This window comes from Mizuhopecten yessoensis, unplaced genomic scaffold, assembly GCF_002113885.1.
Source record: "Mizuhopecten yessoensis strain PY_sf001 unplaced genomic scaffold, ASM211388v2 scaffold7715, whole genome shotgun sequence".
Lineage (NCBI taxonomy): Eukaryota > Metazoa > Mollusca > Bivalvia > Pectinida > Pectinidae > Mizuhopecten > Mizuhopecten yessoensis.
The window spans coordinates 44882-116970 of NW_018407186.1; the positions used below are offsets into that span (position 1 = coordinate 44882).

Below are 72089 nucleotides of genomic sequence, written 5' to 3' on the forward strand. Positions count from 1 at the left end.
TTCTGTTGACACGATTTACTCGACGTTCTGTTGACACGATATACCCGACTTTATATTGACAAGATATACTCGACGTTTTTTACACAAGATATACCAAAAGTTCTGTCATGATATACCGGACGTTCTGTCGACACGATATACCCGAAGTTCTGTTGACAAGATATACCCGACGTTCTGTCGACACGATATACCCGACGTTCTGTTGACATGATATACCCGTTGTTCTGTCGACAAGATATACCCGACTTCCTGTCGACACATTATACCCGAAGTTTTGTCGACACGATAAAAACGACGTTATGTTGACACGATATACCTGTCGTTCTGTGGACACGATTTTCCTGACGTTCTGTCGACAAGATATACCCGACGTTCTATCGACACGATACACCCGACGTTATGTTGAGACGATATACTCGACGTTCTGTTGACCCGATATATTGACGTTCTATTGACACGATATACCCGACGTTCTGTTGACATGATATACCCGACGCTCTGTCGACACGATATAACTGACGTTCTGTCGACAAGATATACCCGACGTTCTGTCAACAAGATGTACCCGTTGTTCTGCCGACACGATATTAACGACGTTATGCTGACACGATATACCCGTCGTTCTATTGACCTGTTGACACGATATACCTGTTGTTCTGTTGACACGATATACCCGACGTTCTGTTGACACGATAAACTTGACATTATGTTGACACGGTATACCCGACGTTCAGTCGACACGATATACCCGAAGGTCTGTTGACACGATTTACTCGACGTTCTATTGACACGATATACCCGACTTTATATTGACAAGATATACCCTACGTTTTGTACACAAGATATACCAAAAGTTCTGTCGACATGGTATACCCAACGTTCTGTCGACACGATATACCCGAAGTTCTATCGACAAAATATACCCGACGTTCTGTCGACACGATATACCCAACGGTCTGTTGACATATTATACCCGACGTTCTGTCGACATGATGTACCCGAATTTCTGTCGACACGATATACTCGACGTTCTGTCGACACGATATCCACTACGTTCTGTCGACACGATATACCCGACGTTCTGTACAAACGATATACCCGACGTTATTTCAACACAATATACCCGAAGTTCTGTTTACACGATATACCTGACGTTCTGTCGACACGATATACCCGATGTTCTGTACACACGATATACTCGACGTTCTATCGACACGATATTCCCGACGTTCTGTCGACAAGATATACCCGACGTTCTGTCAACATAATATACCCGTCGTTCTGTCGACACGACATACTCGACGTTCTGTCGACACGATATACCCGACGTTCTATTGACACGATAAACCCGTCATTCTGTCGACACGATAATACCCGACTTTTTTATTGACACGATATACCCGACGTTCTGTTGAGACGATATACTCGACGTTCTGTCGACACGATATGCCCGACGTTCTGTTTAGACGATATACTCGACTTTATGTTGACACGATATCCCCGACGTTCTGTCGACAAGATATCCCCGACGTTCTATTGACACGATAAACCCGTCATTCTGTCGACACGGTATACCCGGCTTTCTATTGACACCATATACCTGACGTTCTGTTGACACCATATACCCGACGTTCTGTCGACACGATATACCAGACGTTCTATTGACACGATATACCCGTCGTTCTATCGACACGATATACCCGACGTTCTGTCGACAAGATATACCCGACGTTCTATTGACACGATATACCCGACGCTCTATTGACACAATATACCAGGCGTTCTGTTGAAACGATATACCCGACATTCTGTACACACGATATACCCGACGTTCTGTCTACACGATAACCCGACGTTCTGTTGACACAATATACCCGACGTTCGGTATACCTGATATAACCGACATTCTGCGACACGATATTGACATTTTGTCGACACGATATACCCAACGTTCCATTGACTCGATATACCCGACGTTCTGTTGACACGATATACCCGACTTTCTGTCGACACGATATACACAAAGTTCTATTGACACGATATACCTGACGTTCTGTCAACACGATATACCCAACGTTCTGTCGACACGATATACCCGATGTTCAGTACACACGATATACCCAACATTCTGTCGACACGATATACCTGACATTCTGCACACACGATATGCCCGACGTTCTGTTGCGACGATATACCCGACGTTATGTTGACACGACATACCCGACGTTCTGTCGACACGATATACCCGACGTTCTGTCGACACGACGTACCCGAAGCTCTGTCGACACGATATACTCGACGTTCTATTGACACGATAATACCCGACATTTTATTGACACGATATACCCGACGTTCTATCGACACGATATACTCGACGTTCTGTCGACACGATATACCTGACGTTCTATTGACACGATAAACCCGTCATTCTGTCGACACGATATCCCCGTCTTTCTATTGACACGATAATACCCGACATTTTATTGACACGATATACCACTTGTTCTATCGACACGATATACTCGACGTTCTGTCGACACGATATACCCGACGTTCTATTGACACGATATACCCGTCGTTCTATTGACACGACATACCCGACGTTCTGTCGACACGATATACCAGACGTTCTATTGACACGATATACCAATTGTTCTATCGACACGATATAGCCGACGTTCTGTCGACACGATATACCCGAAGTTTTGTTGACACGATATACCCGACATTCTGTTGACACGATATACCCGACATTCTGTCGACACGATATACCCGAAGTTCTGTCGACACGATATACCCGACGTTCTATTGACACGATATACCCGAAGTTCTGTCGACACGATATACCCAAAGTTTTATTGACACGATATACCCGACGTTCTGTCGACACGATATACCCGATGTTCTGTACACACGATATACCCAACATTCTGTCGACACGATATACCTGTCGTTCTGTACACACGATATGCCCGACGTTCTGTTGAGACGATATACTCGACGTTCTGTCAACACGATATACCCGACGTTCTGTTGAGACGATATACTCGACGCTATGTTGACACGATATACTCGACGTTCTGTCGACACGATATACCCAAAGTTCTGTCGACACGATGTACCCGAAGCTCTGTCGACACGATATACTCGACGTTCTATTGACACGATAATACCCGACTTTTTATTGACACGATATACCCGACGTTCTATTGACACGATATACTCGACGTTCTGTCGACACGATATACCCGACGTTCTATTGACACGATAAACCCGTCATTCTGTCGACATGATATACCCGACTTTCTATTGACACCATATACCCGACGTTGTTGACACGATATACCCGACGTTCTGTCGACACAATATACCCGACGTTCTATTGACACGATATACCCGACGTTCTGTTGACACGATATGCCTGACGTTCTGTCGACACGATATACCCGAAGTTTTGTTGACACGATATACCCGACATTCTATCGACACGATATACCCGATGTTCTGTACACACGATATACTCGACGTTCTGTCGACACGATATAACCGACGTTATGTTGACACGATATACCGAACGTTATGTTGACACGATATACCCGACGTTCAGTCGACACGATATACCCGAAGTTCTGTTGACACGATTTACTCGACGTTCTATTGACACGATATACCCGACTTTATATTGACAAGATATACCTGACGTTTTGTACACAAGATATACCAAAAGTTCTGTCGATACGATATACCCGAGGTTCTGTTGACATGATATACCCGTCGTTCTGTCGACACGATATACCCGACTTCCTGTCGATATGATATACCCGACGTTCTGTCGACATGATATACCCGAAGTTCTGTCGACACGATATACTCGACGTTCTGTCGACACGATATACACTACGTTTTGTCGACACGATATACCCGACGTTATGTCGAGACGATATATCCGACATTATGTACACACGATTTGTCCGACGTACTGTTGACGCGATATATCCGTCGTTCTATCGACACGATATACCAGACGTTCTATTGACACGATATACCCGTCCTTCTATCGACACGATATACCCAACGTTCTGTCGACACGATATACCCGACGTTCTGTCGACACGATGTACCCGTCGTTCTATTGACCTATTGACACGATATACATGTCGTTCTGTACAAACGATATACCCGACGTTCTGTTGACACGATAAACCCGAAGTTCTGTTGACACGATATACCCGACGTTCTATTGACACGATATACCCGACTTTATATTGACAAGATATACCCGATGTTTTGTTGACATGATATACCCGTCGTTCTGTCGACACGATATACCCGACTTCCTGTCAACATGATATACCCGAGGTTCTGTCGACACGATATACCCGACGTTCTGTACAAACAATATACCCGTCGTTCTGTCGACACGATATACCCGACTTCCTGTCGACATGATATAACTGAGGTTCTGTCGAGACGATATATCCGACGTTATGTACACACGATGTACCCGACTTTCTGTTGACACGCTATATCCGACGTTCTATTGAGACGATATGTCCGACGTTCTGTCGACACGATATACCCGACGTTCTGTACACCCGATATAACAGACATTCTGTCGTTACGATATGCCCGACGTTCTGTACACACGATATGCCCAATGTTCTGTTGAAACGATATACTCGACGTTATGAACACACGATATACCCGACGTTCTGTACACCCGATATAATCGACATTCTGCGACACGATATACCCGACGTTATGTTGACACGATATACCCGACGTTCTGTTGACACGATAAACCTGACCTTCTATTGACACGACGTATACCCAATGTTCTATTGACATGATATACCAGACGTTCTATTGACACGATATACCCGTCGTTCTGTCGACATTATATACCCGACTTTCTATAAACACGATATACCCGACGTTTTGTTAACACGATATACCCGACGTTCTGTCGACACTATATACCCGACTTTCTATAAACACTATATACACGACGTTTTGTTAACACGATATACTCGACGTTCTGTACACACGATATACTCGACGTTATGTTGACACGATATACCCGACGTTCTGTTGACACGATATACCCAACGTTCTATTGACACGATATATACCTGACATTCTATTAACACAATATACCAGACATTCTATTGACACGATATACCCGTCGTTCTATCGACACGATATACCTGACGTTCTATTGACAAGATATACCCGACGTTCTGTTGACAAGATATACCCAACATTCTGTCGACACGATATACCCGAAGTTCTGTTGACACGTTATACGTGACGTTCTGTCGACACGATATACCCGACATTCTGTCGACACGATATACCCGACGTTCTATTGACACAATATACCCGAAGTTTATGGACACAATATACCCGACGTTCTGTACAGATGATATAACAACATTCTGCGACACGATATACCCGACGTTCTGTTCACACGGTATACCCGAAATTCTGTCGTTACGATATACCCAAGGTTCTGTACACACTATATACCCGACGTTTTGTTGACACGATATACCCTACGTTCTATTGACACGATATACCCGACGCTCTATTGACACAATATACCCGACGCTCTGTTGACACGATATACCCGACGTTCTGTTGACACGATATACCCGACGTTCTATTGACACGATATACCCGACGCTCTTTTGACACAATATACCAGGCGTTCTGTTGAGCCAATATACCCGACATTCTGTCTATACCATAACCCGACGTTCTGTCTATACGATAACCCGACGTTCTGTTGACACAATATACCCGACGTTCGGTACACCTGATATAACCGACATTCTGCGACACGATATTGACATTTTGTCGGCACGATATACCCGACGTTCCATTGACTCGATATACCCGACGTTCTGTTGACACGATATACCCGACTTTCTGTCGACACGATATACCCAAAGTTCTATTGACACGATATACCTGACGTTCTGTCAACACGATATACCCTACGTTCTATTGACACGATATACCCGACGTTCTGTTGACATGATATACCCGACGTTCTGTAGACACGATATATCCGATGTTCTGTACAAACGATATACCCGACATTATCTTGAGACGATATATCCGACGTTATGAAACACGATATACCAGACGTTCTGTTGACACGATATACCCGACGTTCTGTTGAGACGATATACCCGACGTTCTGTTGACACAATATCCCCGACGTTCTGTCTATACGATAATCCGACGTTCTGTTGACACAATATACCCGACGTTCGGTACCCCTGATATAACCGACATTCTGCGACACGATATTGACATTTTGTCGACACGATATCCCCGACGTTCTGTTGACACGATACCAGACGTTCTATTGACACGATATACCCGACGCTCTATTGACACGATATACCTGACGTTCTGTCAACACGATATACCCTACGTTCTATTGACACGATATACCCGACGTTCTGTACACACGATATACCCGACGTTCTGTCTATACGATAATCCGACGTTCTGTTGACACAATATACCCGACGTTCGGTACACCTGATATAACCGACATTCTGCGACACAATATTGACATTTTGTCGACACGATATACCCGACGTTCCATTGACTCGATATACCCGACGTTCTGTTGACACGATATACCCGACTTTCTGTCGACACGATATACCCAAAGTTCTATTGACACGATATACCTGACGTTCTGTCAACAGTATATACACAACGTTCTGTCGACACGATATACCCGATGTTCAGTACACTCGATATACCCAACATTCTGTCGACACGATATCCCTGACGTTCTGCACACACGATATGCCCGACGTTCTGTTGAGACGATATACCCGACGTTCTGTTGACACGATATACCCGACTTTCTGTTGACACGATATCCCCGACGTTCTATTGACACGATATACCCGACGCTCTGTAGACACGATAAACCCGACGTTCTGTTGACACGATATACCCGACTTTCTGTCGACACGATATACCCAAAGTTCTATTGCCACGATATACCTGACGTTCTGTCAACACGATATACCCAACGTTCTGTCGACACGATATACCCGATGTTCAGTACACACAATATACCCAACATTCTGTCGACACGATATACCTACTCGACGTTATGTTGACACGATATACCCGACGTTCTGTTGACACGATATACCCTACGTTCTATTGATACGATATACCCGACGCTCTATTGACACAATATACCAGGCGTTCTGTTGAGCCAATATCCCCGACATTCTGTACACACGATATACCCGACATTCTGCCTATACGATAACCCGACGTTCTGTTGACACAATATACCCGACGTTCGGTACACCTGATATATCCGACATTCTGCGACACGATATTGACATTTTGTCGACACGATATACTCGACGTTCCATTGACTCGATATACCCGACGTTCTGTTGACACGATATCCCCGACTTTCTGTCGACACGATATACCCAAAGTTCTATTGACACGATATACTTGACGTTCTGTAAACACGATATACCCAACGTTCTGTCGACACGATATACCCGATGTTCATTACACTCGATATACCCAACATCCTGTCGACACGATATACCTGACGTTCTGCACACACGATATGCCCGACGTTCTGTTGAGACGATATACCCGACGTTCTGTTGACATGATATACCCTACGTTCTGTCGGGGGCCGGTAGTGGACATGTATTACTTAATCAATTCTCAGTATGCTTGTTATCTATAATTTCCTCAATACATCTTCCTCACTTTTCTGTGTTTAGAGAACCCCACAGGCTATTGTGACCATTGAAATCACCGAGGATTATGAATGGTGTTGGGAGACGATGCTATTCAGTTGATCTCGGAGGAAGGCAAATTGAACAAACGGTTATTTGTCTGTGTAATGTTGTACAGACACGACAGCTTGTACATTTGTGTTGAACTGTATCTTTCTGTGAGGAATATTGGACAGCTACAGCTACACCACCTGCTGCTCTGCTACCTGTAGATGGAATGTTACTGTAGAGTATGAAATTCCTACAGGTGTAAGAGTGATTGGGGTTTTAATCATAATTTCTTGTAGACAAAAAATGACAGGGTTAAACTGTTTTGATAGATGCTGAAATTCTTCTATATTTGGCTTTAATTCACGGATGTTCCATTGGATAATTGAATTGTTCATTTTGTTCTTATTGGACTGGATTTCGATGGAGTTGAAGCGAGAAACGTTGAGGCATTCGTCTCTATCTCGTCATCGAAATCCAGTAGGACATTAAAACTGTTTGTCGGGTCCTCCGATCCTTTGGCATAAGTGACATTCAGATCGGGTCCATCAGATTTGCCCCGGGCTATTCTAAACAAGAAGCCCATGGGCCTTAACGGTCACCTGATATATTTATACAGAGAGTTGATTTAAGACTAAAAAGTACTTGACACTAGCACCTCTGATTCTAAACAAGGAAAATGAAGAAATTTTAGCACACTGACTCCTTTGGGCCCCTCCCTACAGCCCTTGGGGGTAGGGCTGGCTCAAAATTTTCAAAGTATCAAACTGTCATCTCAAGGTTATAATTCCAATCAAGTTATTATCATGTAATATTCAAAGTATCATTTGCCATTATAAACCATAATAATTCCCCCCTCCTTCCCCATAGGGTAAACGTGAGACCCTAGGGTCATAAACCTTAAGACCCTTCCATCTATGAAGAGTGTTTGATTCTACCATATCCTGGTCTTCATAAGATTTTTGAAATTTCAGTCAATTCAACCCTTTTTGGCCCCACCCGTCAGCCCCGGGGGGTCAGTCAGGACTAATATGTGCATACTATCAAACTGCTACCTAATACTGATAATGCTAACCTAAATTGAATTATTTCCAATGGAAATTAAACAAATTTCGGTCCAAAATGTGATTTCCCTATATAAACTATAGTAAAGTTTACCCCCTCCTCAGGGGTAAACGTGAGACCCCAGGGTCACGAAATTCACAATTTTGGTAAAGCACCTTAAGACCCTTCCATCTATGAAGAGTATTTGATTCTACCATTGTCCATATCTGGGTCTTGAGAAGAAGATTTTTGAAATTTTAGTCAATTTGACCCTTTTTGGCCCCGCTCCTCAGGCCCCTGGGGGCTTGGGACTAAACCGGCCACCATTTTTGTTGACCTTTGTCCATGGAAGGTTCCTGCAAAATTTCATTGAAATTGGTTCAAAGGTTTTGTCGAAAATGTAAATTGTTTACGGACGCACGACGGACGACGGACGACGACGGACAAAAGGCGATGGCACTAGGTCACTTGAAACTTTGTCTCAGGTGACCTAAAAAATATTTTTGGTCTGTTTTCTGGTGATGTGGGCTTTAGATCTGACGTCAGTTGTGATCGAGGTACAGAGTAAAGTGCCCTAGATGGGCCAAGTTTTGGAGGATTTTTTCCTGATGAAGAAGGTGTTTTTGAAGCATTTACTGTTGATGGTGGTGTCGTTTTTGGTTGTTTGAGGTTTGTTGGTTTTCGTTTTGGTCGTGAAACAGGATGGATCTCCCGTGAGGATCCTCAAGTTCTGTTTGCCAGCCATGTCTGGGACTTGTGAGCCCAAGGCAGGTCTGTCCTCAGATACTTGACCCGAAGCATCTTTGACCGTGACATTGTCAACCAGCGCCTTGCCTCGAGTGACCTGTGCGTAAGAGGGTGCAGCAATGTCTGCACTTTGGACTATCTTCCTGGCCTCGGGGGAAGATACACTTCGGGTATATTTAACCCGCAATATCTCTCTCTCAGTTCCAGGTAGGGCAGTCTCGAGAAGAGGCAGCGTGCTTCCCCCCACAGTTGACACAGCGCAGGTTGGCGATGTCACAGTCACTTTGTTCGGTGTGACCCTCACGGCCACAATACTGGCAGACCGTTTTCCGTCTACATCGCTTTTCGAGATGACCATACTTCTGACAGTTTCGGCATCGCAATGGATTTGGGACGTAGGCGGAAATGCTGTACTTCTGGTATTCGATTGTTAGTGTTTGGGGTAGTGTTGGTGATGAGAATGTGATGATGAATGTGGTTGTTGGTATGGCGTCTTTATTCTTTCTGGTCAACATCCATCTCACCTCGGAGACCGGGACACTCTCCTGCTGGAAATATGCCAGTATGTCGTCATCGGTGTCATTGCGCAAGGCTGGGCACCTGATTACCCCCTTGCTGCAATTAAGTGATGAGTGTAGTTTCACACTGACACCGATGCCGGCAAAACTGGTTGTTCCGAGTAGGTTCTTCGCCTGTTGTTGACGATAAACCTCTATATGGGATCGCCTGATCCCAGAGGCTTAACGGAGTTCACATCTCCAGCAATTCCCTTGGTGCCCTTCCTTCACAGCAGAGGCGACAACAAGGCCGTTGTTTTGCCACTCTGTATGGAGGTCATCACAAGGAATTGCGGGAAATGCGTGTTTTGTGTTGTATTTGAGCTTTAGCCTCATTGCGATCTTTGGGTTTGTCCGTCTTTATGGTATTTTTTTTCTTTTTTCATGCATGTTTTTGTTTGATTTGCGTGTGTGCCCCCACCCGCCATGGAGGTCAACAAGGGGTCACTGATATGACGCGGATGTCCAGCGCCAAAATGTCAGAGATACACAGAATAGTAAACATACTATTTGTAAGAGTATACTCTCGCGATTGACCCTAAGCCACCGCCTTCTTGGAAGTATGTATACCAAGGGCTCGGCGTGACCAGCCGATTGGTGATAGAGGGCCCATATCACCTCTCGTCTACCCAGAGATTGAAGACAAAGTAGTATGTTGCATCATGTCTCTCCTATCCAGAGTTTGACAGTGATCCCGATCTCTGCTCATCTACCAGGATCTTCTTCTCCCAGGAATACGAGACGCAACCCACGGCAAACAGATTGGCTCAAATTGGAGCTACTGTGATAGTCTTTTGCAACGTTGACACCCAGTGTGCGACAAGCACATCCCCGAAGTGATCATACACGCATGGAGGGCCAAAGTACCATGCCTCGGGGCGTAGACCCAGCTTTCATGGAGGCCCAAGGAGGCACAGTAGTCTAGTGGTAGGACGAAGGGCTCGTGACCGAAGGATTGCGGGTTCGAGTCACGTCATGACACTACGTTGTATCTTTGAAAGAGATACTTTACTCTGCTTGGTCTAGTCTACTCCGCTGTAAATGACTACATGTTTGGGCAATGCTGGAATTGTTGCATGCTAGCTGTGAGCACCGAAATGGCAGCACCGGCTGTATGCTTCCCATGGAGTGGAGAAAGATATTGTCTGGTTGCAAAGACCATATAACCACGGATAATAATTTGTGAACCGCTTGGAGACGACCTACGAACACGATTGTGATAAAGCGGTATATAAGAACCTCAAATTAGTATTATCATAACATACATGTTCTTATCAATTCCTTTACTGGACCTCAGTCTGTTGAATTGAAATAAATAAATCAATAAAGATAATAAATATATTTAGTAAATGTCAAATGTTTGCAAAGATCTTACAACTAAACAAGAGGCCAAAGAGGGCCTGTATCGCTCACCTGAATATTTAAGCAGTCAAAGCAAAATAATCTCATTAAATATTATATCGCACTAAAAATATTTCACTCGCAAACTTTGTTGGCTCCATCTGTTGAAACTACCAGCCAAATAGTATTATAAGATTCTATGCTTTTTGATTCTTCTTCAGAAGTTGCTTGACATATTTTTCCCTGTGATCTTGTAAGTAGGTCAATGTCATTTTCCTTCTCAAATTGGTTAGCTCTATTCCAAAAAGCTACCAGCCAAATCTTATGAATCCATTCCTTTTAGTTCTCAAGAACAAATCCGTTAAAATGTTGTTGACCTCTGTGACCTCTAAAGTAGGTTGAGGTCATTTTCATTCGCAAACTTTGGTGAGCTCTATCCCAGGAAGTCACCAGCCAAATATTATTATTTTTGCCTTTTAATTCTTCAGAAGAAGCTGTTTGAACTGTTTGACATATTTGAACGCTGTGACCTTGAAAGTAGGTCAAGGTCATTTTCATTCGCAAACTGTTTGGCTCTTTCCCAGGAAGCCACGTGCCAAATATTAAGATTTTATAACTACCAGTTCTTCAGAAGAAGTCGTTTAAAGTCTTTGACATATCTGCGTCATGTGAGTTTAAAAGAAGGCCAAGGTCATTTTCATTCTCAAACTTCGTTGGGCTCTATCCCAGGAAGCCATCAGCCAAATATGAAGATTCTATACCTTGTATTTCTTCAGAAGACGTCGTTTGAAGTTTTTGACATATTTGACCCCTCTGACCTTGAAAACAGGGCAAGGTCATTTTCGTTCTCAAACTTTGTAGGGCTCCTACCACAAAGCTGTCAGTCAAATATCATGACTCTAGGCCTGTCTGTTCTTCAGAAGAAGTTGTTTAAAGGAAATGTTGACGGACGAAGACGGACGGACGGACGACGGAGGCCACACCATGACATAAGCTCACTTGCCCTTCGGGCAGGTGAGCTAATCAGCAGATCACTGCAAAAAACAAAGATAACCATGGTGTAACATTGTAGAAGGTCATAGAAACAATGAAAAAAGTAATCTCATTTGTTTTCACGTTTTATCAATTTGCTACTGTTAGATGAACCGGCTTAATCTTGTCCAAATCAGCTAGACTATCACTGAGTTGATCAATTCACTGAAAGGACTTGGTATCATATAGAATTTGTATACTATTTGAATTTCATAGTAATTTCAATTTTTCTGTCCAATTAATTGCATTTACCGTAACAGTATCAAGGAATACAAATAATAATACAAACTGAATTTGAGACATCAAGCACCATTTAATCACTTTTGAATCAAGGTCACGATCCTTAAAAACATTCAAAGAACATGCACATATCGCCAGATGTTTTGTATCTTCTTCATCATTTATCCTTCAAACTTCTCTAAAGACGACATTCCATAGTTACATCGAAGACGAGGCGCAGCCATATTGAGAGGCATAATGAGAAGCACGGTTCAATGAAGTGAGATGTAAACAACATGAAATCGAAAACGGTAAAATAAAGCTACAGGCAAAATATCAGTATCTATGCCTCTTAAGTCATTCAAAAGAACCTGTAAAAAGATTAAACACGTTTGACCCAAGTGACCTTAAAAATCTAACAAGGTCTTTACGTTGAACAAACTTTATAGTCTTCATCTCAGCATGCAATTGACAAATATCATCATCACCCTAAGACTAAGATTAAGTCATTTGAACTTGTTAGCACCTTATTCCAACATGCTACTACCTAAATCATCACTTTGGGTCTTTTGTTTAATCAGAAGAAGTTGTTAATGTTTTAAAATAACTGACTCCTGTGACCTTGAATATGCATAATGGTAGAACATTAAAGCAAAACTGATAGCAATTCATCCTTGCATACTACTTGTCAAATATCATTACCTCGGTCCATTTGTTTATTTAGAAGTCATGTAAAGGATTTTGAACATATTTGACCCATGCCCATGACCCCTGTGACCTAGAATGCTAATGGCAAATTATCATAACCCTAACCATTTTTGATATTCAGAAGAAGACATTCAAGATTCAATCATATTTGACCATTCTGACCTTGAACATTAGAACAAACTTGATGCTGGAACAAAGTTATTCTAGGTCACAGGGGTCAAATATATTATAATCTTTAAACTGCTTCCTCTAATAACCAAAAGGACTAGGGTGATGACATTTGGCAAGTAAATTAAGGAGTTGCATGCTGGTATGAAGGGCTACCATAGTTGTTTAATCTCACAGGGGTCAATTGTCTTAAAAAAAACCTTAAAACACATTCTTTTGAATAACCAAAAGGACCAGGGTAATGATATTTTGCCAGGATCATGCTGGCATGAAGGACTTTCAAGTTTGTTCAAATGAATGACCTTGACTTATATTCAAGGTCACATAGGTCTGGCCGAATATCATCACCCTGGTCCTTTAGGTTAATCAGAAGAAGTTGCTAAAAGGTTTTTTTCCAGACAGTTGACCCCTGTCAACTTGAATATGGGTGAGAGTCAATCATTTGAACAAAGTTGGTAGCCCTTTGTCTCAGTATGCATCTGGCCAAATATCATCACCCTGAACGTTTTGGTTATTCAGGAGAAGTTGTTAAAAGATTTCATTTTATTTGACCCCTGTGACCTTGAATATGGGCAAAGGTCGTTCATCCCAGCATGATATGGTACTGGCCAACCTTTTCATCCTTGAAGTTTTGGTTATTCAGAAGAATTTGTTTAAAGTCAAAGGTTGATGCCAGATGACACGGCATAAGCTCACTAGGCACTAAGGGCCAGGTGAGCTTAACAAGAGGCCCAATGGCCCTGAATCGCTCACCTGGTATTAATCTCACACAAGTAGTTATCTTAAAAGTGGACTAATGTACAGCTACAGGCCAAATTTCTGTGTTCGATTCATTAGAATTTATTTTACGATTTAAACATATGACACCTGTGACCTTGAAAGTCGAAAACAAGGACATTAAGTTGAACAGAGTTATAGCCTTTCGTCCCAGCATGCTTCTGGCCAAATACCATTGCCTTGGACCTTTTGAATATTCAGAACAAGTCATTTAAAGATTTAAACATATTTGATCTCTGTGACCTTGAATATGAGTGAAGGTCATTCATTTGAACAAACTTGGTAGCCCTTCATCCCAGCATCTAACTGGCAAAATATCATAACCATAGGCCTCTTGGTAATTCAGAAGAAGTAGTTTAAAGGTTTTAAACATATTTGACCCCTGTCACTTTGAAGATGGGTGAAGGTCATTCGTCTTAACAAACTTGGTAGTCCTTCATCCCAGCATGTAACTGGCCAAATATCATTATCCAAGGCCTTTTGGTTATTGAAAAGAAGTTGTTTAAAGGTTTTAAACATTTTTGACCCCTGTTACTTTGAAAGTGGGTCAAAGTCATTCATTTAAGCCAACTTGGTGTGGGTCAAAGTCATTCATTTAAGCCAACTTTGAAAGTGGGTCAAAGTCATTCATTTAAGCCAACTTCATCCCAGCATGCTACAGGCCCAATATCAGTACCCTGGGCGTTTTAGTTATTGAGAAGAAGTCCTTTGAAGATTTTAACATATTTGACCCCTGTGACCTTTAAAGTGGTTCAAGGTCATTTATTGGTAGCCCTTGATTCCAGCATGCTACTGGCCAAATATCCTCATCCTAGGCCTTTTGGTTACTGAAAAGACGATGTTTAAAGTAACAAGAGGCCCATGGGCCTCAACGGTCACCTGATATATTTATACAGAGAATTGATTTTGTTTTTAACATGAACAGAAATATTATTCAAAGTGACAAAAAACAATAAAACCACCTTACTCAATATCTAGCATACAGATTTCAGACTAAAAAGGATTTGAAACTAGCACCTCTGATTCTTAACAAGGAAAATGAAGAAATTTTAGCACACTGACTCCTTTGAGCCCCACCCTACAGCCCTTGGGGGTAGGGCTGGCTCAAAATTTTCAAAGTATCAAACTGTCAATTCAAGGTTATAATTCCATTCAAGTTATTAACATGTAATATTCAAAGTATCATTTGCCATTATAAACCATAATAAATTTTGCCCCCCCCCCCTCCTTCCCCAGGGGGTAAACGTGAGACCTAGGGTCATAAACCTTAAGACCCTTCCATCCATGAAGAGTATTTGATTCTACCATATCTGGGTCTTGAGAAGAAGATTTTTGAAATTTTAGTCAATTCAACCCTTTTTGGCCCCGCCCCTCAGGCCCCTGGGGGATTGGGACTAAACCGGCCTCTATTTTATTTGACCTTTGTCCATGGAAGGTCCCTGCAAAATTTCACTGAAATTGGTTCAGGGGTTTTGGAGAAGAAGATTTTTGAAATTTTAGTCAATTTGCCCCTTTTTGGCCCCGCCCCTCAGGCCCCTGGGGGGTTGGGACTAAACCGGCCTCTATTTTATTTGACCTTTGTCCATGGAAGGTCCCTGCAAAATTTCACTGAAACTGGTTCAGGGGTTTTGGAGAAGAAGATTTTTGAAATTTTAGTCAATTTGACCCTTTTTGGCCCCGCCCCTGGGGGCTTAGGGCTAAACTGGCAACTGTTTTTGTTGACCTTTGTCCATGGAAGGTCCCTGCGAAATTTCATTGAAATTGGTTCAGGGGTTTTGGAGAAGAAGATTTTTGAAATTTTAGTCAATTTGACCCTTTTTGGCCCCGCCCCCAGGGGCGCCCCTCAGGCCCCTGGGGGCTTAGGACTAAACCGGCAGCAATTTTTGTTGACCTTTGTCCATGGAAGGTCCCTGCAAAATTTCATTGAAATTGGTTCAGGGGTTTTGAAGAAGTCGAAAATGTAAATTGTTTACGGACGCACGACGGACGACGACGGACAAAAGGCGATCGCAATAGGTCACTTGAGACTTTGTCTCAGGTGACCTAAAAAGTTGACGCCGGTCAGACAGACCATAAACCTGTTTTTTGTTGAGTGACAGATCTCATTTCAGTACGTGATACTATGCCTTGAGGAGATATAGAAGTATATAGCAAGTCTGGTGGATGTAAATGAAATAGCATGAAGGTATAATGGTCTGCAAAAAACTTATTGTCACCCAGCCAGACAACACATAATACCATGTAAGATTGTCATATAAAAATAGAGAATCGAATTTGGAACCCAGCAACATTTTGTTCAGTAATTCTTTGAGAAGCAAAATGACATGATTTAAGGTCTGTCCATGTAAATAGATTAATTGTTAAATGCTGTACAAACCAGTATTCCTCATATATTGATAGCAGTGATAATATATGGCTGATGAATATATAGCAAGGAAATTCATTTTAAAAAATGTAAACTATTTCATTGCATGAAATGTCGTTTTTAGTTCATGTTGTACAATACTAGAACCAATATTTTGTCTGCATTGTTACCGCATTTTCACCATTCATGAAAATGTATTATGTGGTAACAGGCTAACATTACAATCACACACATTCTTACCCGTTACAAAACCTCTTGGAGGAATATACCGAACATTTTACACCAAAACTTAAACCTTTTTCTCACAAAATTGATCTCTGAGATCCGAGAAAATAATTAACACTGTAAGCCAATTTCGGGTCTACATTTTCTACATATTGGCATATAACAGAAATTAAAAACATCTCAAAAAAACACCTTCCTGTAACATATTCTCTCTATCTTTACAGACACACCGTAGCATATGACCTTTCTTAAATCATTATCTGATCTTTCACTCTGTTGACCTGAAGCAAACATTACATATCATTCAATAACAAAAAGCAAGCAGTCTTTGTCTACCAATTCAAATTTTCTTATAGCAAAAATGTATTCTCTATTTTATTTTTAAACTAAAATGGGAGTTTTTCCCTGTAAACAAAATAATCAAAATAATATTGTTCTTGATCAATAAACAGGAAGTTTTATTTTATTAATTCCTGAATTAATTACATAATAACTTTTTCACACATGGAAAATAAAAGTTTTAGTTGGAAAATAATAACTTTGATATCTTCTAACATATTGTTCAAATTCACATTTTCTGCTTTCAATTTTCATTTTCATCATAAAAGTAAGAAGTTACTTAATGTGACATAAATTATGTCACAGTCTAATGGTGGTGTCTTGTCTTGACATGTGCGCATTTTGAAATAGAGTTTCTTCTTTCTTGATGAACACCCTACTTTACATGAAATATCACTAGCATCAAAACAAGAGGTTCAGAAAACCTGCATCACTAACCTAGATATTTAAGAGTCATGGGGAAATATAAAAGTAATATAATTGCAAATAAGAACCCAGGGATAGGGACAGACAATGGGCCAATCCTTGTATCCAAATTTTCATTCTCAGTAGTTGTACAGTTGTGGGATCGCTTAACGTTACAGGATGTGTAGTGTGCTCACAAAGTGTGCCAGTGTCAGTGCCGGTGGGAACATAGAAAACTGGGCAGGTCAAGGTTTCACACATTGTGTGGGCGTTGATATAAATATTGGAATGACATACAATAACAAGAGGCCCAATTGGCCTACATCGCTCACCTGGTATTATCTCACATATGTAACCTTAAAAGTGGAATAAAATAAAGCTGCAGGCAAAATATAAGTGTCTTGACTTCAAACCTGTTAAACAATTAAAACTCATTTGACCCACGTGACCTTGAAAGTCAAACATGGACATTAAGTTGAACAAACTTCATAGCCATTCTTCCCAGAATGCAACTTGCCAAATAACACAACCTTATATCTTTTGTTTAGTGAGAAGAGGACTTTTAAAGATTTATGCACTATGAAAGTGTGTCAAGGTCATTCACATCAACAAGCAATCACCCTGTATGTTTTAGTTATTCAGAAGAAGTCGTTGAAAGATTTCAACATATTGGACCCATGTGACCATGAATATGGGCAAAGGTCATTCCTTCAAACAAACTTTGTAGCCCTTCATGCCAGCATCCTTTTGGACAAATATCATCACCCTGGACCTTTTTGGTCATACAAAAGAAGTCGTTAAAAGGTTTTTAAGGCAATTGATCCCTGTGACCTTGAATATGAGTGAAGGTCATTTGTTTGAACAACCTTGGGAGCCTTTCATGCCAACATCCTTCTGGCCAAATTTCATCACCCTGGACCTTTTGGTTATACAGAAGGTTTTTTTAAAAGGTTTTCAAGACAATTGACCCCTGTGACCTTTAATATGGATGAAGGTCATTCATTTAAACAAACTTGGTAGCCCTTCATGCCAACATCTTTCTGGCCAAACATTATCACTCTGGACCTTTTGGCTATACAGAAGAAGTCGTTTAAATATTTCAACACATTTGACCCATGTGACCTTGAAAATGGGCAAAGGTCATTCATTTGAACAGACTTGGTAGCCCTTCATCCCAGCATGCTACTGGCCAAATATCGTAATACTGGGCCTCTTGGTTATTCAAAAGAAGTTGTTTAAAGTAAAAGATTAACGCCGGGCGGAAGACAGACGATAGACGCAGCACCATGCCATAAGCTCACCTGGCCCGTTGGACCAGGTGAGCTAAAAACTGTTTCTTTTTTGAGCTGTTACATACTTGATTTTAAGGTATGCTACCATATTTTAGTTAGATCAATAGGTTTATCTATATATGGGTAAATACATGTACATATATCTAATTTAAAAATGGTGATTCAGTTTTTTCTCAATAAACAATCTAAATTGACACGTGTACAACACATTTTGGATATGATTATGTGCATTAAGGAGGCAAAGTAGTCTAGTGGTAGGACGCCGGGCTTGATACCAAAGGGTTGCGGGTTCGAGTCACGTCACAGCGCTACATTGTATCTTTGAACAAGATACCTTACGCCTCTTGTTCCAGTCTACTCGGCGTAAATGATTTGGGATATCCTTAAATTGTTGGATATAGACAGGACTTTCTACAAGTTTTTATGAAGAAGGAAACATTTCAGTATTGCTTAGAGCCCAAGTTCTCTGCATAATACTACTTTTATAGTGTTTATGACATTACATAATTAATGCCATAGGCAATAACACAACCCACCCTCAATCCCTTTCTTACTTTTCATTCAAAAAAAGCATTATACATTCATTCAGTCATAATTTCTCTGACAGCAAAATTTCATCTTCAAAATCCATTTACGGTATTCTCTTCACTATTGAAATATGTCATGACAAGATTGAAAGGTTAGCAATATGATTGGTTTTAGACATCAAAAACTGACCAATTGCTGTGCTGATACCTATCAAGTGAAACTATGGGATTTTGAAGACTAAATTCTGGCCACATAATGAAAACTAGTGCTTCAGGTTAGAGTTTGACACCATAGGTCAGAGTTCACACTTTCAAAAAAGGTATTGATCACTTCCATTTAATTTAGATTAAGAATATTTATTGTTAGTCTGAGTTTGACTTTGTCTGTAAGTCACCTCTGTATGAGTGGCCCGGTCACAGACTTAGACCCTTGTGATCATGGTCTGAAATACCTTTACATTTGTACTCAAAAGTCAGCCTTTTCTACTGGCGAGGCTATTGCTTCTATGGATAATCTTTGAAAGATTATTGCTTCCTGGATGCAACCTCTTTGATCTTGTAAAAGGTAACAGGTCACCACTTCCAATTTGGTGGTCTGTCACTGACTCTGGAGCTGAAAATGGTGAGTTCCTCAAGATGTTTTGTAGGAATGTTGTTCATCAAACTTGGTGTGTCTGTGTCAAACAGAGGCCAGATGGACACCCTCAGGGCAGGACGCACTGAACCAAACCTGTCAATTCACATACCATATCTTCTGTAGAAATGTACAACTAGTGTATTTCTATTTAACACCCCCTCCCATTTAACAATGACTTCACACACAATAAGTTTGCATTAGAATCAGACATTGTGCCCAACAAGGAATGCGTGGGTGAGTGGAATTGTGAATTTGAAATTACCATTCAGTAAAATAAGCCATGTTTCAAGTATATAAACTAGCGGAAAAAAGAAACGGTGCATGCCTAAAATGTGTTATAAAATAAATGTGTATGACGTAGAACAACAAGGTTTTCAGGGACAATTTATTTGTTATTTATTGACAGTTGCATTTCATTTTCCACCTTATGAAATCAATAAGTTCCGCTCAGGAGTAACATAAACACAGCAGGGGTCAATACTGAGTTCACAAAGTTAATACCTCGTATGTCCACGCGTTCAATGGGCGACAGATCGGGGGATACAGCAGGCCAGGGCAACACATCAACGTTCTGCTGGACCAGAAAGTCCATAGTGACACGAGCTGTGTGTGGCCTGGCGTTGTCCTGCTGTAGCGTAATGCGACGTTGCTGCCCTTGCACGAGTGGAAAGAAACATTCTCCAACGCGAGGATACACTCTGGAACGGCCGTCACTATTATCCAGGTGGACTCGCGACTCGTCTGTAAACAAAATGCCTGCCCAATCCCGTCGAGTAAATCACAGATGCCTCCTGCACCAGTCCAGACGTGTTACACGATGATGTGGCAGAAGAACTGGGTGGATTGCAGGACGTCACGGACGGAAAGCTCGTTCACGCAATTGGTTCTGTACAGTTCTCGGGCTTATTGGTAGCAACCCAGGATTGTCCGTGCAGTCAAACATGCTGCTTGAAGCATACCAATAATCCGGAGGTGGTCATTTTCATTGAGCCTTGGCATAGCATTAATCACAAATTATTATGTTATAATGCTGTTTTTACTGTTCACTGGTCTCAACAGAGTGACCCAACAGTTGAAAAATAAACTTTCATTGTCGAATTGGATGGCTGGACGAGAAAAACGTGCAAACTGGTCAACGCCTATAGAGAACAAACTGCACGGGAAAAACTGTCAACGACACACGGATAGTGTGTATGTGTCATACTCGGTCATGTGTGTGAATTTTCATGTATATACAGTTGGTAATACATGTTCTATAACAATTCTCTGCATGCACAGTTTCCTTTTTCCGCTAGTATATTATACATTTTCTGCTTTTCTTGCATGACTTTTGATCTTGGTATATGTACCCGAGAAACATCATAATTTTAGAGGAGCAAAGTGAAGTAGAATCTACCTGTCTTCTACAGCTTTCTGGAGTCGCCGACATTGTGTCCTATTGGCATCAGTGAACAGCTGCAGAGCGACAAGGGAGGGGCACTGACAAGATAAACAATACCATCAGGATATTCACATTATAAGGCACAAAAAAAAACATTCTGGAAAAACCCATTGGAAATAAAGAGACCAGGAGATATCAATTAGCACTATGAGGATACATACATTTAACTAACAGTAAATATCTACATCCAATAAATCACTCATCTTCCAGAAAAACAAGAGATCTCATGGGCCTGTAGTGTTCATCTGACTGAAAGTTTGCTTAATGTATCCACCATCATAGATACTAAGTTTGTTTTGAACTCAGACAATAATTGAAAACCTATTTTGAAGTTTTTGATAACTTTTGTGCCGAGTCAATAAAGCTAGATGTCAGAAAATTAAAAGACATTTAGTCCAAATAGTAATCTAACACTGGAGGCAGGCAGAGGAATGAGTATTTACCCATACCTAATCAGTGGATGTTAGAATAGCACAGTGTGGCTTGGCGAGTCTTTTCAGCAATTACCAAGAATCAAGACACCGGTCATTTGCACTCAATGCTTGACAAAGAAAACAGAAGGTTTTGAAAGCTCGCAAAATTAGTCTTCAATTACTGTTTGTGTTCAAAATAAACTTAGCATTTATTATTCATACCAGTGTGATTAACCTGATTCTGAACATCCACCATCATTTACTTAATAATTAAAACAGAAACATAAATATGTCCTGGATTCAAAAAGATCACATTCAAATTAGATACCCAAAAACCCATTAGCTTATACATATTTTTTTCAAAAGCAGTGAATTTGAAAATTCGACTTCACCTATCATTAATTATAAAACAATTTAATACAATGGGATTCTGCAGGGAAATATATACAAGAGACCCATGGGCCTTAACGGTCACCTGAGTCCTACAGTATTTATTTTTGTTGTTGAAATATGTACCAATTTGAGTAAAAAATTGTTAAGTATAACGTTAACTTAAGTTTGTCAGGACCATGAGCTGATCTTTCCTAGACTGATTTTCAGTTAGATCGGCCTATTAGAACTTGTTTTTAAGTTTGAAATAGGTATTTTCAAAATAGCGGCCATGGCAGCCAAATTGTATTTCTGATAGACCAGCAAAATAACATAACAACACTTTGGCAGGACCATGAGTCAATCATTCCTACAAAGTTTAGGTTCAATCGGCCTAGCAGAAATTTACTTTAACTTTGAAATAGTTTTTCAAAATGGCGGCCATAACAAAGTGTTGTTATGTTATTTTGCGGGTCTATCAGAAATTCAATATGGCGGCCATATTGGATTTCTGATCGACCCGAAAAATGATCATTCCTACCAAAGTTTCAGTTCAATCGGCCCAGCAGAACTTGACTTTGAGTTTGAAATAGTTTTTCAAAATGGAGGTCGTGGCGGCCATATTGGATTTCTGATCGACCCGAAATATAACAACACTTGGTCAGGGAGATGTCAGTAACCTTCCCGTGAAATATTTATGAAATCCCTTTGCCAGTATTTCAGCTAAAGTTGAAAATGTAAAATGTTAACGGACGATGCACGACGCAGGACGAAGACGGATAGCAATAGGTCACTTGAGCTAAAGCTCAGGTGACCTAAAAATGGTCATTCTTATGATGAGAAGAATGATATTGTTTTCAAGAAAAATGCTGCCCACAGATATCAGCATACTTACATTGGCAATGAGGGATATAACAGAGGCAGAGTCGATTGTTCCTCCCCAGGACATAACACACACACGCTGTAGTGTCTTACAGGACTGGGCTGCCTTACAGAAGTGGGAGTCCACAGACTGGTAACCATGCTCTACCCTGTAACAATCCCACAAATAATCAGACTGGTAACCATGCTCTACCATGTAACAATCACACACATAATCAAACTGGTAACCATGCTCTACCCTGTAACAATCACACACATAATCACACTATAACTATGTTCTACCCTGTAACAATCACACACATTAACACACTGGTAACCATGCTCTACCCTGTAACAATCACACACATAATCAGACTGGTAACCATGCTCTACCCTGTAACAATCCCACACATAATCACACTGGTAACTATGTTCTACCCTGTAACAATCCCACACATAATCACACTGGTAACCATGCTCTCCCCTGTAACAATCACACACATAATCACACTGTTAACCATGCTATACCCTGTAACAATCACACACATAATCACACTATAACTATGTTCTACCCTGTAACAATCACACACATTAACACACTGGTAACCATGCTCTACCCTGTAACAATCGCACTGGTAACCATGCTCTACCCTGTAACAATCGCACTGGTAACCATGCTCTACCCTGTAACAATCCCCCACATAATCAGACTGGTAACCATGCTCTACCGGTAACAATCACACACATAATCACACTGGTAACTATGTTCTACCCTGTAACAATCACACACATTAACACACTGGTAACCATGCTCTACCCTGTAACAATTCCACACATAATCAGACTGGTAACCATGCTCTACCCTGTAACAATCGCACTGGTAACCATGCTCTACCCTGTAACAATCACACTGGTAACCATGCTCTCCCCTGTAACAATCACACTGGTAACCATGCTCTCCCCTGTAACAATCACACTGGTAACCATGCTCTACCCTGTATAAAAATCACACACATAATCACACTGGGAACCATGCTCTACCCTGTAACAATCACACTGGTAACCATGCTCTACCCTGTAACAATCACACACATAATCACACTGGTAACCATGCTCTACCCTGTATAAAAATCACACACATAATCACACTGGTAACCATGCTCTACCCTGTAACAATCACACACATAATCACACTGGTAACCATGCTCTACCCTGTAACAATCACACACATAATCACACTGGTAACCATGCTCTACCCTGTAACAATCACACACATAATCACACTGGTAACCATGCTCTACCCTGTAACAATCACACACATAATCACACTGGTAACCATGCTCTACCCTGTAACAATCACACACATAATCACACTGGTAACCATGCTCTACCCTGTAACAATCACACACATAATCACACTGGTAACCATGCTCTACCCTGTAACAATCACACACATAATCACACTGGTAACCATGCTCTACCCTGTAACAATCACACACATAATCACACTGGTAACCATGCTCTACCCTGTAACAATCACACACATAATCACACTGGTAACCATGCTCTACCCTGTAACAATCACACACATAATCACACTGGTAACCATGCTCTACCCTGTAACAATCACACACATAATCACACTGGTAACCATGCTCTACCCTGTAACAATCACACACATAATCACACTGGTAACCATGCTCTACCCTGTAACAATCACACACATAATCACACTGGTAACCATGCTCTACCCTGTAACAATCACACACATAATCACACTGGTAACCATGCTCTACCCTGTAACAATCACACACATAATCACACTGGTAACCATGCTCTACCCTGTAACAATCACACACATAATCACACTGGTAACCATGCTCTACCCTGTAACAATCACACACATAATCACACTGGTAACCATGCTCTACCCTGTAACAATCACACACATAATCACACTGGTAACCATGCTCTACCCTGTAACAATCACACACATAATCACACTGGTAACCATGCTCTACCCTGTAACAATCACACACATAATCACACTGGTAACCATGCTCTACCCTGTAACAATCACACACATAATCACACTGGTAACCATGCTCTACCCTGTAACAATCACACACATAATCACACTGGTAACCATGCTCTACCCTGTAACAATCACACACATAATCACACTGGTAACCATGCTCTACCCTGTAACAATCACACACATAATCACACTGGTAACCATGCTCTACCCTGTAACAATCACACACATAATCACACTGGTAACCATGCTCTACCCTGTAACAATCACACACATAATCACACTGGTAACCATGCTCTACCCTGTAACAATCACACACATAATCACACTGGTAACCATGCTCTACCCTGTAACAATCACACACATAATCACACTGGTAACCATGCTCTACCCTGTAACAATCACACACATAATCACACTGGTAACCATGCTCTACCCTGTAACAATCACACACATAATCACACTGGTAACCATGCTCTACCCTGTAACAATCACACACATAATCACACTGGTAACCATGCTCTACCCTGTAACAATCACACACATAATCACACTGGTAACCATGCTCTACCCTGTAACAATCACACACATAATCACACTGGTAACCATGCTCTACCCTGTAACAATCACACACATAATCACACTGGTAACCATGCTCTACCCTGTAACAATCACACACATAATCACACTGGTAACCATGCTCTACCCTGTAACAATCACACACATAATCACACTGGTAACCATGCTCTACCCTGTAACAATCACACACATAATCACACTGGTAACCATGCTCTACCCTGTAACAATCACACACATAATCACACTGGTAACCATGCTCTACCCTGTAACAATCACACACATAATCACACTGGTAACCATGCTCTACCCTGTAACAATCACACACATAATCACACTGGTAACCATGCTCTACCCTGTAACAATCACACACATAATCACACTGGTAACCATGCTCTACCCTGTAACAATCACACACATAATCACACTGGTAACCATGCTCTACCCTGTAACAATCACACACATAATCACACTGGTAACCATGCTCTACCCTGTAACAATCACACACATAATCACACTGGTAACCATGCTCTACCCTGTAACAATCACACACATAATCACACTGGTAACCATGCTCTACCCTGTAACAATCACACACATAATCACACTGGTAACCATGCTCTACCCTGTAACAATCACACACATAATCACACTGGTAACCATGCTCTACCCTGTAACAATCACACACATAATCACACTGGTAACCATGCTCTACCCTGTAACAATCACACACATAATCACACTGGTAACCATGCTCTACCCTGTAACAATCACACACATAATCACACTGGTAACCATGCTCTACCCTGTAACAATCACACACATAATCACACTGGTAACCATGCTCTACCCTGTAACAATCACACACATAATCACACTGGTAACCATGCTCTACCCTGTAACAATCACACACATAATCACACTGGTAACCATGCTCTACCCTGTAACAATCACACACATAATCACACTGGTAACCATGCTCTACCCTGTAACAATCACACACATAATCACACTGGTAACCATGCTCTACCCTGTAACAATCACACACATAATCACACTGGTAACCATGCTCTACCCTGTAACAATCACACACATAATCACACTGGTAACCATGCTCTACCCTGTAACAATCACACACATAATCACACTGGTAACCATGCTCTACCCTGTAACAATCACACACATAATCACACTGGTAACCATGCTCTACCCTGTAACAATCACACACATAATCACACTGGTAACCATGCTCTACCCTGTAACAATCACACACATAATCACACTGGTAACCATGCTCTACCCTGTAACAATCACACACATAATCACACTGGTAACCATGCTCTACCCTGTAACAATCACACACATAATCACACTGGTAACCATGCTCTACCCTGTAACAATCACACACATAATCACACTGGTAACCATGCTCTACCCTGTAACAATCACACACATAATCACACTGGTAACCATGCTCTACCCTGTAACAATCACACACATAATCACACTGGTAACCATGCTCTACCCTGTAACAATCACACACATAATCACACTGGTAACCATGCTCTACCCTGTAACAATCACACACATAATCACACTGGTAACCATGCTCTACCCTGTAACAATCACACACATAATCACACTGGTAACCATGCTCTACCCTGTAACAATCACACACATAATCACACTGGTAACCATGCTCTACCCTGTAACAATCACACACATAATCACACTGGTAACCATGCTCTACCCTGTAACAATCACACACATAATCACACTGGTAACCATGCTCTACCCTGTAACAATCACACACATAATCACACTGGTAACCATGCTCTACCCTGTAACAATCACACACATAATCACACTGGTAACCATGCTCTACCCTGTAACAATCACACACATAATCACACTGGTAACCATGCTCTACCCTGTAACAATCACACACATAATCACACTGGTAACCATGCTCTACCCTGTAACAATCACACACATAATCACACTGGTAACCATGCTCTACCCTGTAACAATCACACACATAATCATACTGGTAACCATGCTCTACCCTGTAACAATCACACACATAATCTCACTGGTAACCATGCTCTACCCTGTAACAATCACACACATAATCAGACCGGTAACTATATGCTATACCCTGTAACAATCACACACATAATCATACTGATAACCATGCTCTACCCTGTAACAATCACACACATAATCTCACTGGTAACCATGCTCTACCCTGTAACAATCACACACATAATCAGACCGGTAACTATATGCTATACCCTGTAACAATCACACACATAATCATACTGGTAACCATGCTCTACCCTGTAACAATCACACACATAATCTCACTGGTAACCATGCTCTACCCTGTAACAATCACACACATAATCAGACCGGTAACTATGCTATACCCTGTAACAATCCCACACATAATCAGACTGGTAACCATGCTCTACCCTGTACCAATCCCACACATAATCACACTGGTAACCATGCTCTACCCTGTAACAATTACACACATCCAGTTGTGTTTTCATAACAGTAATACGGTATCATACATCAGCTTTCTATATCAGGCACAGGGCACCAGGTAAAACTCCAGTCACTCATCAAATTGTTATCTACCTAGAGAGAAGAGCACAATGGGGAGAACGATTGTTAAATCGCACAGTTGTGCGTCCTATGTGTGAACAATGTGCTGACAGTATGTGAAGGATGTTGCACGATGTGTGCACGCTATTTTTGGTGCATTGTGCGGACGCACAACTGTACATAAAGTACTAAATAACATCACATTGCAGACTTAAGGTCTACTTAATACACATGCTCCACGCACTCGTGAATATATACGTCCGCTTTCTGACTCGTTAGAAAAACACAAGTGTGTGGTCTTGCTTTTATCACATACCTTCCGTATTTGGTAGAGATCGATACGAAGATTTTATAAACTTTGATATTTTTTGCAAATACCAGGAACTTTTCAGTTTGCCATGACAAGGGGGTTCCCATAAAAAGTACTTCCGTCTAGTAGGTAAATATACCAATCTGTATTGCACATGCGCAATACAGAATGTTGTATTTCATGGTCCAAAAATTGCTTGTATTACTATAAGAAAATTTAACAGGTATGTGATAATACTTAATACTAATACAATGTGGCCACAATAACAAGAGACCTTATCCCCATCCCACAGCTGGGTGTCTCTCCCACATCTAGTACATATCTTTTCTTAATACTACCGTTTATGGGTAGTTTCCCATACAGAAGAAAATTCCACTGTTCTTTGAAACTCCCCCTATGTGCTTAAAAATTCCCCTATTTTTTTTCTTTAAAGTTCAACAGTTAAAATAAATAATACGGCATATATACATTTTCTTCGCATGATTTAAACAAAAATTCTACAACTTTATGCGTAAAATTGCTTATAAATTGAAATATACTGCACACATGTATGTCGGACAAAACATTTATCTTTTACCTTCATGACGCTAGAGCCTTGTATTAAAATTTTAGTTTCCCCCAAATATGAAAAAAGGTAAGATTCCCCTAAAACCTACAGACTGTAGATTGATCCCTGATCAAACACCCTGTTCTAACTGCCATGCACACACACACAAACACACACACACACACAAATCTACTCGGGCCTCCCCGTCCCCCGTCTCTCAAGGCTCATGCATGGCTTCCAACTCTTAAACTCGACTCACTATGAGATTCTTCCCAAAGTACTTTTAACAAACCATAACTATTCCTAAACATATACTTCCTAACTGTTCATATCTAATTAGGCACATGCAATGATTCAATCTTCATTTCCCCTATCAACACAAATGCTAACAGTTGGCTATGTAACTCCACTTGTCGGATTCTGACAATCAATATTTCGTAGTTATGTTTAACTCTGTGGCTGATCACCTTTCTCACTATTTACTCATGCAGCTGTCTACATGTAAATCAAGGCACAACTTTAACCTGACTATAAGATGGAACTTTTAAACAAATTTAAGCTCTCTATTGATACAAACTCACATTTATATATTACCTGTCGAGCTTATATAGACGGGGGTATGTTCTTTTCAAGCATTATCAGCCCATTTTGTAAGAGATATTTGCGCACCTTTTTGAATAAATTTTAAGTTTTTGGATTCTGTTTTGACATCTTCAGCATTTGTTGTTTATCTATCTAAAAAATGATAAACAATGTAGACCTTTCAGAATGAAGCAGAAAGGACCATTTATATAAACAAAATTACTATAGTCACAAACAGACAAATCTGTTGCAGAACCTAGATGCTGGACTAAGAAAATGTATACCCCATCACAAATACCCCGAACCAATTAAACAGAGGCCATTTTACGGGGGCTCTACTGTAAAGGAAAGGTGTACCTGAGATCTTTGAGAGCTTTAAACTCTGGCAGGGCTTGGCAAAGTTGGCGGGCAAAGTTTGGGTGTCCCATCAGTCCTAAGTATGCAATGTGGAGCTGCTCTAAAAAATGGCAGCCTGTCGCTATGGCAACCAGACATGATCCAGTCATGATACCTGTAAAACCATTTGAGAATGGAAAGTGTAAACAAGGACATATATAAGCTACAAAGCTAAGCCTGGTTGACAGACAGAAAGATAGTAACCAAATCCTTTACACTATAACATAAATATACAAAATATAAACATTGTTTATTTATACACAATTACGAATCAAACTTTTCCAACTTATATTTCCCTTGTTGGTCTGGATGGAAGAATGCTGAGGTCTAGTATGAGAGGAATACAGAGTACAGTGAAGCGTATTAGTCCTCTTTCCCACAGGAACTGTACATGTCAAAAGACAATGATGTCCATATATACCAGCCAGTAGCACACTACATTTCAAAGGAAGCTCACCTGGAAGGCCAGCTAGCTGGAGGTATTTAAGGTGTTTCCACTTGCCGATACAGAACAGTCGCTGGTCATTGAGAGCTGTTGATTCAGAACTATAAAATAAGAACATTATTAATTATAAATCATTCGGTTGTTGAGTGTTAACAACCGTCAGAGAGACCGAACAAAATGTGTGCTAGATGGATCAGGTAGTTTTGTGTCAAAGTCACAGATTAAATAGATTTTAACATGGGGAAAAGCAAAAAAATAAACAAAATGTTCTTACAAAATGTTTACTTTATATATAAACTAATAGCTTGATTACTTTATATATAAACTAATAGCCCGGTGACTTTATATATAAACTAATAGCCTGTTTACTTTATATATAAACTAATAGCTTGTTTACTTTATATATAAACTAATAGCCTGTTTACTTTATATATAAACTAATAGCCCAGTAACTTTATATATAAACTAATACCATGTTTACTTTATATATAAACTAATAGCAGGTTTACTTTATATATAAACTAATAGCCTGGTAACTTTATATATAAACTAATACCAGGTTTACTTTATATATAAACTAATAGCTTGTTTACTTTATATATATACTAACACCACTTTTACTTTATATATAAACTAATAGCTTGTATACTTTATATATAAACTAATAACCCGGTAACTTTATATATAAACTAATACCACTTTTACTTTATATATAAACTAATAGCTTGTATACTTTATATATTAACTAATAGCCCGGTAACTTTATATATAAACTAATACCATGTTTACTTTATATATAAACTAATAGTAGATGTATTTAACCCTTTCACCAATGCAGACCATAATCAACTCATTCAGGTAAATGCATGGTAGGGTTTACTTACCAGTAAGTTACATATGAGTGAAGGGGTTAAATATTAACTACAGACTATGTAGTGATACAGAAACTATTGAGCGCGGTAGAAGCGATACATAATAAACACCATTTGATGCCAATTACCAGTTAGTGATACACTATATTACTGATACTGACCATGGCTTGTACACACAGGACTTTGGCATGAGTCCATTTTGACCCCGATGAATCACTGGTCTAGTTAGCCCTGCATTGACCAGTTCAAATCTGACCATCCCTGGACAGCCTCTGACCAAGGATTCCAGACCTCCGGTCTCCACATCTGGGCAGAGCTTAGACTCATCACAATGACTTGAGGTAGAGGGCAATGCCTGAGGAAAGAAATGTTACCTTATTATTGTTAAGATGTTTTTAAAAAATTAAAAAGAACGTGTTAAAAGATTTAACCACATTTGACCCCTGTGCCCTTGAAAGTCTAACAAAGGTCATTTAGTTGAACATGCAACTTGCTGATCACTGCTCTAGGCCTTTTGTTTATGAAGATGAGGTCATTTTAAAGTTTAAACACTTTTGACCATATGTGACCTTAAAAGTACGCAAAGGTCATTCACATGAACAAACTTGCTTCTCTTCATCTGAGCAGGCTTAACACACTTTTTATTTCGTTTATTCTGAAGCTGTTTTTTAAACATATTAGACCCCTGTTACCTTGAATATGAGTCAAGGTCATTCTTTTGAACAACCTTGGTAGCACTTCTTCCCTGCATTATACTAGCTGATTATCAAAACCCTGGGCCTTTTGGTTATTCAGAAGACATTTCAACATATTTGATCCCTGGCCTGTACCCTTGAACATGGGTAAAGGCCATTCACTTAATGAATAAGCTGGTAGCCCTTCATCCAAGTATGGTTCTGACCAAATAACATCACCCTGGATCTTTTGGTTAATTCTAATATCATGACTGCTTTCGTCTCTTTATGCCCAACAATTGTACACATAGTTTTGGGGTGGGGATCACAACCGTTTCAAAGTTATGACCCTTGGGTTAAGTCTGCAAGGGTGGGGCAGACCCTGGGGTCAATTCTAATATCATGACTGCATTCATCTCTTTATGCCCAACAATTGTATATATAGTTTTGGGGTGGGGATCTTAACCTTTTCGAAGTCTCCAAGGGGTTAAGTCTCCAAGGCTCACTGCCAGGGCAGTCCCCAAAGCCATCCCGGAAGCATATGTGCATTCATCTCTTTATACTCAGCAATTGTATATATGGTTATAGGGTGGGGATCTCAACTGTTTCCAGTCAAATATGTTTGATATCCATCTCTTAGTTCAAGAGAAGAAGTCGCTTAAAGCAATATAGCCAAATTGCCCCCTTTTGGCCCCGCTCCTCAGCCCCCTGGGCAGACCCCCCATTTGTACAATTTTGATTCCCCACCACCTAGGGATGCTTCCAATCAGTGGTTAAGAAGAAGAAGTCGTTTAAAGAAATTGTTGACGGACGGACGGACGCCGGACGCCGTGGTATGGCATTAGCTCACCTTGGTCCTTCGGACCCGGTGAGCTAAAATGGGTTGGAATGAAAAAATACTATTTGGATACATAGCTTCAGTCGGTGGTTAACATATATCCGTAAACTTTCCTTAAAATTGGCCTTGTAGTTTAACAAGGAGATGTCTGGATTCTTCAATAAAAGGCCATAATATCACTCCATAAACAAGAGGCCCACAGGGCCTGCATCGCTCACCTGAATGTGTGTAAAATAATTGGTATGAAGTAAAGATATTGCACTCCATGGTAGGTGCTGTTAAAGTACATATGAAATTTCAGAAAGATCCATCCAGTACTTGAGATATAGCGAGAACAAACTTCAAACAGAGCTCCACCCCTATGCCCCTAGGGGGGTCATACCCACCGTTAATACAAAATTGAGACCCCTTGGACTAAGGATCCTCCAGACTAAATAAGGATAAAGTCCATTAATCCCGATGATCTAAGAAGGGTTTTAAAGGTTTTACCTCTATTTCTCCTATTAGGCCCCACCCTTCTGCCCCCTGGGAGACCACACCCACTGCTTATACAAAATTGAGTCCCCTTGGCCGAAGGATGCTCCAGACAAAACTAGGATAAAATCCCTTATACCCTATGGTAGAAGAAGGATTTTAAAGGTTTTACCTCTATTTTCCCTATTGGGCCCCGCGTCTCTGCCTCCAGGGAGGTTAGACACACCGTTTATATAAAATTGTTTCCCCTTCACCCAAAGATGCTTCATATCAAATTTGGATAAAATCCTGCCATTCGTACAGAAGAAGAAGATATTTGAAGAAATTGCTATGTTTCCCCTATTGGGCCCCTCCCTTCTGCCCCCAGGGGGGGCCACACTCCCTGTTTATAAGAAATTGAGTCCACTTTGCCCAAGGATGCTCCAGACTAAATTAGGATAAAATCCCTTAATACCTATGGTAGAAGGATTATAAAGGTTTTACTTCTATTACCCCTATTGGGCCCCACCCCTCAGGTCCCAGGGGGGCCACACGCAACGTTTATACAACATTTCTACAGAATAAGAAGGATTTCAAAGAATAATTTGCTATGTTTCCCCTATTGGGCACCGGCCCTCAGGCCCCTGGGGGGCCATACCCACGGTTTATACAAATTGGTTTCCCTTCACGCAAGGATGCTTCAGACCAAATATGGAACAAATCCTTTCATTCCTACAAAAGAAGAAGGATTTTAAAGAATATTTTGCTATGTTTCCCTTATTGGGCCCCGGCCCCGCCCCTAAGCCCCCTGACGTTTCTACGGAGCTCCATGACGTTCTACTGCATTCCTAGGGAGTTCTAGTTGGCGATTGTCTGCACTCTCACGGCGCGCGCACTGCATGTGTACGGTGCTTTCACGGCGCTCACACTGCGAGATGGCGTGTTGTTTTGCACTACCTATAAAAACAATATCTCCATCAGTTCTCCATTCTTCCATTTGCTCTCGAACAAATGAGACTATGCCCGCCAAAAGAGGTAGAAAGGTGAAGAAGGCAGGGAAAGATAAATGCCCACCGCAAACAGAAGCAATATATGTGAGTTTTGTCCTAAAACATTTCATTCCTCCAATATAATTTGCTATTCCAATGTTTAAATTTAATATTCTAATAGATTGCTACTAGAATTTAAGTAGTATTTTTGGTTCAGGTCTTCATAGGTGCTGTGCTTAATTTTATCCAAATTTAACAATTGTTTGTATCTTTACAGATGAAAGAGAAACTGTGACCTCTGTGCGTGCCCGCTGCGATCCTGTGGCGTTGTAGGAGACTGCGCTGCTACAGCAACCTCACTGCGCTCTTATCAGAACGCCGAGCGTTCTATGCGATCCCACCGCGTTCACTGGCGATATCACTGCGTTGCCGCCGCGATGCTTACGATTCCACTGCGTGCAGATCGGTGTTCTGGATTTTTCTTGGACGCCGTGGGAATGCGGCCTTAGTGTGACAGCCCTTTTACTGAGCAAGTACCATTTAATTCCTATATGCTCACTTTCGCTATCATTGTTTTCTGTACAGCATGTTTTTTATGAGTTTTTCAACACAATGATTCAACAGAAAAGAACTGGGAATAATCGATTATATCTAAAAATAAATTTTCCGACAAAAATTGATTATAGAATCTGTACTTGATTAATAAGTTAGCTGGTCCAACTAACCAATATTCAATGAACTTGATAAATTGTAAAACCACTATTTAATAACATATGAGTTTTCATTACTTATTACATTTAAAGACTTTAAGATTACTAATTTTATGTTGTGATTAGGATTTGGTGAAAATTTATGAAAAGATATCAATAAAGCTTAGTTTATATAACAGAGTTATTTCAATTAAAGAAGAATGTATGTGTAGAATAAATAGATGTATTCACACTATATAATTTATCAAATTAGTGACATTTGCTATATTTATATAAATATATGATTGTATAACCATTGTTTGTATAATTAGCAAGGTAAAATGTAATTGTAATATTTTATCGTTACATTCGGTGCAGAATATATTCGGTGTGGCACTATGTGGTGTGTATGTATCTGAACATGTATTGTGGCATTCAGTATGTGATCAGTTCAACTTTTGTGGTCAGCGACAGGTTGGACTTGTGACAAACTTGACGGTCTTTGAAGAGATTATTTGGTTGGTTGAAAGTTTGTTTAGTCAGATTCGCATGTTTCTTTTAGTTTCCAGTCTCTTTTGAAATTCATATTTGAAAGACGAACACATCCAAATATTTCAGAGTTTGTTTAAAAGTTCTATTACAGTCAGTTATAATGTCTATTTCAATTTGGTTTGATTTCTTTATTTTCACTATATTCAATATTTTCCCAGTATGTATGTCCCTGCTTGTATGATAAGTGTGAATGGTTAAATAATGAATCGTTCATCAATGACCATGCAAATGCACTAAAATAAATTATGTTATACTTATATGAAGGATCAGGTATTTGTAATCACACTACATGTGATGTATTTTTATATTGTAATAAGCTAGTCTCTGGAGTAAACATTATGCTTTTGTTTAGTTGATTATTTATGAACATGAATTAGTTTACTCTATTGCCTTTATTGTACTTAATTGTATCGTCATGTGAGACGACAGCTTTGGACATGGGTTATAATATGTGTTGTATTATTCTAAATCATATTATCGTAATTTCTAGAGAAATGTAAATTAATTGGTGTGTATTTCTATTTGTATTGTAACAAGAGGCCCATAGGGCCTGTATCGCTCACCTGAATATGTTTAAAATAATTGGTATGAAGTAAAGATATAGCACTCCATGGTACAATGTAGGTGCTGTAAGTATATATAAAATTTCAGAAAGATCTATCCAGCACTTGAGATAGAGCGAGAACAAACTTCAAACAGAGCCCCATCCCTCTGCCCCTAGGGGGTCATACCCACCGTTAATACAAAATTGAGTCCCCTTGACCCAAGGATGCTCCAGACTAAATAAGGATAAAATCCCTTAATCCCGATGGTCGGAAAAGGATTTTAAAGGTTTTACCTCTATTTCTCCTATTGTTCCCCGCCCTTCTGCCCCCTGGGAGACCACACCCACTGCTTATACAAAATTGAGTCCCCTTGACCCAAGGATGCTCCAGACTAAATCAGGATAAAATCCCTTAATCCCTATGGTAGAAGAAGGATTTTAAAGGTTTTACCTCTATTTCCCCTATTGGGCCCCACCTCTCTGCCTCAAGGGGGGTCAGACACACTGTTTATACAAAATGTGTTCTCCTTCACCCAAGAGTGCTTCATACCAAATTTTGAAAAAATCCTGTCATTCCTACAGAAGAAGAAGAATTTTAAAGAATTTGCTGTTTCCCTTATTGCGCCCCCTCCCTTCTGCCCCCAGGGGGGGGGGGGCACACTCGCTGTTTAAACGAAATTGAGTCCCTTTTGCCTAAGGATGCTCTAGACTAAATTAGGATAATATAACTTAATCCCTATGGTAGAAGAAGGGTTATAAAGGTTTTACCTATATTTCCCCTATTGGGCCCCGCCGCTCAGGTCCCAGGGGGACCACACCCACCGTTGATACAAAATTGGTTCCCCTTCACCCAAGAATGCTTCAGACCAAATATGGACCAAATCCTTTCATTCCTACATAAGAAAAAGGATTTTAAAGAATTTGCTCTGTTTCCCCTATTTGGCCCCGCCCCTTAGGCCCCTGGGGGACCAGACCCATCATTTATACAAATTTGTTCCCCTTCCCACAAGGATGTTTCTGACCAAATTTGGTCAAAATCTGCTCAGTCGTTCATGACTAGTAGCGTTTTAAAGGAAAAGTTGACAGACGGACGACAGATGACGGGCGATGGACCAGGTGAGCTAAAAATGGTATTTTACCTAAGTGACAGATTATATTGTTTTAATTGTATAGTTCCTTATCATATAATTCCAGAAATAAACAAGAGGCCCAATGGGCCCAATGGGCCTGCATCGCTCACCTGGTATTAATCTCACACTTGTAATCTTAAAAGTGGACCAAAATACAGCTACAGGCAGAATATCTGTGTTTGATTCATAAGAACCTATTAAAAGATTTAAACACATGACGCCCGTCCCAGCATGCAACAGGCCCAATATCAGCACCCTGGGCCTTTCAGTTATTGAGAAGAAGTTGTTTGGAGATTTTAAGACATCTGACCCCAGTGACCTTGAAAGTTGGTCAAGGTCATTCATTTGAACAAACTTGGTAGCCTTTCATCCCAGCATGCTACAGGCCCAATATCAGTACCCTGGGCCTTTTGGTTATTTAGAAGAAGTTGTTTAAAGTAAAATATTGATGCCGGATGGACGACGGCCGGACGCCGCACCACGGCATAAGCTGACTTGGCCCTTTGGATCTTAAAACCAAGAGGCGTTGTAATTGTTATTTATGAAGTACTGGTCAGTTATTTAAGAATGGTTTTGTTTTGTATTTTACTTGTATATGACATTAAGAGCTTTATATGTGTACTTTATTGAATATTTCAGAATGTCTCTATTGTTATGATTATAAACGGCTTTGTTATTAATAGGACAATTTCCACCTGCTACAATCCAAACATATCATCACCAGTTATGATACAAAAAACATTATCAACGATACTAAATTAACATCCACATTTCATATTGCTGTAATATACTTATTTTTGAAAACTGTATCAGATAAGCACAGCCAAAAATAGGAATTTTGAATATGAATAGTCCCAATTGCTCAAAATAAGGCAAACAATCACATGTCACTATTAAACTGTAATCCATTAAAAACAAATTAACAACCCATTAAAACCCCATGAACCCATTAGAACACAACATTAATTCATGTTTGAAATTTCTAATGGTCATTAATGAATTCCCATTAACTTTGGCAAATATATGGAAATACCCATTAAAAAGCCATTAAAAATTACTATAATGGGCATTAAATCCTCATGGGAAATACTTCAAGGCCATTAGTTTTTGTTTGAGGTATGATAATGGGCATTAACTGGGTGCATGTAATGGCCATGAAAGAAAATCTTGAGAAATAATTGCCTCCCATTTTTGTGTAATGGCCATTAGTTGATTTAGGCAAGATGTGTGATTTTATTTCAGGTAATAGGATTGTGTCGCCATTTCTCAGTAGAATTTATTCAAATTTTGTAGTTATATTGCTTTGAAGTAAAAAAAATGTCTGCCACAAAAAAATATAGGTTGTCAGAATTTTAAGGATTTTAAATGGATTTTATGTAAAAAGGATTGAATTTTGAAAAAAAAATTGAAACACATTTATTTTGCAAAATAATTTCAATAAAAATTATACTAACATAGATTAGTATTGCATTAATGTATATCAATTTCATAAATGCTGAAATTGTGTAAAATTAATCATCTATAAACGGTTAAAAATTGACATTTCAGAACAAAACCATATACACATAGTAATTGCATGCAAGAGTTATCGTTCTTGAAAAACTTCACAGTAGTTAAATAGGTAGCCGGTTTCCTGAAGTACAGAAAAATGGACACATGTGACTCATTGATTAAAAAACAACTGAATTAATACCTGGATTGCTTTGCAATACTTTAATATTGAAAGAACACACTGTTCTGTCAATAATAAGCATACAATATTCATCAGTTTAATATTAAACATTAGAGTATGCGGAAATTGTGATACTGTCTCCCTACATTGGATTTTCAACTAGGGATGTACTTCCTATTTCCGTTTAGCAATACACTCCTATGACCTTAATGACCATTAACAAGGCAACTGCACCAGTTCTTGTAGGTAATGGTCATGAATATTTGGAATTAAAGTAAATTTTCATAATAATGGCCATAAAAGAATAAGTTGTTTTTTTGGGGGTTTTTTTTGGCTCTTGTGAAATTGAATTAAGAGGAAAAAACAGTCAGTAAATCAGTGATCGAGTAGTTTAAAAAACAAAAACAACAGGACAAAAGACAACATAAAAAAGAAAAGGCAAAACACAGACACAGGACAACATGAACCATAACAACCAGAGATACAATCAGGTGTTCCACATTATTAAGTTAGCATTTCCACTCCACATGTGGCACGAGGTCATGTCAAAAGGCATCCTAGTACATGTATTAGTAGTAACTGCCATATGGAACTGTCAAATGATGGCGATGACCAAAATTGAACAACTTATAAGAAGAGAGTCTTCAGCCTGGAATTGGTAAACCCTTGGTTGTGTTGAAGTTATTATTGGTTATTATAAAAAGATAGATCTATGCATGAATGGCTTTATAGTAGAACATGCTTTGGGCTATCTTATCAACTGCAATGTGAAAACTCGAGACCCAAGAGATACACTGGAATGTTCCCACTAAAAAATGGGAAATTAACAATCAATGTAAACTTCATATGTTTATTTCTCTTTCTGTAAACATCTGTGTACACAATTGTTCACAACACATCAAATTCAAGCTAGGGCTGTGACGGTTAGCAAAAAAGGTATTAACCGGATATACAGTAAAAAACGGCCAGGTCACAAAATACACCAGACCAATCTCTGAACTAGTTGTGCTGCTCAGTGGTTGATTTGTGACAATTGTCAAACTGTGAACAATGTTTAATTAATATGTGAAACGCTTCCACGTTGGTGAACGTGGAATCTAACTCTACTTGAACTATTGAAAGTCATATCTTTAGTTTACAAATTCCCAGTGACATTTTAGTTGCATAGCGATTGTCGGGTGCAATCGGGTGGGGAGTTTCATATTAAAAAAAAGAACATTTATTTTAAGTAGTGATTTATTTGTAGAATACATAAATATAAAGTATTGAGTTCAACTCAGCAATTGTAATATGTATGTAGTACATCGATATGGTATTTTCCGGATTTATCTACCCGGTCGAGTAGGTTGTTATTTTATACGCCTTTCCGGACATTACCGTCCACAGTTTAGTATTGCCTCAGAGCTTTAGAAGACGCCATTTTAGAAACACATGGTACCACCATACATAGACAGATTTTTACATCTGCGGCAACGAATAAGGTAACTATTGACAAATATGTGTTATATGTCTCTTCTAGTCATTAATATTGAGTAATATTGTACATTTGTCATACACGACATGTCAATTTAAGTTGAATTTATCTAATTTCTCATTCGGTGTTTATAAGCTTACTATATCGTGTTAGAGTAAGGGTACGTGATTTCGTACAGGACGTGATTTCGTACACTAAATTTTTATTTTTTTATTTTTTAACCAATCACTTTCGATGGAGGCATAAAATTGCTCCAACAGCAAACCACCGCTATTGTCCTTCTTCGGTGATGCTAAATATAGATTTCCCAAATAACCTCGTTTTCAAAACGAAACTAGCGAGTCGAGCTGTCATCTGCAAGATGGGCCCAATGTAACTTTAAAGCATTACCATTTAAAACAGAATCTAGCCAATTTTCTTGTGATCACTTTGAGATAATTTATATAAAACAATATTTTACTATTTGCATCGAGAAGATATCAAAAAGAAGCTCAAATATAATATTAATAAATATCGGCGTCTCACGCCGTCTCAATGACAGGGCACCTATCATAGGGAACAGTCATTATTTCGAAACTAATCTAAAATATTTGTTTGTTTTTGGCCCCAAAAACCTTTTGAAGCATTGAAATTGTTTTATAAAACATCCAATGAAATAATTGCTATTAGAATATGTTAGTTATCAATATAGTTGATATTTTTCCACAAAAGGGTCGATGTCACCACCAACAAAGGACACATTTTTTATAAACAAATCATAATTCGTTCAAAAACATTTCTGGTCTATGAAAATCGACAAATCTGAATGAAATATATTGAATTCATACGACATATACTTCTATTCGCTTTATTTACTAAGAATAGCACATTTGTAGAGTGTAAGAAATCACGTCCCCAACTGCCGCCAAACGTGGAAGTAAATGATAGTAAAAGAAAGATCCCCTGCGCAGTAAATTTCTGCGCATATGACGACACATTACCGAATATAGTGCAGATTGCATACATCTTTTAGGTCAAAGTAGATCCGATCTTCTTGGGGATGTATTTGTAAAAAAATATGTAAATCTGTTTCAAAAGTGTACGAAATCAGGTACCCTCACTCTAGTAAGAATATGTGTTTGTATATTTGTTATATATCCACGGATATTTTTTTCATGTATGTAGAATAAATTAGCTTTTGTAATTTTATAAAGGTCCATGTATAACGATACAAATTGGAGAATTTAATACTGGGACAGACAGACAGCTGTATGTTGAATCAACATTGTCATTTATGAACAATGCAACTGTTTACTTGAAAATTGGGATGTAGTGGATTTTCCAGTTGCATTTGGTAGTTTATTCTGGTTTCCTCCGTCAATAAACATGTACATGTACAATGCACACAGTCACTTTGATCTTATAATCATCTGCCACTGAAAAAGTTTTTTTTTTAAATTATGCAACTAAATATACCAGTACATATATGTTTGTAGTTGGTTTTCCTTAACATGAAGCTTGTACTTCTGCTAGCACTTAGATTAAAAAAGGGTTCCTTGAATAGAACTAGTCTTGTCAATTTGTCAAATGATGCATCATGCATAACACATCATTGTGCAATTCAAGGTATCCTGTCTTAATATGCGTTTCTTGCATATAATACAATATATATGTCACTGTTTATCTAATCCCATGGCCATGAGAAATGTAATGGCCATGATTGGTTTTCATTGTTTTTGTAGTTTAAAAATAAATTCAAGGCCATTACACAATGGTGGGTGGTGAAATAGTAATGGCCATTACCTTATGACAATGGCCATTAAACTGCCCATTAATTAATTCAAAAAGTGAATGGGCCATTAATACTGCACATTTTACTGGTTATTTCATGGCCATTAATGTGGTTCCCCACCATTGATGGCCATTAGATAATGCCATTAACAACCCTTTTATTTACCCATGTGAATAATGGGCATTAACTCACACCAGTGTTAATGCCCATTAATAAAGGTCTGAAAGTAGTGCCCATTATTAATCTCCAAGTAATGGCTATTAAATCAGTTTTATTAATGGGTTTGCCAATAATCACCACATTAACACTGCACATTTTAATGGCTTTTTAATGGGGTTTTAATGGTGATGTGGTCATGGGTTTTTAATAGGCAGTTGATGGTATACTGTTTGGTAGTGTGTTCAGTTTGTTCTACTTCCAGTTTCATAATCGCCTCTTGACTTGCAGTCGCTATACACCATACATTATTTTACCCTGGACAGGTGTCTCCACACTTTTACCAGTGTGAGATATCCTTGTCTCACCCTAGGGTTGAGACGGGGGGATTCCCCAATTCATAACAATGGTATGACTTCACATCAACAATACGATGGTGTCACGTCAACAATCTATCAACATCACGTCAACCCTGAATTTAGTATGCAACGTTAACATTACATTATGTATATGATACATAATGAGTGAACAGGGTAAGAGAAAAAGAATCATTCACCCCCTTGAGGGAGAGATAGCAGATTCTCAACCCTCGAGGAAAGATTCTTAAGTTGTCAAACACTTAATTGGCAAAGCCTCATGTTTGGCAACTTAAGAATGTTCCCCCTTGGTTTGTGATTCCCCTATCTCACCCCCAAGGTTGTGAGAGATTCTATTACTCCCATATTAACCACATACTGTTACCTTGGCACTAGTTACCCCTGTTCTCTGTCTCTTCAGCGGTGGGCCTCCTCCAGCAGAGGCCGAAGACACTTTACATTTGGCACTTTGGTAACTACAGCAACAACATGAAACAGCTAAGGACTTCAAACCTGAAAGAACAAATACACAAACAAAAAGTATTATATAACAATAAATTAAAGCTTATCAGGCAAATCCTTGTTCTACCTAAAACCTTTGTTGTTATACTGTTGCATAAACCATGCATAAATAAAGTTGATAATAAATTCATGCATATATATATATACTGTACATTTATAATAAATGCCATGTTGCCCTGTAATATGTATTTGAAGATTAATGATATGCATGTTAATTGTGGATTTATATGCCTTTTGTATACTGGTATATATTTGTATGTTTCTGTAGCCCTAGAACGATAGTGATTGCTGTAAAACACCTCAACTTATTATTTAACAAATCAATGTTGTACATTGTAAATTATATATTGAATGCAATTTTACAAAATTTTCATTATGTAAATTATTACCAATTGACTTAACAGAAATGATCATAAAAAAAAAATATGCATCGTCATGTCATTATCAACAACGTAAACTTTCGTTAGAAGATATATATTTTCAGTATCGACTCAATTTTCTGGTTGTTATTTGACTAAATAGCCCCTTTAAAATAACTTCATAATAGGTAACATTTTTATTAGCTCATCCAGAATAAAGTGTGTGCGCAACATTGTTGTCATGTGCAAAATCATATGAAAATGTTGCCAAAGATAATGCTATTAAATTAAATCCAGCACTTTGCTATATGCAATAACATTTTGCAATAATCAGTTTCTCCTTGTACCTAATTTAAACAATTTGAGATTTTGACATGTTTGTCCTGGAACTTTTATAAAGTCTGAGCTACTGACTATCAGTTACTTTTTGCCAAACATAGATATTTGTTTGAGCTTGCAGGGAGATTCATTCGCACATTTAAACCTAACATGAATATGAATAATAATAAAATACAACATTTGATATAGCGCCCTATCTAGCTAACATAACAAGAGATCCCAGGGGGATCTTGGCGCCCACCTTTGTACCATCTTCATTAGTTCTTTGTCAGTTCGATCTTTTCTCTTCTTTCCTCTAATCTGTTTGATCGAGTCATGTTAACAGTAAATGCACCTTGAGGTAACTTTTGATCTAAACTCAATACTGATGTGTATGAAAGCCAACCTTCAAAGTGAGTTTGTCATTTCACATATTTACTAGTACAGTACTTAATGTGAAAGAAATAGAATCAGTCATTGCAATATGAGAAAGATCTGTTTAGTTTGTCTTTTAATCAATTTTGTTTTTATGATCAGTCTCAAAATATAACATACACAACGAGGGATCAAGGGGAACCTACATTTAAAATTTGAGAAAGATCCCTCCCGTACTTCCCGAGAAATAGCGATAACAAACTTTCACTATCAAAATCCAAGATGGCTGCCTGTCGGCCATGTTGTTTATCCGATCAGTCTCAAAAGTTGCCCTGCACAGCTAAGGACCAAGGGGAACCTACATATAAAATTTGAGAAAGATCCCTCTGGTACTTCTTGAGAAATAGCGATAACAAACTTTCACTATCAAAATCCAAGATGGCTGCCTGTCGGCCATGTTGTTTATCCGATCAGTCTCAAAAGTTGCCCTGCACAGCTAAGGACCAAGGGGAACCTACATATAAAATTTGAGAAAGATCCCTCTGGTACTTCTTGAGAAATAGCGATAACAAACTTTCACTATCAAAATCCAAGATGGCTGCCTGTCGGCCATGTTGTTTATCCGATCAGTCTCAAAAGTTGCCCTGCACAGCTAAGGACCAAGGGGAACCTACATATAAAATTTGAGAAAGATCCCTCTGGTACTTCTTGAGAAATAGCGATAACAAACTTTCACTATCAAAATCCAAGATGGCTGCCTGTCGGCCATGTTGTTTATCCGATCAGTCTCAAAAGTTGCCCTGCACAGCTAAGGACCAAGGGGAACCTACATATAAAATTTGAGAAAGATCCCTCTGGTACTTCTTGAGAAATAGCGATAACAAACTTTCACTATCAAAATCCAAGATGGCTGCCTGTCGGCCATGTTGTTTATCCGATCAGTCTCAAAAGTTGCCCTGCACAGCTAAGGACCAAGGGGAACCTACATATAAAATTTGAGAAAGATCCCTCTGGTACTTCTTGAGAAATAGCGATAACAAACTTTCACTATCAAAATCCAAGATGGCTGCCTGTCGGCCATGTTGTTTATCCGATCAGTCTCAAAAGTTGCCCTGCACAGCTAAGGACCAAGGGGAACCTACATATAAAATTTGAGAAAGATCCCTCTGGTACTTCTTGAGAAATAGCGATAACAAACTTTCACTATCAAAATCCAAGATGGCTGCCTGTCGGCCATGTTGTTTATCCGATCAGTCTCAAAAGTTGCCCTGCACAGCTAAGGACCAAGGGGAACCTACATATAAAATTTGAGAAAGATCCCTCTGGTACTTCTTGAGAAATAGCGATAACAAACTTTCACTATCAAAATCCAAGATGGCTGCCTGTCGGCCATGTTGTTTATCCGATCAGTCTCAAAAGTTGCCCTGCACAGCTAAGGACCAAGGGGAACCTACATATAAAATTTGAGAAAGATCCCTCTGGTGCTTCTTGAGAAATAGCGATAACAAACTTTCACTATCAAAATCCAAGATGGCTGCCTGTCGGCCATGTTGTTTATCCGATCAGTCTCAAAAGTTGCCCTGCACAGCTAAAGACCAAGGGGAACCTGCATATAAAATTTGAGAAAGATCCCTCTGGTACTTCTTGAGAAATTCCGATAACAAGAATTGTTTACGGACAGACGACGGACGACGGACAACGGACGGACGACGGACCACGGACGCAGGGTGATTTGAATAGCCCACCATCAGATGATGGTGGGCTAAAAAGCCACTCCAAAGCGCTTTACAGTTTATAGATATACAATTAATACAATTAGGATATACAATTTTGAGGAATTTGCTGGAGCTGCCTTATCAGGCGCTAACTACTAGCCCTATGCCACCTGGCTAATATCTCCCTATGTGTATGCCTGCGTGTGTGCTGGAGATGTAATGTGTTCTGTTTGTAGTGGGACCGTGCTTCCAACGGCATCATTTATAGTGCCACCTCACTTGAATGCTACATCACAGATACTGCAAGTCATCCACCCCAGACCATTTTATACTCCACCTGGGTTGTTGGAGTTGTACATGTGGGCAGGAGAAAAACACTTTCTCTGATATTCCATGCGTGGGACGACCTCGGGGATCGAACCTCGGCCGCCTGCGTGGAAGGCCGATGTGTTAACCACTCAACCAATCTGCCCATATTAACTACATCTGGATTACAATTGCTATCAATCGTGAAATAGTACACCCTCAAGCAGGACTTGTAAACATACAGTGATCTAAGTAAGTTAATGCAAGAACTGCTATATATATATATAGGTCAACTTCTTAATCAAACATGATCATATTATAGTATGATACTCCCACAAAACATAATACCAAACATGATGTCAAACTTACGACACAAAGTACATCTATTTTTCCTATTTATTTCAAAGTCAAATCCTTAAAAATTTGGTGCATTTAAATGATATCATATTAATTGAATATTACATCTTATATATTGTAAGAAATAATATATAGGTACATGATTGTATTTACAATATTTCAAAGATTTTCATCAGCATGTTATAACACTGATTTAAGCGAATTTTGCTCTATGTAAACTTGTTGGTAGATCGATGTTATAAAACATTTTGGATTATGTCCTTTATATAGTTGAACCTTGATTAAGCAGCCATCATCATGATCTGCCGTAGGTGACCTCTTAACACAAGCTTGACTGTACAACATATCCGACATATTCATGCTCGCTCTGATACTGTAAAAGGTAAACAAAGATCACATGCACAAGATTTGATAAGGTGAACACGTAAATTTGTCGGATGCATGCGCAGTAGTGTTTGAACAAAGTGATCCAATAGTCTTCCTGATCAGCCAATGTGCATGTAGTGATACTCGTCTTGTGATTCACTTATCAGGATCTGTTTCCTCAATGTCAATGGGCCCAATACAACTGATGCAACACCGGTTATAATATCTACTTTTGTCTAAAGCTTGCAAGAATTGCCTTGACAACTCAGACAAAAGTAATGGCTTGACAACTCAGACAAAAGTAATGGCTTGCAGATGTACAGCTCGCGCTGACCAGTGGCAGCCCTGATCCAAAATGCAGTTCATTTTTTTAACTGGTAGAAAAAAAAATCATTTTCAAAAAGAGTAAAGCATCCTTATATGTGATCACTTGTCTGTAGTTGAGATTTTTATCTGGCTTACCTGGACAGCTAGCCAACAGCTGTGACACCCTGGACAAGACCTCCGGATCATGCATGTGTATCCCACCTAGGTTGACTTCAGACAAACAGCGACATGTTGACACAAGACTAGAGATTCCAGCTACGTCTACCTTCTGAAACAGTCCAACAAAGTACCTTTTGTGTATTTTGGTTTGCTAAGACAGGTACAGGTGTCGATAGGGCCTACCAAATGCAAGCCTCAAGGCAGGTTCTAGAAAAACTGATCATGGACTATCAATTATGTGTACCTTGACATATAGACAATTATATTAGGATTCTGTTGTCACTAATTCTCGTAAGGCTATGTGAAGCTTTATGTAAAGACAATTATATTAGAATTCTGTTATCACTAAACCACGTAGGGCTATGTGAAGCTTTATGTAAAGACAATTATATTAGAATTCTGTTATCACTAAACCATGTAAGGTTATGTGTAGCTATATATGTAAAGACAATTATATTAGGATTCTGTTATCACTAGTTCTCATAAGGCTATGTACATGTGTAGCTTTATGTAAAGTCAATTATATTAGGATTCTGTTATCACTAGTTCTTGTAAGGCTATGTGTAGCTATATATGTAAAGTCAATTATATTAGGATTCTGTTGTCACTTATTCTTGTAAGGCTATGTGTAGCTATATATGTAAAGTCAATTATATTAGGATTCTGTTATCACTAATTCTCGTAAGGCTTCTTCTGCTTCTGCCTGGTAATAGCCTAGCTCCTTCAACAGGTTGAAGATTCTGCTATGTTCCTAGGTGGTGTGCATGGTGCTGGACTGACGTCAAAAGGTTAAAAAGTTAATAAAAACTATATAAAAAACAAAAGACCTCAGAGTTTTGACACACTGGCCTTGAAGGCGTCCAGTGTGTCGGTGAGGGTGATGTCTGGCGGGAGGGCGTTCCAGTCTCTCACCGTCCTGGGGAAGAAGGACATCTTCCTTGTGTCGATCCTGCTTGCGAGGAGCTGGTAGGATCTGGCATGGACAGATCTACCGAGTCTGCATGGTAATAGCAGTCTACCGACCTTTACGTATCGCAATTAGGCCTCGGTTGATCCTGTACAACATAGCCAGGCGAGCGTCATGGCGTCTTTTCTGGAGTGATCTCCATCCAAGTACGTCGAGCATGCTGGAGACGCTAGAGGTGTTTCTGTGGCGGCAGGTCACGTACCGCGCTGCTCTTCTCTGTATTTGCTTGATTTGATTGATGTTCACCTTGGTGTGGGGGTCCCAAACAGTGTAGGCATACTCCAGCAGAGGTCTTACTAGCGCGAAGTATGCCATAGATTTTATCTTGGTGGAAGAGATCTGCAGGTTCCTACGCAGGAAGCCAAGCGTCCTGTTTGCCTTGCCAACAATCTTCTGGATGTGTGTGTCCCACTTCAAACATGTACATGTGAAGCTATATATGTTAAGACAATTATATTAGGATTCTGTTATCACTAAACCTCGTAATTCTATGTATAGCTTTATGTAAAGACAGTTATATTAGGATTCTGTTATCACTTAATCCCGTAAGGTTATGTGTAGCTTTATGTAAAGACAGTTACATTGTATATTAGGATACTGTTATCACTAAACCACGTAAGACAATTATACTAGGATTCTGTTGTCACTAATTCTCGTAGGGCTATGTGAAGCTTTATGTAAAGACAATTATATTAGGATTCTGTTGTCACTAAACCTCGTAATTATAAGGCTATGTGTAGCTTTATGTAAAGGCAATTATATTAGGATTCTGTTGTCACTAAACCATGTAAGGCTATGTGAAGCTTTATGTAAAGACAATTATATTAGGATTCTGTTGTCACTAAACCTCGTAAGGCTATTTGAAGCTTTATGTAAAGACAATTATATTAGGATTCTGTTGTCACTAAACCTCGTAATTATAAGGCTATGTGTAGCTTTATGTAAAGGCAATTATATTAGGATTCTGTTATCACTAAACCATGTAAGGTTATATATGTGAAGCTTTATGTAAAGACAATTATATTAGGATTCTGTTATCACTAAACCTCGTAATTCTATGTGAAGCTTTATGTTAAGAGAATTATATTAGGATTCTGTTATCACTAAAATTCTCAAGGCTATGTGTAGCTTTATATAAAGACAATAATTATCATATTAGGATATAGTTAACAGCTAGAAACTCTTCTCTTATTAGCAAATAGACAAACTTTGGTATAAAAAATTGACAAAGGGCCATATCTCTTTATATAGTGGGGCACAGGACTCAACTTTAGAATGCGACACTCCTATTTTTTTTCGTGGACGAACTTCGGTATTAAAAATAAACAAGGGGCTATAACTCTATTTTTAGTCGGGAACAAGACCCGATTTCAGTGTGAGAGATTCCCCTTTCCCAAGATACATAAATATGCTAAGTTTGGTCAACATAGGTGAAATAACATGGAACCTACAAATAACATGCATGATCCAGACAAACCTCGGTATTAAAAATAAACAAAGGGCAATAACTCTGTATATAGTTGGGCATGAGACCTAATTCCAGTGCACTGCACACCTTCTGTAGGTGATGCAGGTTTAAAAGTAATAACATAATAAACAAAGGTCCATAACTCCATATATAGTGGGGCACGAGACCCGATTACTATGCAAGAGAATGGCCTTCGTAAGATTCATAAATATGGTAAGTTTGGTCAACGTAGGTGAAACTAGTTAACAAAAACATATGTCTCCCCTTATTAGCCAATAGAAAAACTCCAGTATAAAAAATTAACAAGAATTCCACGAAAGTGGATGTGTCGTCTGCGCAGGAAGCTGGGAGGCTAAAAATTAAACAAAGGGCCGTAACTCTGTATATAGTGAAGCATGAGACCTACCATTATATTGCTCTGCACACCTTCTGTGGGTGATGCAGATATAGTTCAAGCTCGATCAAGATATCTTTAACGGTTTGAAATTTATGGCCCTGACAAGTTTGATTATACCAGTACTAATACAATATGGCTCCCTTCATTCGAAGGGGAGACATAATAACATGGAACTTATGCCCCGGACAAACTTCGGTATTAAAAATAAACAAAGAGCTAGTGTTAGGAATCGATTTTAAATTCATACTCGATCATCACTTCCAATCGAGTGACAAGTGACTGATGATCGACTAATGATCGATCAAATTGAACTTAAATTCAGTAATTTAAGGTTATACCAGGTATTCGCTTTCCGAAAACTACTTTTACTAAAAATCATTAACGGGGAAACCTCGACATTAGAGAATTTCGCTAATAACACACAACATTCATACAAAAAACAATAAGTTTGTTGACAGAACCTTATATTCATTGAAAAATATATGTATTTGGAAATGAAATTGATGATGTTTGCAATTGATGTCAATTATGCTGCGACAGCTGCATCTCGTATTCAGAAATGCTGTGATGGATTGGTATTCACCTGATGACACCCCGTCAAACTTAACATTTTATTTGTAAGATAGCCGACACTTTCGACAAAGCGTTTTATTTATATCCAGCTAAGGACAAACAATACCTTCCGAACGTTTAAATCAGTAGCCCCCGGATGATCATAGAGTTTAATCTCTGAAATGTCCTGGTTTGCCATATTGAAAAGCAATGACAGAGCCATGCAGCATTTCTATTGAAACGCAAGTTCTGATTGGCTAGCTGGTCCACCTGGCAACCAATCACTCGCTGTCGGCAGTAATAACACTAAGTATATGAATTATTTTTTGTTAATACTTAAATTAGTCAAACTAAACAAGGATCTATTAATCGATTTTCAGAAACAAACAACCAGACGTCGACTAAATCGGACTACAAAGGGCCATAACTCTGTATATAGTAAAGCAAGAGACCTAATTCTAGTGCACTGCACATCTTCTGTGGGTGATGCAGGTATACTTCAAGTTTCAACAAGATATCTTTAACGGTTTAAAATTTACAGGCCGGACAAGAATTTACTGAAAATGTTGCACTTATTAGACCTTTGACCTTGAGGTGAAGGTCACAGTGACCTAATTCCAGTGCACTGAACACTTGCTGTGAGTGGTGCATGCATACCTCAAGTTTCATCAAGATATCTTTAACGGTTCAAAAGTTATGGCCCGGACAAGTTGCGATAAGAAGAACTAGAAGAAGAAGAACCCAGTAGTGCTAATACAATGTCTTCCTTCATTCGAAGGGGAGACATAATAAACTGATAATCCTCCAGGGAAATGCCTCACTACTTTCAGTTTCCAGGATATTCCCCGAGATGGAAAAACTGGAGTGGTTAACTGATAACGGTTCTTATATAATTGTTTTTACATAAAGCTACACATAACCTTACAATAATTAGTGACAACAGAATCCTAATATAATCGTCTTTACATGACTTCTTGGACGGAAGGACAGACGGATGGAGTGCAAACTTATAGGGAACTGGAAGGGGACTGATAATCTAATTATAAGCAAATGCAGTGAGAAAATACATCTTTTGTTGTTTGTATATATATAATGTCTCTACACGTCTAAATGATGGACGGGATCACTCCCACTTATATAGTAATGAATGCAGATATAAATCCTACAAATACAATTACATCTTAGACGGTACCATTTCCAAAGGAAGTTCCTTCCTCTGGATTAACATACTGTTAATACACTGTGTTTTAGTATTAAATATCATGGAAACACAAGTAAGGAAGGAAGACAACTTTATGACTCATGCTCTGTTCAATGTCTGGAAATAATATAACTTAAATCATTAGGGCACCAAAATTGCCAGGTCAAGAAATAGTGGTGAGTATTTAATACTTTATTTATATATATACATGTCTTTCTAAGCCTTCTTTATTTTAAACAAAATCCCTTACTGATTTATGGTTGAAAAACACAAGTATTATGCTTCTAAGCTATCTTCAATAAGATTCATCAGTTAAGAAATATGAATATTAAAGTTTTACTTTCTACACTATATGTACGTATAAACATATCGCAATGTTTCAAGATCAACTGGTCCCTTTGCCAAGCAAAGACTGAGCGAGCAATTTAAACTTAATTACCGGTACAATATATGCTACAAAACATTATATTTTTCAGGTGTAATGAAATTACAGTACTTATTTGAATTAGTTTGAAGCTAAATTGTATTTCAAACTATTTTAAAGCCTGGCTGAGATTTTGAAAAATTCCTATATATATATATATATATATTTGTACAAAAATCGCCTGAAGAGCCCAAAGATGGGCGAAAGCGCTAGCCGATTATACTAGTCTTCGTGTTTTGCTTTATGTATATTTTTACCGTCAAATGGACGTTTAAAACTATTTTTCACTATATATATATATATATAGTCTGACCAATATTTTTAAAGTACATTATATATGTACATCTGTACCTATATTATGTATTGAAAATTTGTATTTGCCGATGTACTAGATTTAAGTACTTGCCCCTGACAATTGGCTGGTGGATTTGTACATGTCTAGTATAGACTGGCAGTGGAATTTCAGACCTTATTTTGTAGCAAATGTACCTCTCTACTTGGGTTGGTGAAGATGATCTGACTATTCCTCAAATTCAAACTCTTCAGATTCGGGCAGACACATATAAGTGATGTAAGGTTACTTGTAGGTCCTTCTGTGGTAGTGAAGTAGGTGTCAGACAAATTTAGGTATTGCAAGTTTGGTTTTGGAACATCTGGATCAAACACATGTGTGAAAATCTTCTGTATAGAAATACTGGATATGTCCAAATTCTGCAATTGATACTGTGACTTCCAAAAGATATTCCAAAAGTCTGACCTTATTTGACTTCCAAAGTTTGCAGAGGGATTTAGCACAGTAGTCATCTGTAACTGTAGTTTTGCCACAGAGAGCAACGTGCCATAATAGAATATCCTAGCAGCTGGGTCTATTGCATAGTTCAGTGAAATCTCCTTCACATTTTTCAAATTTTCAACTTTGTCTACATTGGGTTGTAGGAGCAATTTTGGAAGACCGCAACCTAAATTTGGATGACCTAGCACATGGAAGCTCTCCAAGTCTCTACAATGTTCGAAAAATGTGGTTTTCTTCTGCAAGAATTGCACAGAGATAGATGCTTCTGTCCTTAAGGAGAGGGGTACTTTAAAGTGAATGGTGAGGTGCTTGATCCCCATCATTGTAAGCCGAGCTGCATTATTCCCTTCCAACTCTGTATCAAACTCATCCATATTGGTGACAGTAAAGGCAAACGTGACTAGATTTGGAAGACCACAGAGAATTTTGATTAGTTTCTTGGCAGTTAGACTGATGTCTAGGATATACAGTTCTTTGAGATTCATACACAGCTTCAGGGCATTAGAGACACTGCGTCCAGACAGCCAATAGCAGTGACTAAGGTTCAAACAATGAATGAGAGGACCACCAGCTTGAATGTACATCTCAAATGCCTCCTCACTCGTTTTGTAACATCCTTCAAAATCTGAATTCCTGGAAAGAAAAAGTAAATTGTCAATTTAAGTTTTCTTTTCAATACCAAAGATTTTGCAAGAGCATTTGATTGCTCTATACAGACTTACTTTAAATATATCACAATGAATATTAATCATAAAGTATCTGGAATTGAACTTGAGACTCATCAATCATCAAAAGACGGTGACAAAATGATAAATTGGTCAATATACCGGTACTACTGTATATTCACTCAGCTTACAGCCTTGAAGTTTTTTTGTTTACTGAAAATTTCATATCAGTTTTGTTTTTCAACATTTGTCAAAAGTTATTGTCTTTAATTTATACTGATGAATCTTCTGCAAACATCAAACAAGATTTACAGATCCTGCCAACCGTCTCCCTAACTTATCCGAGATCAACCCGGCTGGGGACGCAAGGTCACTAGGAGAGGAAAATAATGATTTTAAATACAATGTTTTTTTAGGAAACCAATTTGCATCCAACACTGCATTCAAAGAGGGTTTTGTCGTCAATGACCAAGAAAAATCAAAGTGCCCATGGCACTGGATAGTGGCGGCATGAGTGGTTTTTTTCTACAGATTTTATCCTGAATGTACAGGCTTCTATATATACATTCAAGTGAAATGAACTAAAACAAAACTCAGCCCATCTGCTCCTGTTAAAAAAGCAACATCAATTTGTTTTTGTTTTACATTTTAATTTATGACTGTATTAGATATAGTAACAGGAAAGAGAATTGTGTGATTCCACTGAAGATTGAATCCCGGGTCCCAGACTAATTAGTCAGACATTCTACCACTAAGATAAAGGGAAATTCACTCTAGCTAGAAGCTAGAAGGCGACTGTAATCCTATATTTACAATTAAAATCTGCCACACTCCCCCCTCCTCCTTTTAAATGTGTACGCCCTCGAACGAATCCACTACCCAGGTTTTAACTCCCTGTCACCACAGGGACTACCAGGGAGCACAATTGGCATCCATTTGTAACAGGAAAGAGAATAGTGTTCTTCCATAGGGGATCAAACCTGATCCAGGCTAATCCTAGTTGGACGCTCTGCCAGTGATCGGTGAGCTAAAGGGAATTAAATTCCCTCTGCATTGCCAACATTCAATATTTAATTTGAGATGCAATACTGTTACGAGATGTTTGACAATAGTTAGAGGAGCATTTAAATTTGGTTAACTTTGTTCAAGTGCTATCATACTGTTTTATTTTAGAAACATTTAACACTTTTCGTATAAGTTAAATTAATTAAATCTCATATATATATATTGATTCTCCTTGGCTTAAGAATTTTCCAGACTAAATGAAACTTTATATAAGTCTATCCCAGCACACTACTGGTCAAATACCATAACTCAGGGTCTCGATCCAGTTATATTTACATATCTTAGCCCTGTGACCTTGAAAGTAGATCAAAGTAATTTATTGGAGGAAGCTTTGATTTATAGCAATCTGTCCAATGTACCTATACTGCTAGACCTCTTGGTTATTCAGAAAAAGTTGTTTAAAGGTTAATGTTGTTACATATTTAACCCATGTGACCTTGAAAGTAGGTCAAATTGAAAGTTATTTATTTGAGAAAACTTCATAGCACTCTGTCCAAGGTACCTACTGGCCAAATACTATGGCCTTAGGTCCTCCAGTTCTTAAGAAGAAGTTGTTCAAAGAAAAAGTTGATTGACGACGGACAACACACCATACCATAAGCTCAACGTACTGGCACTTCGTGCCAGATGAGCTAATTAAAAAATCTAATAAAAAGTAGCCTCAGTTATGAACTTTGACAATCTTATTCCATACCTCAGTGACTCATGATTTTTAATTATTTTCCTAGATATTAAACACACTGTGATGAAAGGTCAGTGTAGTGTTTTGTATGTACGGCTAAATATATAACTGACGAAATCCGGAAGTACGGCAAATGGAATGAAAACACTTTCTTTTTCAGCGAAGGGATGGTGGGATGTAAAATTTCAAATAGGTTAACTTAATTAACAATAATAAATGTCATATTAAGTACTTAACCCAAAATGCATAACCTGATTTGTTTGTGTTACAATCGCTATCATCATGACTTATCTGCAGGATATAGGAAAAGGTATGTTCACTTCTTAAATGGTAATCTACCTGTCATTGTCAATTTCTGAAGTACCTTTTTCTCATCATATGAACGTCTCTTAGATAAAATTATTAACGCATAGTTATATCGATATTTATTAATGATTGGACAAAATGTCAATTTATTAAATGTTTTCTATTTGGCATTATTTCAACCGATAATCGATTACTGATCGATTTTGAATGTCTGATAATTGACCTCCAAAACCAACCGATTCCCAGCACTGATGTGTAGAAACAAACAATGTACATTTCACTTCCTCCGACGAAGTTTCAGAAAAGTATCACTGACACTAGTGCAACGACGCTGAAACGTAATAAGACAATTATTTTATGTGTGAGGTGTCATCACAGAATGAGATTGTATTTATTATGACCAATAAATTAAAGCTTAAGCTGCCACTGTCTAAATCGGAAAATATAACGTCCTAGTATTTGTGTGGCATATATATATAGTGGCGGATCCAGAGACCTATCTGGGGGGGTTTCCATGTGGGGAAAAATTGAGGAAAATGGTGAAAATACATGATTTGTAAAGAAAATTNNNNGGGGTGTTCCTGAAGCCCAAAAAACCCCTCTGGATCCGCCACTGAATTATATCAAAGTTTAAAACTAACAATTGTATTTTGTGATGCACCCAATCCGAGACGTCTGTTAGTGTAATAATAGATGAAAGAGAAATTTTATATTTTAGGCTTGGCAAATTGTACATTAATTCATTCATATATTATTCATATTAATAATAGTAAATACGGTCAGTTACAAAATAATAAGATTTAAGAAAAGTCAAATGTCTGCATCTCAGGTCATGTATATATAGTAAAAAATTCTGAGTGACGAGTGGATATTTTCTGACACTAGGCACATGCAGTGCTATGCCTAGTGGTTTTAAACTTTTTACCCGAGCCCTGTAGGAGAACCCTTGGCGGGGATTCAAGGAACCTGAGTTGGTGTTTGAAAAAAAGGGGAGAATAGTGTAAAAGATGTGCACATGATTAGGTTGCCTTACAAGCATCAGCTGTACGGAATTCGATTTCCCTTCAGCTCAGGGGTAGAGCATAGGGCTGGAGAGCCTCGAACCCCATATGTATCACTGTTCCTCGTCCTACCACAGGGGCTTGTATAAACTTATATGATAAAATTAGCTTGAAATACCTATTTATAAAGTCACATGGACTTGTATAGACTTATATGATAAAATTAGCTTGGAATACCTATATATTAAGACTTTATATATAGGTATTTCAAGCTAATTTTATCATATAAGTCTATAGACTATGCAAGCCCCTGTGGTCCTATATAGCACAGTACTGACAACGACTTGTTTTTGTCGTAGTGAAACACCGATGTACCTTGAATACTATTTATAGAATGTATATTACCAGACAAGGCTCCTATCAGATGAAAGCCTTCTCAGCATATGGTTAACATTACGTATGTCACATAAATCTTCACAAGAAAGGAAGGAAAGGATGTTAAGCACGATATTATCTGGTAGAACCTCAAAAGCAGACACCATGTCCGCCATCTTTAAAGTTGAAAGCGCCGTTCGATGTTGTTTGATTATACAATATGCTCAGCGTAAAATGTAGAAATGTTCCGAAATCATATCAATATTACTAATATACGAAATGGAACAAATTATAAAATCCGGATAATTGTTTTCAAGAGAAAAATAATAACTTTTGTTTTTTTTCACAAAAACACCCAAAACTACACAAAAACACCCCAAAAGACCCACAAACACACCACAAACGACCCAAAAATACCTTCAAACTAGTTATTATGTAAATAATAACATTGGACGAATGATTTAGTCTTGTCAGGGACGTATAGTGTATATACTGTCCCTGGTCTTGTCTTAAAAAACGGAGTTATGCTACCAGTTCAGGGGAAGTAAATCGTATTTACTGGAATTTATATGAAGAAATTGTCCCGACGTAATGCACTTCATTGATTGAATTGACAGTAATGAACAAGCATGTCTAGATGCACTTCACTGATTTAGGGATTAAGGGCTTCAGCATTTGTTCAATGTAATTTGTATTTGTTAAAATAATATTAAATAGGTGCTACCTAGAGACGAACGCTTAATACAATTATACAGTATACATTTTAATCTATGGAATAAAACAGTGTAACCACCTGATAATAGTTTTAGAGTAAGCATTATATACTGTACTAATCAAATAATTATAATGGAAGACTTAGAAAACGGAGGGGGAATGTAGCGGAACTGGACTGGGTCGATCGTCGGCGACCAGATAGCTCAATTGGTAGAGCGTCTGTTTAGAGTTCGGTGGGTCACGGGTCGGAACCCCGGTCTGGTCGTGCATTTTCCCTCTCCTGTTTCATTGGTATAAATAACTGAATTGGCTAACGGAGGTAACGGAGAGGTATTACATCGATTTAAAATGAACTGAAGAGGTAGAAATAGTGTATAAAGTCTGTCGTTTGAAACGGTCAATTCCGACCACGTGGTTGTGTGCGATTGACACGTTCGGTGCAATTTTGACTTTGAATAGTATTCCCCGTTAGATAAATCATATAAGGATGGCAGGTCGTGTAATCGGCAAGATAGACTCTTTCGACGAGACCGTTGAAACTTGGGATGCATATAGTGAGCGGCTAGGGCAATATTTTGTTGCAAATGCCGTGGAAGATGACTTGAAAACCCCCGCGTTACTTAGCCTTATCGGTGGGCGCACATACGGTACACTGCGTAACCTCACGGCACCAGACAAACCGGCAACCAAAACGTACCAGCAACTGGTCGAGATATTGAAGACACATCTCTCCCCACGTCCGTTAGTGATCGCTGAACGCTTTCGGTTTCATAAGCACGACCAGAAGGAGGGAGAGGCAGTACGGGATTATGTGGCACAGATCAGAAAGCTTTCAGAACATTGTGAATTCGGGGATACACTGCAGGAAGCTTTGCGCGAATGTCTCGTATGTGGGTTACTAAATGACAGCATACAGAAAAAGTTACTGTCTGTGAGGGAACTCAATTATCAGAATGCGGTAGACATCGCAATCGCCATGGAAACCGACACTCGCGATGCGGTCGAACTAGGAAGGCACAAATCGGTGCCGGTTCATAAGGTACAGGCTGCCCACGGCCATCCGCGCGACTATCAACCAGGTAAAAAGGGTATACATAATTATAAGTCAGCCCCAACCCCACGAAAACCATGTTTTCGGTGTACCAAGACAGGTCATGACGAGTGGAACTGTTATTTTTAAAATGGCAAGTGTCATGGATGTGGCGAAGTTGGGCACATTTTGAAGGCATGTTTGCAGGCGAAAAGTAAAAGGGGTAGGAATTCGAAGGTACATGCGCTTGACCACGACGAGCACGACAATCATGACGATGAATTAATCGCAAGCCTCGGTATTTACTCGTTAGGGCGGCGTCATTCTAGTGCCATCTCAGTGACGCCCATGGTGAATGGTGCTGGGATGGACATGGAGCTGGACACTGGCTCTGCGGTATCGGTTATATCAAAGAAAGACTTTGAAAAATATTTCGGTCGGAAGGAGCTCACTCCCACGTCGGTGAAACTAAAAACCTACTCTGGAGAGGTAATTAACCCTCTAGGCGTGATAGACGTAAATGTCGGTATGAATCAGCAAAGGAGTAACCTCCCCTTGTACGTGATAGAGAAGGGGGGTCCACCGTTATTTGGACGAGACTGGTTGAGCCATATAAAGCTGGATTGGGCGGAGATCCATACTGTAAACTCGATGGAATCGTCTCATGTTACAGTAACTCAGCTGATAGAAAGGTACAAGGGAGTGTTTAATCAGTCCTTGGGAACTCTTAAGGGTATGAAGGCCAAATTCATTCTTAAGGAAGGGAGCTCACCCAAGTTCTTTAAGGCACGATCGCTAGCCTTCTCACTGAGACCAGCAGTGGAGAAAGAGTTGGATCGCCTTGTCAATCTCGGCATACTAACGGCAATAGACCACAGTGACTGGGCCACGCCCATTGTGGTAGTTCCTAAAAAAGACTCTAGCATTAGAATATGTGGGGACTTTAAAGTAACTGTAAACTCCATGCTTCAAGTTGACAAATATCCCCTACCCAAGATTGAGGACATATTCGCTAATCTGTCGGGCGGAAAGCACTTTACGAAACTCGACTTAAGGCACGCCTACCTACAAATGGAGGTGGCTGAGGAGGACAAAGAGTACCTGACAATCAACACACATCGTGGGCTCTTTCGGTACAACCGACTCGTGTTCGGTATAGCCTCCGCTCCAGCGATTTGGCAACGGACGATGGAACAAGTCTTACAAGGTATCCCAGGAGTGCAATGTATCATAGACGATATGATAATCACTGGTCGCACTGATGATGAACACCTGAGGAACCTCGCCGAGGTACTGGGTAGACTGGAGAAATATGGACTACATGCAAACATTGACAAATGCAACATCTTCAAAGAGAAGATTGAATTATGTGGACATGTGATTGATGGGGAAGGTCTACACAAAACGCAAGACAAAGTTGACGCGGAAGTCAACGCCGTGGTACCTGAAACTGTCACCCAGCTTCGTGCGTTTCTGGGTTTAGTCAACTATTACGGTAAATTCCTCCAGAATTTATCCACAGTGTTGAGGCCGTTACATCAGCTTCTGGAGAAGGACACAAAATGGTCATGGACACAAGACTGCCAAGTGGCGTTTGACAAAGTGAAACAGATGATGGTGTCAGAAAGGGTACTGACACATTACGACCCGAACCTTCCCGTAATACTTTCCTGTGACGCCTCGCCTTTCGGGCTCGGAGCGGTTTTGTCTCATAAGCTACCGTCCGGTGATGAAAAGCCGATAGCGTTCGCGTCGCGCTCCTTGAACGCAGCTGAGAAGCAATATGCTCAGATCGACAAGGAGGCAGTAGGTATCGTATGGGGGATCAAACGGTTCCACCCATATCTCTATGGCAGACATTTCACCTTGGTGACTGATCACCAACCATTGGTGTCAATCTTCAACCTTCAGAAGGGTACGTCGGTGACTACGGCAGCCCGACTGCAACGGTACGCGATGTTCCTCGCGGGACACGATTATTCCATTGAGTATCGTACCACAAAACTACATGGAAACGCGGATGGTCTGTCGAGGATGACGCTCGATCCGAAGGTCCAGTCAGAAGAGGAGGACATATTGGATGACACGCATGTATACCAGGTGTCGCAGTTGGAACAGCTGCCTGTGACCGCTAACAGGCTAAGGAAAGAGACCATGAAGGATGCAATGTTGTCGCGAGTGTATGACGCGGCTATGCGAGGCTGGAGTGACGCGGTAGATAAAGAGCTACACGCCTATTATGAGAGAAGGAATGAGGTGACCGTGCAGCAAGGGTGTTTGCTGTGGGGTATACGTGTAATCATTCCCAGCAGCCTCCGTGACGAGGTTCTTAGGGTGATCCACGAGGGTCATCTTGGAGTTGTCAAAATGAAGTCATTGGCCCGTTCCTACGTATGGTGGCCAGGGATAGATGCCGATATTGAGAATCTATCAAAGTCGTGCGCGTGATGCCAAGAGAATAGAAACGCGCCGAGGGAAGCCCCAGTTCATCCGTGGGAGTTCCCTACTCAGCCGTGGCAGAGAGACCACATTGACTTTGCGGGACCATTCCTGGGGAGCATGTTACTTATCATGGTGGACGCTCACTCGAAATGGCCCGAAGTAATCGCGATGAAGTCAACAGCGTCCGCGCATACTATTGAGGTACTCCGATCCGTGTTCGCGAGAAACGGTATTCCTGAGCAACTGGTGAGCGACAATGGTCCTCAATTTACATCAGCGGAGTGCGCAGTTTTCATGGAAATGAACGGTATCCGTCACACGACATCGGCACCGTATCATCCGCGAACGAATGGGTTGGCAGAGAGGTTTGTACAGACATTCAAGCAGGCTATGAAAGCTTCGGAGTATGACAGTGGTACCATGCAAAAAAAACTCTCAAAGTTTTTACTGGCATACCGAACCACACCCCAATCTGAAACACCAGCAAGTCTACTCATGGGACGCACTATCGAAACGCGTTTGGATCTTATAAAGCCGAACTTGAGCAAGTCTATGTCAGTAGCGAACGATCAGGGTCTGTTGGAGAGCGTTTCCATGCAGAGAGTGCGCGAATTCGATGTTGGGAACCCAGTTTCAGTGCGTGACTATCGCGGAAATCATAAATGGACGCCCGGTGTAATCGCGTCGCAATCTGGGCCTTTGTCCTATCAGGTCCAAGTGGCACCAGGGCAGTGTTGGCGTCGTCATGCGGACCAAATACTCGGTTCATGCTCTCCATCGCTACGCAGTCCTTCGCTGTTTGGTGACGATGCACCACAGGTGGTGGAAACAGACATTTCCGAATCAGTGGTGTCCGTGCCAATGGACACAAGCGCGAGTCAGGTTCAGTGGGACACTGGTATTACCCTGTCGAAGGTCACACCAGGAGTGACACCCATGTTGAGACGCTCCAAGAGGTCTAAGAAGACCCCAGAGCGAATGGATTTGTAGAGATTGTAGAGTGTCGTATAACTACTTAGTGTGTTTCTAGTCGGACATGCAATGAAACTATACATGTCAACACGTTTTATTTTTATACCCAATATGACATTGTGTATCTGTGCAGGAAGCATTATTTTGAATTTGTGTGTGTTCTTGTTCGAATAGAGTTACACCGAGTTAATGTTCTATTAATAACATCCAGCCATTCATTTAATATTAAATGTTCATATATATTAGCTAATAAGGGTTAAAGTTAAAAAGGGAGGAGTGTTGTATATTCCGGATTTAGGTCCGATTCCGGGAACCTCCATATTGTGTACATGCGTAGTAATATGTTCAAGCAATAAAGGTAGTTCCGGTAATGGCGTTTACTGTGTGAGGTTGTGTTTGATGCCCATGGACCTTTTGTGTGACAAATACATAACAATTATATACCGTAATATACCGTAACGCATATAGTCATTATGATACGAATTGAAGTATGGTCCACACTAGTACTACATTGCATAGGGATTCATGAACATCTATATTCCATTGAATTATATAATGTACCACTGGCTTTCAATACAAAAATTAAACTTCTGTGTGCGATGCGATATCATCTAATATATTATATATATACGATATATATCAATTTGGCTTTTCATGATTATCACGGGATTGCCTTTTCGAACCCGGGTTTGTAGACTCTACGAAAATGGAAAAAGTACAACCTTCAACCCTAATCCTGACATATATATGTATCTAGCATAATGTCAAGTTGCTCTTTTACATTGACCCAAGACCGGATTTCTTACGCACACACAATATGATACTTTTCTATGATAATGGTGTTGTTGTTATTACAACCTGATCTCATACTGAATTTGATTAAAAAAATTAATGATTTTGAATTTATCTATTTGACTGTGTAAAAGAAACTATACATGTATTTTTAAAATATGTAGGAAATCCGCCATCTTGGATCCAAGATGGCGCCTTAGCAACCCCCTTAACCTACGGCCGCCGATCTACGTCACTTCATCATGTGGGTGTTTTTTTGCGTGTGACGTCATCAATTTTAGTGTTACCGACTGAATTATCTCCCCCTGTTTCCAATAGGTGTGTATTTTGAATGTGACGTCATTTTGACGGAATATACTCCCCTTGTTTCTGACTTTTTACCTTCTGATTTCAGGTATTCTCTCTCTCGGCGACGCTGTTTCGTCCATGGAAGAACTGACATGGACATATATGAAAGGACTGACATATGGACATAAATGGGAAGACTGACATATGGACATAGATGTGTAACGTCGTGGAGTGTGTTTCCAGTGTTAGTGTATACTTTTTGATCAAAGGTATATTCTGGTTACTCCATCTTGGATCCGTCTGGTCCTGGCTCTTGGCTCCTTTGGTTGTTCTGTTAACTACTCTACTCCAACAACAACTCGAGACAGAAATACAATTTAACTTTGATATTTATTCAAATCCCAACTTCATATCTTCAAACACTGTACACAATGGCATCCTTAATTAATATATAATAGAAATTGAGAATAACGACGGAGTGCCGTTATAAATAAAAGTGATGAGTAAGTATCCTTAATGGATACTTAAAAAATAGTAAGGGCTAAGTATCCTTAATATATTGTAACAACTTCGGACGTGGATGTACCGAAGTAGGTTTTAATATTAGAAAATGTTTTATCTAAGACCTTTCATAAATAATGAACATTAATGTATGTCTAAGTAAACTATACTAGTCCAAAATAGCTAAGTATCACACCCGTGGTTAGGCGGACTTAGAATATATTTTGGTGTTATTCCTGGCGTATCATAACATAAGGTCATTAAGGAGACTTGTATCTATATATAGTGTATTGGAGACGGGAGACGGTAGGCCTACTTAGTCACTACGGTAGTAGTTACCTCCATGGTTCTGGTGTTTAGCTGGACTCTGGAAAAGCTTGGTTGCTTGGACTGTGTAGGAGGGTATGAAAGCCTGGCCGCTTGGTTAGGAGATCATGGGCGAACTCCGTTGAATCTGCCGCGGGATCCAACTTTTATACCCTTCTCCAAAACTTCTGACCAATCAGAATTTAGTATATTCGGGTCTCTCGGCACAGAACACTATAACTAAATAACTCACTAAAGCCCGAGAGCTCCGAACGCACATCTGCAATGGCGGATGAGTCGTCTGTTTGACAGGCTTCGCATAGCATAAACATGGATTATAACCAAAATACAACAAATCATGAGTGACAACATTACAACCTATAAAGAGAATGTTCTCAACATACTAGGCTGTTGTATCTACGAGTCGGTAAGTGATTATTTCAGCCGTACGGAACAGAAACATGCGAGTCCATGTGAGAGCATGATTCTAAATATAGCGCACGACTGACGTAAACACATCACCGACTCGATGATTCTAAACTTGTAAACACGAACTGTTTCAATTGAGACAATATTAAATGGTATCATAATTAGATAATTTGTAACTAAAAGACATTTACTATACAGGTTGATTATGATAATAAATGTAGTAGACAAATAACGAAGTTATTTATCAATACACAGACTATAGCAGGTAGGCAAAAGTACAGTCGTTACAATGCCCCCTACTTAGTCGGATTTGGTCTCCAAATTGGTTGGTAGGATTAGCATAAAATATTTGTAAACAAGGTTACCGTTTGAACTCATAATCTAGCTGGTAAATTAACTCATCAATAGCATAACACTTTTCTCCTAAGTTAGCATACTTACTCAAAATATATTTTATAATCAATTTTAACATGCATATGTGGAATTATACAACCATAGTGTCACTGAAAGTTCACAAAGTCTTTTGGTCCAATACCGAAAATGTTCAAGTGTCCATTGTAAATGGGGCGCGTCCCGCGTTCTTTTCACACACGAAATATGTACCACTGTAGTATTTGAGTTTATAAATATTTCCGGTTATGGATCCCAAGGCCGGGTCCAATGACGGTTACCTGGTGGATCTTTTCTAACAAGGCGGCCTGTAATCCTTCAAGCTTAAAGAACTCGGCCTCATATAAAAGTTCGTACAAATACCGTCGCTCACATGGTAGTGTCCTCAGATCACATTGCAGAGAGTTTCTTAGGTAATTTAATAATATCCTGAAATGGGAGGCATCGCGGTCGAAAAAATACGTTTCTGGGTTTGTCTGGTAGGCGGAAAATTCACTACCTGGCACGAATACCTCCTGGAAGAGACCTTTAGGGTCCTTCATCAGGGTGTCCTTGGAGGTTTCAAATAGTCTGCCTCCAACGTTTAATACTACTCTCTCCTCCTGAATCCTTTGAAGGGCATGTGGTGATGTTACGTCAGTTGGTATGGATGGTTTTGGCACAGTAGAAGGTTTGGGCACTTGGCTAGTAGTGGATGGTGTCACTGTGGGTAGCTCGGTTGTAGTGGATATCTTCTTTACTGGGGCCTTCACTTTGGTAAGTTTAGTTTTTCTTACAGGGGCAACACTCGTTTCCTTAAGGATCTTGGGGGGATGGACTTGGGGAGTCTCCTCGTCGCTGCTAGATGAGGAGGAAGACGAAGATGAGGAGCTGATGACTGCCTTACTGGTGAAGGCCTTCCGTTTCCGTTTCTGGGTAACCTTAACAACCCGTTCCTTGGGCGGCTCGAGCTCAATATCCGTGATCTCTTCCAGGCTATCCTCCTGGTCCTTAGCTATCACCTTTCTAGGTGGGGTATCCAGTGGTTCCACATGGTTTGGTACCCTAAATTCCGCCAGGTCTACCGGTCCCGTGGTGTCACCTTTCCGTGAGATGTCCGCTCTGGTTGGGGCCGTGGTGATAATCACCAACTGGGGCTGTACCTTGCTCTTCCATTCCCGGAACTGTATAATGGTCTCTTTTCCTCGTACACCCAAAGGACTGACAAGGTCCAAGATAACTCGCCCTTGTCCTAGGCATTGGTGTTGGTAATCCCGATGCCGGAAACTCTTCTTACATCCCTGGCACTGGTAGGTGTATCCAGAGTGTGTTTCCTGGACATGTCGCACAGCCTTGTATGATTCCAGGAAAGTTTCACTACAGATCTTGCATGAGTATTCCTGTAATACAATAAAAATGTGTCTTAGTACCATTGTAGTCATCCATTCCATAAACATTCCATCTGCTTTATTTCTCAGAGGCTGGTTTGTACCATGAAGGTCCGTGACTTCCCTGATAAGGTTTCAGCCGGTCATGGTGTACCACTTTTGGTTTGGACTTGGGGGTGTTCTGGACTCTGTACACTACATCATTTAGTTTTCCCGTCACTACATAGGGACCTACCCAAGGACAAGCCAGTTTGGAGCTAGTGTGGGGTTTACATTGGGGGGAATAAAGCCATACCACATCACCTACAGTGTACGCGTTCTCCACTACTTTATGGTCATAGTACCTCTTTTGTGTGTTACTAGATTTTGACAGGTGTTGCCGGGCAACGTCATGGATGGACAGTAACCGGTCTTGTAAGTCGAAGCCATAGTCGGTTACTGTTTTACATTGTGTCTTCCCGGCAGGGTGTCCTAACATGAGATCGATTGGTAAGTTCATCTCTCTTCCATACATTAACATACTTGGAGTAAAGCCAGTGCTTTCATGCTTCGAAGAGTTGTATGCCATGGTAAGTATAGGTAAGTAGATGTCCCAATCTTTCTGGTGAGATGATACAAAAGAAGCGAGCATGTTCTGCATAGTACGGTTCGCTCTTTCTACAAGTCCATCTGACTGGGGTCTCATAGGAGTTGTACGTGTCTTTTCTGCGCCCAATATGCGGCACATTTCCTTAAACAGAGAAGACTCGAAGTTGGTACCCTGGTCGGAATGGATCTGTAGAGGCACTCCAAACACTGAAATAAATCTCTCCACCACTTTGTTTGCTATTGTTTGAGCTTCCTGGTTTCGCACCGGTATGGCGATGAGCCATTTCGTGAAGTAATCTGACATCATTAGAATGTAGTTGTTTCCCTTATGGCTACGAGGTAATGGTCCCATTATGTCAAGTGCCACCCTTTCTAATGGTGCGCCAACAAGGTATTGTCTCATGGGGGCTCTAGGTTTCTTAGGAGGTCTCTTTTTCGAAGCACATATGTCGCAGGTCTGGCACCATCGTTCTATATCTGCATTCATACGGAACCAGACGAATCGGCTTCTTATTTTGGAAAGGGTTTTCTTGATTCCTAAGTGTCCTGCTGAGGGGCTATCGTGTAACTCTCTCATTATGACAGGTATCAAAGATCGAGGGGCTACCGCAAGTAGCTGTGTTTCTTTCCCTGTGTCACTCTCTCGCTTTTTGTACAATACGTCATCATTCAGTACTAGTGAATCTAATCGATTCCAGTAATACTTAAGCTCAACAGAAGAGCTAGCTACATCAGACCATGTGGGTTTTGTGCACTTACCCATCCAGGATCTCAGAAGACCTATAGTTTGATCATCTACCTGGGTCTTGGCTATATACTCTCTGTCTATGCCCTCCACTAATTGAGGGTCTTGCTTAGTCTTCCTAGCGGTCTCCAAGTCTCTACAGACGCGAACTAGTTCATTCGTTGCTTCGTCTGCATTAACCGAGACATTGGCCAATGTCCATGATTCACTCTCATTCTTTATTTCGTCTTCTGTGAGACTCGTGCATTTCTTTTCAATGTGACCGTCAGTAGTGGCATGCATCTGTCCAGCAGGGATGTCCAAAACGGGGAAACACACTGGGCCAGGGTTACTGCAAGTATCGGTCCCCTCAGGTTCCATAGAGATAGTTGCCTTCCGCGAACCGCTGGTCTGATCTACTTCTTCCTCAGAGTATCGTAACTCAGCTCGTTCACAGTATGAACAGCTGTTAGAGACACATGGCCTCCGGGACATGGCATCAGCATTGGAGTGGATTCTACCAGCTCGGTGCTGGATTTCAAAATCATAAGTTGCTAGGGTTTCAAGCCAACGCGCCATCTGCGCCTCAGGCCTCTTAAAGTTCATGAGCCATCTCAGGGCTCCATGATCACTACGTACTAAAAAATGACGACCAAACAGATAGTGATGGAAGTTCTTGATGGAACTAACCACCGCCAATAGCTCTCGCCTGGTGACACAGTAATGTCGTTCAGGTTTGGAGAAACACTTGCTGTAATAAGCAATCACCCTTTCTACTCCATTCTGAACTTGTGATAGAACCGCTCCCATTCCCACATTACTTGCATCGGTATCCAGGATAAATGGATCATTCGCAGTCGGATAGGCAAGGATGGGTGCGCTTGTTAAAGCACATTGTAGCCTCCCGAAAGCCTCTTCGCATTCGTTTGACCATGTGAAAACTTCACCTTTTTCAGTTAGTTTGTGTAAGGGTTTGGCTATTGTGGAAAATCCAGAGACAAATTTCCTGTAATAAGAGCAGAGTCCAAGGAAGCTTCTTACCTCCTTGACACTTCTTGGAGTTGGCCAGTTGTTCACATCCTTTATTTTCTTTGGTTCAGTTGCCACCCCTTCTCCACTTATGATGTGTCCTAGGAAAGACACTTCTTCCTGAAGAAAGGTACATTTCTTCTGGTTTAGCTTCAGGTTAGCCTCTTTCATTCTCTCAAATACCTGTTCCAGTCTGTCAATATGTTCTTCAAATGTCTTTGAGAACACTATTATGTCATCCAAGTATACTAAACAGATAGACCAGGCGAGACCAGAAAGTACCCTTTCCATTAATCGCTCAAAGGTCGCAGGGGCATTTGCTAGTCCAAATGGCATGACTGTGAACTGCCAAAGTCCACCACCTTGGATCGAAAAAGCAGTCTTGGGTCTGTCTTTTTCGGCTACTCCAACTTGCCAAAAGCCGGACTTCAAGTCCAAGGTGCTAAACCATGCTGAACCTGTCAGTGCATCCAAAGTGTCGTCTATTCTCGGAAGGGGTTGGCTGTCTTTCAAGGTGCAGTCATTGAGTTTCCTAAAGTCACAACAGAAACGAACTGAATTGTCGGGTTTGTAAACCATAATGATCGGGGAAGTCCAAGGACCATATGATGGCTCTATAACTCCGTTCTTTGCCATTTCTTTAATCTCAGATTCTGCTGCTAGTCGTTTCGCTAAGGGAATTCTATAAGGTTGTTGTTTGATTGGGTTTGATTGTCCCGTATCTATGGTATGTTCCACTAAGTGTGTGCATCCAAGATCAGCTGAAGACTTTGGAAACAAGGCTGCGTGTTTTATCAATAGTTCTTTTAGAGTGAAGGTCTGGTCAGGAGTTAAGTTGGAAGCACTTTGGTCTAACATATCTTTAATGTGAGGGGGCACCTCATTTGGCAACTTTCCATTTGAATCGTGGATAGTAATGGTCTCTACCTTTCTTACTTCTGGTATAACCACGGATTCATAGGTAGCAACAACTGTTTTCTTGTGAATAGTAATGGAATCCCCGGTCAGGTTAGCTACTCGGATTGGGACATTCCCGTTGTTGAGATCGACCAATGTTCTGGCAACTAACAATCCACTCTTTGTAACAAAAGATTGGGTAGGCTCTATTAGACCAACCGTGTCATGTACACAATCAACAGGTCTCCCATGTACTATCAACTCTGTGTCTGCAGGGACAGTCACAGTTTCAGTTACTGCTATTCGACAACATTGTGGAAGGTTGTGTTCATCTTTCACGTAACATGGAATCTGTTCGCCATTTACCTTAATTCTTCTCTTACTCATATTTATCTCACATTTATTGGCATTAAGAAAATCAATACCAATAATTCCATCGTTACCAATATCAGCCAATAACACTTCTTGGTTGACTGTGTGTGTACCTAAGGTAATATCTACATGCATTTTACCATGGAATGGGGATACGTCTCCGGTTGCTGTCATCAGGGTCATATTAACAGGGTGTACAATAGGTCTCTGGGAACGAGGCCATGTATCTATCAAATCTTTTCTTAAGATTGTAACATTGGACCCTGTATCAACTAACATGGAGACTGGTTGGTTTGCTATCCTGGTAGTCAAAAACAACCCTTCATCTTTTCCTGTACCACACGTACTTAGGAGGATTTCTGATCGTTCCGCTTCTGGTTCTGTTTCTAATTCCCGTGGTTGGGACCGTTCTGACTCTGGTGAGCTCCGGTCCTCGAACTCGACCAATTGTCGTTTCCCTGGTTTCTATGGTCTGCTTGAGAGTGATGATTTCTACCATAATTTCCATGTCTGCCGTGTTGATCATTGTTCCATCTTGGTTTCTGACCATAGCTAGACTTATTTTGTTGAGCTTTGTTTGCCGTTTGCTTTCCTTTATTCTCTGGGTCATGTTGCTTGGACTTAAGCTGTTGAACTTCCGTAACTAATGACGAAATCTGTTTTGTCAGTTTGTCTATCTTATCGTCATCTGACTTCCTGGGTTCCACCGTTCTAACTGAGTGTTTACCTCTACTTTTATCCGCCACCCGGTGAGCTTCTAGCCTAACAGCTATTTTCTCTGCCTCGCTTATGGTTTTTGGGGCTACTTCTCTCAGTCGTAGTCTGACATCTGTCTCTGGTATAGCATCTATGAAGTAGTCTAGGGCTAGTATTTCGATCATACTTGGATCTGCATTTGGGTATGCCTTCCTGGTAAGTTTCTTGATAGCCTGGGCTAACTCGGTAAGGGTTTCGGTTTTGTCTTTTGTTTTGCCTTGTAATCTGGAACGGAATACTTCAGCCCTATTTTCAGATCCATATCTATTCATCAAAGCACCAACGAGACTCTGGAAGTCACGCTTCTCTTTCTTACCCAATTCGTTTAAAAGCGCCCTGGCTCCACCACTCAAACTACTAGCAAGGTATAAAGACTTGGTTTCGTAGCTCCATTGGTTTATCTCAGACACAATGTCGAACTGTTCTAAATACTCATCAAGGTCGTCTGTACCGTTGTAGGTCTGTGGTTTGACTTTAATGTTATTTCTGGACGTGATAGGGTATGAGCTGGAAGGTGTTGGGTATGAATTTGAATGGGTTGGATAGGAGTTGGAAGGATTTGGATAGGAGTTGGAAGGATTTGGACACTCTCGTGGTTGGGAGTATAGGTCTGATCCGGGCTCTGGGTTACGTTGGCCAAAGTTGCCTTCGACTATGTCATAGTCGCAAGGAGTACTGTTACAGGGCCCCCTATCCATTACATCACTAACCCTATTAAGGGAAGTCACGTTCTCAGGTTCAGACTCAGCAAAATTTACAAATCGTTGACCTCTAGACATTTGACTTTGTAATTGTTGCTGTTGCTCAAAACATTTCTTTACTTGTATTTCAACATTTCTTTGTAATTCAATATTTATT

General features: G+C 39.9%; 4 protein-coding genes across 5 annotated transcripts; 2 read left to right on the top strand and 2 right to left on the bottom strand.

The window, feature by feature from the left end:
* Positions 1-18895: 18895 nt before the first annotated feature.
* Positions 18896-57813, bottom strand: LOC110454201 (F-box/LRR-repeat protein 18-like). Of its 2 annotated transcripts, none has more exons than XM_021503579.1 (10): positions 57665-57813; positions 53237-54173; positions 47715-47847; positions 43335-43447; positions 31798-31991; positions 30777-30865; positions 30281-30434; positions 23298-23433; positions 21576-21658; positions 18896-20272 (listed from the first exon to the last, which is right to left on the bottom strand). In XM_021503579.1, the coding sequence occupies exons 1-10, from the start codon at positions 57808-57810 to the stop codon at positions 20116-20118; spliced, it is 2142 nt and encodes a 713-aa protein (XP_021359254.1). In that variant the 5' UTR covers positions 57811-57813; the 3' UTR covers positions 18896-20115. The 2 variants fall into 2 exon arrangements, with proteins under 2 accessions (XP_021359254.1, XP_021359253.1); XM_021503578.1 differs by having other exon boundaries at positions 43320-43447.
* A 1022-nt stretch (positions 57814-58835) lies between these two features.
* LOC110454202 (uncharacterized protein K02A2.6-like) lies at positions 58836-61826 on the top strand. The gene is made up of 2 exons (XM_021503581.1): positions 58836-59427; positions 59692-61826. Exons 1-2 carry the CDS (start codon positions 58836-58838, stop codon positions 61824-61826), a joined length of 2727 nt encoding a protein of 908 aa, XP_021359256.1.
* Positions 61827-61988: 162 nt separating this feature from the next.
* On the top strand, positions 61989-62810 carry LOC110454203 (uncharacterized protein K02A2.6-like). The gene has a single exon (XM_021503582.1). The coding sequence runs from the start codon at positions 61989-61991 to the stop codon at positions 62808-62810; it is 822 nt and encodes a 273-aa protein (XP_021359257.1).
* A 1284-nt stretch (positions 62811-64094) lies between these two features.
* LOC110454199 lies at positions 64095-66931 on the bottom strand. Its single transcript, XM_021503576.1, has one exon. It carries the CDS (start codon positions 66926-66928, stop codon positions 65729-65731), a length of 1200 nt encoding a protein of 399 aa, XP_021359251.1. The 5' UTR covers positions 66929-66931; the 3' UTR covers positions 64095-65728.
* Between the last annotated feature and the right edge of the window lie 5158 nt (positions 66932-72089).

Bases quoted from the DNA above. Each gene is read 5' to 3' on its own strand.
- LOC110454201 (XM_021503578.1), bottom strand. From the start codon at position 57,810: ATGGCGGACATGGTGTCTGCTTTTGAGGTTCTACCAGATAATATCGTG. The intron at 43,448-47,714 runs GTAAGCCAGATA...TTGTTCTTTCAG, and splicing joins GCTGTTGGCTAGCTGTCCAG to GTTTGAAGTCCTTAGCTGTT. The intron at 23,434-30,280 runs GTACACCTTTCC...GGATTGTTACAG, and splicing joins AAAGCTCTCAAAGATCTCAG to GGTAGAGCATGGTTACCAGT.
- LOC110454202 (XM_021503581.1), top strand. From the start codon at position 58,836: ATGGCAGGTCGTGTAATCGGCAAGATAGACTCTTTCGACGAGACCGTT. The intron at 59,428-59,691 runs GTAAAAAGGGTA...TTTACTCGTTAG, and splicing joins TCCGCGCGACTATCAACCAG to GGCGGCGTCATTCTAGTGCC.
- LOC110454203 (XM_021503582.1), top strand. From the start codon at position 61,989: ATGAAGTCAACAGCGTCCGCGCATACTATTGAGGTACTCCGATCCGTG.
- LOC110454199 (XM_021503576.1), bottom strand. From the start codon at position 66,928: ATGGAATGGATGACTACAATGGTACTAAGACACATTTTTATTGTATTA.